This window comes from Ahaetulla prasina, chromosome 3 (genome assembly GCF_028640845.1).
Source record: "Ahaetulla prasina isolate Xishuangbanna chromosome 3, ASM2864084v1, whole genome shotgun sequence".
Taxonomy (NCBI): Eukaryota; Metazoa; Chordata; class Lepidosauria; order Squamata; family Colubridae; genus Ahaetulla; species Ahaetulla prasina.
In genome coordinates, this window is record NC_080541.1 from 204,852,675 (window position 1) to 204,924,763 (window position 72,089).

General features: G+C 39.2%; 3 protein-coding genes across 7 annotated transcripts; 2 read left to right on the top strand and 1 right to left on the bottom strand.

Annotated features, from left to right (window-relative positions):
- Nucleotides 1-9,757: 9,757 nt before the first annotated feature.
- On the bottom strand, nt 9,758-23,991 carry SPATA2 (spermatogenesis associated 2). Of its 2 annotated transcripts, none has more exons than XM_058176161.1 (3): nt 23,853-23,991; nt 14,768-15,185; nt 9,758-13,283 (listed from the first exon to the last, which is right to left on the bottom strand). In XM_058176161.1, the coding sequence occupies exons 2-3, from the start codon at nt 15,077-15,079 to the stop codon at nt 12,048-12,050; spliced, it is 1,548 nt and encodes a 515-aa protein (XP_058032144.1). In that variant the 5' UTR covers nt 15,080-15,185; nt 23,853-23,991; the 3' UTR covers nt 9,758-12,047. The 2 variants fall into 2 exon arrangements, with proteins under 2 accessions (XP_058032144.1, XP_058032143.1); XM_058176160.1 differs by lacking the exon at nt 23,853-23,991 and adding an exon at nt 19,618-19,812.
- Nucleotides 19,894-35,900, top strand: RNF114 (ring finger protein 114). Of its 4 annotated transcripts, none has more exons than XM_058176165.1 (6): nt 19,894-20,032; nt 27,450-27,600; nt 29,180-29,286; nt 29,968-30,082; nt 31,195-31,302; nt 31,646-35,900. In XM_058176165.1, the coding sequence occupies exons 1-6, from the start codon at nt 20,022-20,024 to the stop codon at nt 31,709-31,711; spliced, it is 558 nt and encodes a 185-aa protein (XP_058032148.1). In that variant the 5' UTR covers nt 19,894-20,021; the 3' UTR covers nt 31,712-35,900. The 4 variants fall into 4 exon arrangements, with proteins under 4 accessions (XP_058032148.1, XP_058032146.1, XP_058032145.1 ...); XM_058176163.1 differs by lacking the exon at nt 19,894-20,032 and adding an exon at nt 24,061-24,303 and having other exon boundaries at nt 29,968-30,075; XM_058176162.1 differs by lacking the exon at nt 19,894-20,032 and adding an exon at nt 24,069-24,303.
- A 15,921-nt stretch (nt 35,901-51,821) lies between these two features.
- SNAI1 (snail family transcriptional repressor 1) lies at nt 51,822-57,796 on the top strand. The gene is made up of 3 exons (XM_058178230.1): nt 51,822-52,057; nt 52,919-53,440; nt 56,038-57,796. The coding sequence occupies exons 1-3, from the start codon at nt 51,979-51,981 to the stop codon at nt 56,217-56,219; spliced, it is 783 nt and encodes a 260-aa protein (XP_058034213.1). The 5' UTR covers nt 51,822-51,978; the 3' UTR covers nt 56,220-57,796.
- Nucleotides 57,797-72,089: the final 14,293 nt, after the last annotated feature.

The window sequence follows — 72,089 nt, forward strand, 5'->3', positions numbered from 1 at the left end:
GCAGAAAGAAAGGAAAGGATCTGAACTTGCTAAGCACCCTGCTCATATCTTCAAGAGAAACTGGTGAGAATTGATCCAATGAAGTCAGACAAGCTAATGTGTTGATCTCTTCTCTGCTGTCTTCATTAATAGTATATTCAGTCTTCTTCCAGACAGAAGTAACTTCAAGTACAATCTTGCAAAGCCATCATAGTTGATCATTGTAATAGGTGTAAGAAAGCCTCCCACAACTGTATAGATTGCTTCAGCCTCTGCCCAGGAAAACAGTTTCTGGAGTGATTTTCAGCAGATGTCATGATGGAAGAGAAAAAACAGGCTTATTACTAAAGACAGGTGAAAATGGCAAACATTCATCTATAGAGTCACCTGGAGCTGACTGTTTAACATCTGGGTTTTTAAAAAAAAAACAAAAAAAAAAACACCTTCCCTGTTAAACCATTTCGGTACTTTCTGATATTAGACTGCCATCTACAGGAATTCCCAATAATGTCATCTACATGACATAGACACATTAGTTTATTTTAGAAATATAAAGTCCGTTTTCCATAGTAAAATTTGGTTGCCAAAATTCTAATTCAAATTATCTTCAGGAGATAGTTTAGTTTGTTTTTTGATTACCTTACTCCAAGTTTGGAATTTGTTTGGGAGGGGAGGATATAAAACAATTGAATTTGGCATGATGACAGTCTTAAAAAGCATTAATTTTCATCACAATCCATTTCATTTCTACTCCAGATTAAATCCCTATGGACTCAATGTAACTTATTCTCAGTTAAATATATGTAGGATTGTAACCTATATACCATCCGTCAAATACAAAAAGGAAGAAATTCCAGGTGACCATCTTAAAATGGATGCGAAATGTGGCATGGTGATAATGTGGCTTAAGAACTTTGAAAATTTTAACAAATTTGATAAACTAACATAAATAACTTCCCTGATGTGAGTGGAGCAACTCTTCAAGATGTGAACTGCAGCCCCCTACCACCCTTCACCCTCTAACAAAACCTGATGGAAGCTGCACCAATTAGCTTTCTCCCTGCAAACATAAGCATCTGTGGAGGCATAGAGAAGATGGAAGGAGCATCCCTGTGGTTCCTCTTCCTCAGACATTCAGAATAGAAGTAGCATGAATTGAAATGTTAGGAAAAAAGTAATGGTAGCATGCATACCTTTTATGGCTTAAAACCAGGTTATCTGAGGGACCGTCTCTTGCCAGTCACATCCACCCGAACCACTAGAGCTGGGAGGCAAGGAATATTGCAGGTCTTTTCCCTTAAGGAGGTATATCTGGCAGGACCCATAAGAAGGGCCTTCTCTGAGGTGGCTCCATTCCTTTGGAACATCATCCCTGCAGAAGTTAGCCTGGCTGGCCCCCATTTTGATCCTCTTTCGTAAGGCCCTGAAGACTTGGTTTTGCCAGTGGGTCTGGGGAACCCAGAGTGTGACGAGCCCATAAAACAGGTTATTGGACAGTGTGTTTTTGATTGGGATGGATAGGTGGTTATTTTTTATTTTTATTGGTTTTTTTAATTTTAATTTTTTCCCTATATTGTTTTTTATTGTATATAAGCCACCTACAGTCGCTGCCAGGAAGTAGGTGGCTATATAAAATTTCTAAATAAATTAATACTTGTGGGACATTTTGGAAAGCAGTATCTGACCTATAGATTGTCATAAATTTCCTTGGATTACAATTGCCAAGGAAAATACCAATTAGGAGGATTCTAGCCACAATAACAGCAAGTTCCTTGCTCTCCTTGCTATCTGTGGAGGCATAGTTCACTTAGTCTGCATGCCAAAAACTCTATATTCAATCCCTGGCATCTCTAGTTTAAAAGGTCCATAGACCACATGATGGGAAAGATGAGATCATCAGTGGTTTCGGGGTGAGATACCAACAGTACGCTGACGACACCCAGCTGTACTTTTCCACCCCGGGCCACCCCAATGAAGTTGTTGAAGTGCTGTCCCGGTGTTTGGAAGCTGTACGGGTCTGGATGGGGAGAAACAGGCTCAAGCTTAATCCCTCCAAGACGGAGTGGCTGTGGATGCCGGCATCCCGATTCAGTCAGCTGCAGCCGCAGCTGGCTGTCGAGGCAGTTATTGGCCCCAAGGGATGGGGTCCGCAACTTAGGTGCCCTCCTGGATGACGGGCTGTCGTTTGAAGATCATCTGACGGCCGTCTCCAGGAGGGCCTTCCACCAGGTTTGCCTGGTTCGGCAGTTGCGCCCCTTCCTTGATCGGGATGCCTTATGCACAGTCACTCATGCGCTCGTTACCTCTCGCTTGGATTACTGTAATGCTCTCTACATGGGGCTCCCCTTGAAGTGCACTCGGAGGCTTCAGTTAGTCCAGAATGCAGCTGCGCGGGTGATAGAGGGAGCTACGCGTAGCTCCCATGTAACACCGCTCCTGCGCAGACTGCACTGGCTGCCTGTGCCCTTCCGAGTGCACTTTAAGGTGTTGGTTACGACCTTTAAAGCGCTCCATGGCTTAGGACCTGGGTACTTACGGGACCGCCTGCTGTTACCACATGCCTCCCACCGACCCGTACGCTCCCATAGAGAGGGACTTCTCAGGGTGCCGTCCGCCAAACAATGTCGGCTGGCGGCCCCCAGGGGAAGGGCCTTCTCTGTGGGGGCTCCCACACTCTGGAACGAGCTTCCCCCGGGTCTACGTCAAATACCTGACCTTCGGACATTCCGTCGCGAACTGAAGACACATCTCTTTATTCGCGCGGGGCTGGCTTAAATTGGATTTTTAAATGTGAAATTTTATTAATTTTTAAACGGGGTTTTTAGTTTACGGTAATTTTAATTTCAGGCTAATTTTAAATAAGTTTTTTAAATGGTATTTTAACCTGTATATTTGTATTGCTGGTTTTATCTTGCCTGTACACCGCCCTGAGTCCTTCGGGAGAAGGGCGGTATAAAAATCAAATTAAAAAAAAAAAAAAAGATATCTACAGGCAGAATGAGAAACCAGATTAATCTATTATTAACCAAAGGATGATGATTCTTGGCTATAAAAAAATTAAATAGTCACTGGAAGGATGGGTAATTGGTCTTATTTTGTTTCCTGATGAAGTAAGAAGACCTTGGTTCAGAAATTGTTATTACTTTCTAGCACTAATAGGCTATTGCAGTTGACTGCCTACATATTTCAACTTCGCCCACCATGTTGTAGCACTCACCTGTTGCCTGATTGCTCCTTGTTTCTTTTCATAAAGAATTTGAGTTTGCATTTTACATTAGCACCTGGTGATCCTGAAAGGCAGAATCTTAGAAACTGGATAATGAGAGTAAAGAAAAGACCCCTTCACTACCATTGATGGAATCTTTTGGTTCCATTATCTTTGACCAAATAAGCAACTTAAGGCATTACATGAATAAATCACAGCTTCTGTCATACTACTGTAATCAAGTCATCCAGCCAAACACTTCCTACAAAAGCATCTCTAAAATGCATCTGAACAATAAAGGAAGTACTCCATATCATTATAGCTCTTATAGTGATAATTATGATTATGGCAGGCCAAGGATGCTAACGCAAGAAGCAACTTTGCAGAAGATGAGTAGTGTATTTAAGAGGCTGTTAAAGGAGCAAATTATTAACGGTCTATTGAAAGTTTTGGCTGATGTGTTTGCTTATAGGAAGAAAAATTCCATCCAAATCTTATTGAAAGCAACAGAATGGAAGAATTCACCTGGAAGCAAGCCAGTGTAACAATATTGGTAATTCAGAGGAGGAAAAGCATTCAATATTATGTGGGAGGATCATTGCTCCTTTTGAAAAAGGGAGACTATATTTATTTGGAAGCTGAGCAGCCGCTGTTTCAGAGAAAGTTCAGCTCCCAGGCAGTATCCATACTGTGTTGTACATCAGGGTTTCCTCAATTAACTTAATTTTCTTGGTTGGGAAACCATAAACTATGCCACGCTAGGCTAAACTGTGATCATTTAGTGGGAATTCAGCCATAATAAAATCCAAATTATAAAATAAAGTTGCCTGCTGGGAGCATAAGTGGCCAGAACATAGGTTGGGATATGATTAGCTGTAGAAATGCTGTTTATTCTTCTGCAGTAAATATTGATCCATTTGATGGATGGAATCTAGCCACTACAGAGCCTGTAATATAACATGACTTGAAAGGATTCATTTCAGGCTCACAGGTAGGAAACAGGTAATTTGGAAGCTATTCAGTTGTGTGTCCTTAAGCATCCTAATTTCATTTGACAGTGACAATTTCCAAAAGTAACCACAATCCTGATTTTGTCTCTAGGTTTGGTTTATTTGCATTTAATTCGCATTTAATTTTGTTACAAAGCGGTCAAGGATTGTATATGCATATCCTGCCTTTTCTTCTACAAGACTCATTCTGCTTAGCAATAGAAATTTTGGGCTCAATTATGGTTGAAAGCCAAGGACTACCTATACTTATTCTGTGGTACAAAGTCACGTTTTGTTAAAACTGTAGGAAGTTGCTGTCCACTGGAAAATTATTTTGTTCAGTTTAAAGGACATAACTGCTTCATATCATACAAGCTGAAAAGCAAATCAGGTTTTTGAAGTTTAAAAAAAAATCATTGGATTTTCTCAGATCCTGTTTCTCTTCCCTGGTGTCTATATTCTCCCTGGAATAACATTTGTTTATTTGTTTATTCACATTTGTTTAATCATGTATAATAGGGACACCTAGTCTCATTTTCATGCCCTCTTCCTATGGGAGAAGACCAGTTAAAATCTCTTTTCCAACTCCTTCCCACTCGTGTACAAATAATGCTTTTAAAGATAAAGATAAAGACTCCAAACATTTTACTATCAAACAGTTTCCTTCAACAAGGAGCCAACACAATCAGTGTCTGTCTTTGCCAACTATTCATGATAACTTTTAAAATAGATATAAGGCTATATTTGGCAGGCTTAAGTCTTAATTTGTCCATGTAGTATTTCAAGAGGAGGAAACATTCTCCAAACATTAATATAATTATAATTGAAATTGTATCTCACATCCCAGTTTATGGGAGATAGCTTAATAAAATTTGGACTAATGTTAAAAAAATAATTTAAAAAATAGATATAAGGCTATGCATATTATTAACATAAGGACACTTTTATTTTTAAAAATAAGCATACTTGTCCATTGAGTAGGAATCATAGTAATCCTGCACTCAAAGTTTAGTAATTTAACACCATGCAATAATGTTGCCAGCCTTTGTGTTGTGTTTCCATTTAATGTGTTGGCTCTCAGAATTCCCAGCTTGCAGGAAGTTGTTTTGAAGGATAAGAGATAGACTTTTTCCCAATATTATTGATGGTCAGAACAAGAGGTCTCTCCCTGGAGATTGTCCAGTAGAAGCTAGCTAGTCTTCTGGTAGAGATTCTTTCATTTTAGAGTTCCTCCTCTGAAAGTTGGCCTCTTCCAAATTCAGGATTCTGTTTTGCCATTGTGATAATGGTGATCATCACTTACATAAGCACTTTTGTATTCTTCAAAATGTAAATTGGACAGTCATATGTCATGATGTGATTGTGTTTATATCTAAGGCAGAAATATAACAACTGGGCATTTGTGCCAGCATTCAACAGAATTACAGAATAACAATGTGGGAAGGGATTTTGGGGGTCTCCTATTCTAACCCCCGACTCAAGCAGGAGACTATATCATTTCAGACAAATGCTTGTCCAAATTCTTCTGTTGGTTACCACCTTTAAAGTGCTCCATGGCTTAGGACCGGGATATTTACGGGACCGCCTTCTGCTACCACTTTCCTCCCACCGACCGGTACGCTCCCACAGAGAGGGTCTCCTCAGGGTGCCATCAGCCAAATAATGTCGGCTGGCGACCCCCAGGGGGAGAGCCTTCTCTGTGGGGGCACCTACCCTCTGGAATGAGCTTCCTCCAGGACTTCGTCAACTTCCTGACCTCCGGACCTTTCGCTGCGAACTGAAGACGTATTTATTCTTCCGCGCAGGACTGGCATAAAATGGGTTTTAATAGGATTTTAATTGGGGTTTTACGATGTTTGTATTTTATATTTAAATTATAGGCTAAATTGAATAAGTTTTTTAATTCTGGTTTTATTGTGTTGTATGTGATTGTTATTTTATCTGGCTGTTAACCGCCCTGAGTCCTTCGGGAGAAGGGCGGTATAAAAATTAAATTATTATTATTATTATTATTATTATTATTATTATTATTATTATTATTATCATCATCATCATCATCATCATCATCATTATCATCATCATCATCATCATTATTATTATTATTATTATTATTATTATTATTATTATTATTATTATTATTATTATTAAAAGCCTCCACTGATGGAGCACCCATAATTTCTGAAGGCAAGTCGTTCCACTGATTCATTGTTCTGTCAAGAAATTTATCCTTATTTCTAGGTTGGTTTCCTCCTTGATCAGGTTCCACCTATTGTTTTTTGTTCTACCTTCAAGATAATGAGCACTTCAACTTTTTGGGGTTAAAAACAAAAAAAAAATGTTTTCTATCAAATGTTACCAGCCATCAAAATAGAAATCTCTCAAAAGGAGAGGGCCCTTAAATTTGGGTTTTGTGTTAGTTGCTCCTGCAACCAACAAGTCAAGCTTATATTATAAGCAGCTATTATTACCACATGGATCTTCCAACATTAAGTGAGCTTTTAAAATGGAAATTATCAGAGTGTCCTGTTTATTTTGTGTCAATGACAAAACCAAACCAAAAAGTAGACACATCCTATGTATTGGTACACACGTAAGGGAGTATATAATACTCCTTACAACATACATAATAATAGAGTTGGAAGGGACTTTGAAGATCTTCTAATAATTAGAAGAAATAATTGCCTATAAAATGCACAATCTCCAATTTGGATCTTGGAGCAGATGAGGATGGAGGGCAACAGATGGCTTTCTAATAGAATATAGTATGTGCACAATGTATATGATCTATTACTAAAGACAATGCCAAAAAAACAATGGAGTGTAGATCAGTCTATAAGTTGGCTGGCAAATAGTTACTGAATTAGAGTTCCCAGTTTATAAAGGTATCCACAGAGGGTGGATGACGCCAAATATGAAAAAAGTATTATGCAGTTGCAACACATCAAACACATTTGCCAAAAACGTCAGATCCTACATGTGCCTCTGGTTTATATGGAATAGTGCAGGGATGTCAAACTCGCGGCCTGTGGCCCAGATGCGTCATGCACTGGCCACCCCCACCTCCATTTTAGCAAAGGGGGAAAAGTCGCGATACGTCACGTGACGACAATGTGACAAGTGAGTTTGACACCCCTGGAATAGTGTGAACTTGATTGGGATAAAGCTAGGTTTTGCTTGTTTGTAGCATAGCATTCTGATTAAAATGCACTCAAACTGATCGGTATCGTAGTTAATATTAGGAGAGAATACTGCAGGACCCAAGACATTAAGTCTGATAATTTAGTCTATAACTTTCTTATTAATGTGTTAAACAAAAGCTTCGCTGATCAAAGCTACGATGGGCAGCAGAGTTAAGGATCCATTTAGTGAAAAACCATGTAACATTGAAGGCTGCAATTTGGAATGTGATCCAAGGGAAGTAAATGGTAAAGAGCATGAATTAACAAATGAAATGAAAGAAACAAAAATATACTGTATTTTATGTGTCTGAGGAAACCGAGGAAGGTGTTTTGATCTTACAGAGCAGAATTCGTGACTGTATTTAATTATCAAATTGATAAATTATATATTAGAAAGTAAAAATTGGTGACATCTAGATTGAGGTGGCTGTCTATCACTGAAACAATCCATTGGATGTGCTTATTGCATGTTACATTTTAAGTTAATGATGATAATGAAAGAATTGGATACAAATTTGGAGTGAAATTACATGTTAATGAATGTAAATAAAAAACCAAAATTTATTCTGCCAGGTGATACGAACTGATGAATGGAAACCAGATTACAGGACCATCTGATTCAGCTGGAGTATGGGTGGATTCTTACAATAGGCAGTAAATTGGATGACTTCCAAGATCTCGTTCAAGCCTTACATTTTGATTCTGTGATTTATACAATTCATTTGGAGACCCAGAAAGAATGAGGGTTAGTTGGCATCAACTGTATTTTTAAAAAGTGTGCTTTGAATACATAGCATAAACATGACTTAATATTGGTTGTGATGAAAGGATGCAAAGGCAATGAGTTGTTCTGAATGCAGGACAAACCATGTCTTAGTAGTGATAAGTGTGGATCTGGGGGGGCATAATGAAAGAAGTGAGGGAAAAGACAAATAAATAGAACTGTGGGGTGGAAAGGTATACATCATGGTCACGACGATGTAAAAAAGATGTTGAGACTCTAGAAAGAGTGCAGAAAAGAGCAACAAAGATGATTAGTGGACTGGAGGCTAAAACATATGAAGAACGGTTGCAGGAACTGGGTATGTCTAGTTTAATGAAAAGAAGGACTAGGGGAGACATGATAGCAGCGTTCCAATATCTCAGGGGTTGCCACAAAGAAGAGGGAGTCAAGCTATTCTCCAAAGCAGCTGAGGGAAGAACAAGAAGCAATGGGTGGAAACTGATCAAGGAAAGAAGCAACTTAGAACTAAGGAGAAATTTCCTGACAATTAGAACAATTAATCAGTGGAACGACTTGCCTGCAGAAGTTGTGAATGCTCCAACACTGGAAATTTTAAAGAAAATGTTGGATAACCATCTGTCTGGAATGGTGTAGGGTTTCCTGCCTGGGCAGGGAGTTGTACTATAAGACCTCCAAGGTCCCTTCCAACTTTGTTATTATGAAATTATGAACATCCTCTGTCAAAAAAAAAGTGTTGGAAAATTAATTATTTCCCAATGAATTGAATAGAAAGTGCACATAAGAAAAAAGAATGTAATCTGTTCAGAACAGAATGCTACCAAAAATAACTACAAAATAAGAGAAAGTTGCAAAGAACATAGCCAAAGACCAAAAAAAAAGTTAAATCTAAGAAGTATTTTAATGGAACTAAACACTTTCTTTGGAAGTAGATGAAAGGACCAGACAAGGAGCTGGGTGTAATTAAAATAAATATGAAATAAATTGGCAAGAGTAAACTGTCAGGGAATTGCTAAGAGTACTTGAGAAGGTGCTTGGCAACGTTCTGACTGAAAGGTTATAAGAGGTGAGAAAGTGCATAACTGGGGAAGCAGAGTATGAGTTTATGTTAGGCTTGTTGTGTGCAGACTCAAGAATGTGATCCATCTGATTGCTCCAATACTTCTTGGAGGAAAGTTACAGCATTCTGGAATGGGCTTTACTACAGCAGTTCTAGTCCCGACTATTCTGAGAAGCAGCATCACAGTCAGACATTTCATAATATATGTTAAATTAGGTGATCTTGATGGCATTTTCACTATCTTTAGGAGTATCAAGTTGAATGAATCATTTCCATTTTTAAAATGTCTTCCCTCAGTCTTTAAAGGTGGTTGAAGCTGGGTTTGGAATCAGTTACCTAAGTTCAAAATCTAGTCCAATCACTGTGACCAATATTTTACTGTGTGTCCGAGACAGAAAGGCGGCATAACTTCCAAAGATTGGGACAAAAATATGCCTAAGCACTGTGAAGCCCTTAGCTATTACATGCTAGGCAAACAATATTTTTTCACACAAAGCATGCCAATGTTAAATTTCCTCTCCTCCCCAAATTCTGAGAATGAACTTACTCTGTATACTGAAACTGATGTTCTAACAAATCAGATGCCAAGCTGCTACATTTTAAATTAACATATATTTTACTATCTCAATCACAGCAATCTCATACAGTAAGTTACACATAAAAATATATTTAGCATAGTATCACATTTTTCTGAACTACAGGTATTTCGTAAGTATATACATAGGACTGTTTCATTAAAAGCAAAATAGTTAATCCCTGCTAGGTTCACTGTATAAATTACGTGGCATCACAGTTTTTAGTTAGTGTTATGTGAATAACAACATGGTATCCAAACAAGAGGAAATTAAAAACTATATAGTATAGCAGCCAGCTAATAACAGCCATGATGCTTTAAAAGGTTGGAGAGAAACTCAATACAACAAAATAAACTATACAAGCAGATTCTTTAGAAAGACTAGAATTGTTTTAAATTTGACATTATATACACATTGTATCTACAGGTATATTAATATACACTGATAAAAGCCCATCTATAATTTTGAAAACCTTAATAACTCACATAAGCAATGATTCTATTAAGCTTTCTTGTTGGTGGGAAATAAAATAAAATACTGAATGTAGAAAGCCATTTTCATCATCTTTTTTCAAATTTCCTTGAGCATGTATTCTTGTTTTGACACTATTTTGCTGTTGGCAACTTTCTATAACAATCATTTGAAGATGTCAATGACCAAAAAATGTCAGCAAATGTACAAATATTGAATCCCCTTTGAATTCATTCCTGCCCTTGCTAATCTTCCCACCAACCCCTCCCTGCACACTGATAATATAACCACTGGCCGTTCGTATAAGTTTCATCACATGAAAGGTGAAAGGATTATATTCTTACAAATCCTAGAATCAACAACCATGCTCTTAAAATGTACAGTTTTAGGTCAAGGATAATGTTCCACAAAATTCAGAAATCAATGCAATGGCATCAAAAGGTTACATAAATGTTAAGAGTGACACCTTAATACGCTTTGGAACTATATCAAATTATGCATTTAAATCTACCTCCAGGGTAGAGAAATCTTAATGGCTGGCAACAGCATTAACTCCTCTCATTTTTGTTTTAATACAACCAAATTGCAGTGGAGTGCAGCTATGTGGAGTTTATGTAAACTTACTCCCAGAAGTATGAATGAGAGATAGCATAAGTAAATGTGCATGTGTGTGCTCAGCTCTTTCTAACGTTGAGTTTATAGACAGATAAAAGTTATGTATCCAAGTTTCTGATTCAGGAATCAAAATTTCATTTGATTGAAAGGAATAAAGAATGAATTGAATTCTAGAAACGAGTCTGTATAACAATGATAATACGCTGCAGGTCAAATAAAGTACAAAGTAAAATGTTATCTGAAAAAATAATCCAGAGACTTCAATTACATGATCTTACCCATATTCAAAAGACCACATATTGAATATATTTATTAAAATAAACTACTTCCAAATTAACTATTTACAGTAAAAATAAGTATCTGATACATGTGCAGAATTATCATTGATTATTAGAAAACAGAGCACTCCAGGCATAATGTAACACATACAAAGTGATATCTTTAGAATACTAGAACAGTCAAACAAGAGGATATTTTGGCAATGTGGACAATAAAGTAAACACTCTATTTAAAATTTAATGTTATATTTTTGAAAGAGAGAGAGAATCTTGGAAAATCCGCAAAATGACACCTCCATGATTTCTCTACTGGAACCCAGGAAATGTAAGTAAAACTTCATTTTTGTTTTTAAAAAAAATGGGTGTGGAGGGGATGAACTAAGAGCAAACATATGTGTGAATGTTATGTATAAACTTCAAACAATTTTACAATGATCTAAAAATGTTCTTCTTGGTTCTTAAGTTGCCCTTTTAGTTATTATTCCTGTGCTATGTTACATAAATGAGGCAAACACAGCAGTGAAAGAGCTATGATTTTTTTTTAGTAAAAGAAAAGTAAATTGATTGCCTGATTCTGGAAAAAAAAAACAAAAAGAAGTGCTTCTCATCATCATCTAAATGGAAAAGCAACTAAAGGTTGCCTAAAAAGAGTAGCAGCATCAACTAGACCAGGGGTCTGCGAACTTGGCTCCTTTAAGACTTGTGGACTTCAACTCCCAGAGTTCAAGTCCACAAGTCTTAAAGGAACAAAGTTTGCAGACCCCTGAACTAGACCATTAACATTTATAAAAACCACATCATCGGGATTGGCACCTATGCTGTATACACTATTAATAGGGCATATCTGTTCCTCTTCTCTTAAAAGTTTGCTAAAATACTTATCAGCATATTTGTGTTTTTAGCCCTTTTGCCCCAAAATAAAGGATTCTGAAAAAATATTTTTTTAAAAAAAAATTATCTATAAACCAGGTGCGAGAGCTGGTTTGATTTGTAGTTTAATTGATTGTTTGGCAAAAATCTGTGAACCTCACTTTTTCGACAACAGGGATCATAATAGTAAGCATTGAGGCAAGTATCACAGGAAACTTTAGAACAATAAGTGCATGTGTTGGCAGCTCCTGAACGGTTGCAAAAGCCACAGCGAGAAGAACCCAAAGCTTTGGATTTCGAACTGTGAGATGCTCGCTCTTGAGTCTGTAACATATATTGTGGCTTCTCCCTTCCAGAAGATCCGGATGTACTTTCACCTGAAAGTGATTTGAGTGAATAGTTGCTTTGTTTTATTGCTGGATATTCTTGTCTGCAGATGAGCACGTTGTCACATTTTTGGCAAATGGAGGTGCCGCAAGACAATCCGCAATTTTGGCACTTAAGGGAAGAGGTCTCTTTGGCTAGATGTGTACGTTTATGGTAACTTGGATTGGCATCATTTTTGAGCAGCCACACATCATGTTTAGAGGATTCTTGTCTTTTAAACACGCTTCTAGAATCAGGATCGGTATATAAATCTAAATCATCTTGAGGGGAATAATAAGTACCAAATGGCATACCTGTTCTTAATATGCCATTGGTGTGGGATGAAATTGGTAAATATTCCTCAGTACATCCATGTGGAGAACTGGACATGGCTAGGAGGGATGGCGATGGTCGAATTATTTCATCTTTTATGTCATCTTCAGTATCAACCAAAATGGGCTCTTTCCGGAAACTCAATGATGCCATCAAAGGTGGCTTCTTACTATCCAAATAATTATCATACGTGTCCACTGATTTAGAAGGTTTGCTAACTTTGGGTTTGAAATAATCTTTAGAGCCTCTTTCACTGGCAGATTTCTGAAGTACCATTCGTGACATGGAAGTGTTTAGATTCTCTTTGCATTCAGCACGGCGTTTCAAGGCATCTGAACAGCCACGAACATCATCGTTGCTATTTTTTCTCTCCTTTACAATGTCAAGTTCAGAATAACCTTTTTCCTTCACCTGCAAGTGAATTTCGATCAACTGTTCACATTCTGTTTTGGCCAGAAACAGTTCAAATGATACCATCTTGACTTGAAAGGTATCAACCAGATCTTTGAGCTTATAAATAGTTCCAAGTTCTTGAACGTATCCCATCAAGTTTAATATCTGTTTTATATCCTCATCAGATAATGTAGACTTTACGTAATAAACAAAAGGGCCTGTATAAGTCTAAAAATAGAGAAAGAGAAAATATTTATACATATAATTAATGAAGTCAAAACTTACTTGAACTGCACAGATAGATAGATAGATAGATAGATAGAGATATATAGATATAAAAATTCAAGAGATGTCTTAGATTAAAAAGATTTCTTGGGCACTATCCAAAAGAATTCTATTGATAAACCATCCAACGTAAACTTAATATCAAATTAATATTAAGCCATATTAATTTCTATCACAGTACATCAATATCAAGAATACGATAATCAACTTAAGTATTTGGTAAACTGGGTAGCAGATTCCAACTGAAGCCAAACCTTTGTTCTAGTTATGAATTATCAGTTAATTTTTCGCTCGTACTATTTTTTTATTTTTTATTTTGGTCAGAATCAGAGGTTGCTTGAAGATTTTCTGTAACAGACCCTGAAACTCCAAAGAACATTTGATAAGAGGACTTGAAACTTTATAGGTAGTCCTCATTTAGCAACCAAAATTGGTACTCGGCAATTCGATCATTAAGCAAAGCAGTCGCAAAGTGAAACTTCAATGGTGCTTATGATCGTATTTCACATTTCTGTTGCTTTGTAGACCTGCAAAGGTCATAAATGCAAGGATTGGTCATCAAATTACTTTTTAAACCATTGAGATGGAGAACAATCGCTAAACAAGATATTTGCTGAAGAATAATTACCTGTATTACTAGAAAGAGAATATAACACCAGCTTAGATTTTGGAGACTCGGGCCCAAGATAGGGTGGTTTATCAACTTCAGTGTTATAAAAGCCTTTTAGGATTCTTTTCTTACTGTAAGGACAGAAAACCTGTGATACTCCATCACTAACAAGGGTGGTTTGGGATTGCTAGGAATTGCAGCCCATCAGCATCTAGAGCAGCGGCTCCCAAACTTTTTGTCACCAGGGACCGGTTCTGTGGAGAGGTTCTTCTGCGGACAGGAGGGGGCATGGTTTCATGTGCTATCTCCTTCACTTGTTTGCGCGGCCCAGTTTCTGGCATGCTGCGGCCCAGTGCTGATCCACGGACCAGGGATTTGGAGCCCCTGATCTAGAGGGCCATAGGAATTTTTTTAGTCTCTCCCTTACATGGAAGGATCAGAATACCATTCATTCATTTTTACTTCCATGTAAATGTCAGCATTACCAGGAACATCTGGGATAAAAACATTTTTGCTTCCCTTGAGAAAGTACTGTAGTCCACTTTTTAAAATCCTTGATGAAATATTTTTGCAAAATAAGGAACAGGAGAAACAAACGTTCATATTTAAAATTATATTTCTCATTTGCACCTTATTTTTAAAGCATTTTCACTTCCTTTTTACTTCAGATCAAAGAAAATAAGAAGTCAGCAAAAAAAGATATAGAGCACAATGCCTTGTATTAGGAAGCACTATGGAAGATTCTTCATAAAATTTCCAAGAAATTCAAGCATACTGTATTAAGATCCCAAATTATGATATATTTGTACAGGCTTACCTTTATATTTTTGAATTCCTTCTTCCAGGGGTAAAGAAAAAGATTAATTCCGACTGATTCTAGCACTTTGAATGCATTCTGGAGTGAATGCAGACTTGAAGCTCTCAAGGACCGAAGTGAATTTTCAGCAATTTCATAAAACTTAATTAACCGGAATCTATAAAAGGGATCAATCTTGGGAAAGCAGAGTAACGCTGAAGCTGCCATTTGTAGATTGGTAATTGGGCACTGCTTTCTGTCAGAGGTATCCAATTTAGATTCATGGAACTGTACATATTTCCTAAATACTTCGTCTTTGTATTTTGTATCCATCTGGAGTTGGATTTAAGCACGCTCGTGGGCGGCTATCTCATCTCATTCATGGCTCTCTTGAAGCCCACTGATCAACAGGCAATGTAAGACAGCAGCGGAGTAGATTCTAAAAAGAAAAAAAAAAGACAAATCACATCATAGTCTCATTTAAATTTTATCAAAAAGTATTTTTAACATTTTTTCCTATCCTATAGAACTGCAGCTTTTCTAAAGATTCCTTTCATTTCAGAAAAAGAATTAAGTATTTCACATGAATCAGCACAAAAATGCTGAATATTTATCTGGGCCTAAGTCTTGACTGCATAGGTTCTCCGGCACTATTGCTGTTTGAACGAAGATGCCTGATTTTTATTTCATACAGGGAAAATAGAATGAGAAGATACTCAGAAAGGCAACAAGGCCTACTAATTATATAGCATATAGTGGTTTCAAAATGTTTGTCCTTAGCATGTCAGTTCTGAACTGTATTTTACTAATCGTCACAACTCTGGGGAAAAAAGCCTTTATTGTTATCCACATTAGGGATGGATACAACATTTGTCATTTTGATGCAAGCATACCAAATTTCTACTTCCCAATTATCTATACAAATTGAATATATCATTGTGCCACAGTCAGAATTATATGAATTTTGTGATGTAATGTGTAATGGCATATGAATCCACATACATTAGGAAGTTCTCTCCATAAAAATGTCCTTGTAAATATGCATGCAAAGTTGTTAATACTGGGTAAATGTTCATACTTCTAAAATATAGAGGAATTGGGGGTTACAAAATTGGGAAAAAGCTATTAAAAATGAACAAGATGTGTTTCATATCCCTAATCTTTAAGCAATCCAATAAACGTTTCTTGTTCTCTTTTGGGAGACAGAGAGTTGCAGCTAATCTAATCTGGGTAACAAAATTATAGCTGTTATGCAGATTCTCCCCACCTTCATCTACTCATTCAGAAAATCCCCAGGTACATTGGTTTTAAGAAATATTGTTTGGGATCCTGGTTTCTAAGAACCGTTTAACATGGAAAAATGTTGATTGGTACCATACAAAACTGCCAATATTTAAAATATCAATGCTGTGTAAAAAAAAAAAACCAAAACCAAATATATGCTTATAGGATAGTAGATACTAGTTAATAGCTTTATATATAGCAATCATTAAGTCTTTTGCAAACATAGTTTACCTGACCACACCTACAAAAAGAACAATTACATCTTAAAAGCCATTTAGAAAGAAAAAAATCCAACCACCCATAAAAATTGTAATTCTTTCCCATCCTTTTATTGGAAGCAAGTCCCATGGTCTTCAATGTGATCACTGCTAAGTGAAAATGCATCAGGTTAGACCACAGTTGTGATACAACTCATAAATGCCATAAGATTATAATTAAATTATCATATTTAATTCCTGCTGCAATTGTATGCAGACTCCCAATGACTGGCAATGTGAAAACAATAGCAATACAAATAAAAAATACAGTAAAGCATGATTAGTATACAATCCAGATTGCATGAGGGATAAGCCTTAAAACATCCTGTGGAAAAGGTGTTTTCAGAAGATTCTGGAAGGTGACTAGAGTTGGGGCCAAATGTATTTCTCATAACAGAACCATTCCAGAAGGCCAGCCCAATGATGGAAAAACAGTGCCTTTGGGCCTCAGCATCCCTGACCACGTGAAAAGGAAGGGAAGGGTAGGGGACCTACATTATGAAATAACAACAGTGAGGACTACAATAGTGCAGTATAATTTTTTAAAGCAGGGGAAAAGTTTCCAACCTTGGCAACTTTAAGACTTGTGGACTTCAACTCCCAGAATTCCTCAGAGTTGCCAAGGTTGGAGACCCCTGTTTTAAAGGATCAAGACAGACTTTCTAACATTCCAAAAGTCTATAGTTCAAATCTTATTTAATCTGAATTGTTCTATTTTTGACTATTACTAGATCTTGACTGGTTTTTATCATAGGTGATGCAATTTTATCATACCCATACAGAAGTCCCACAAAGTTCAACAGGAATTTGTCCAAGATAACAGCCTTTAAGCACTAAAACCTTATACCTGATTAAAAATCCTGAATAAACACTTTATTTAAATTGGTTGTATTTTTTTTTTGAATCTCACTTCTCATCTACAATCTCTAGACTTATCATCATTCAAATATATCATCTCTAATGTCTCTACCACTGGGCAGAAACATGAAACTGATCACAATAGGATTACTCAATAAATTTAATAGACAGTCACTAAAAAGTTTTCCCCTCCCAGAACATAAACACACCCACAAAAGAGAATTTTTGATGTTGTCTTAAATACTATGCAACCACTTCAGATATTCAATTCCCATTAAGAAATGTTGCTTGCCAAACAAGTACTTTTCTGTAACCTCAAGTTTATCTATTTTTCATCCAGTTAGCATTTTAAATGCCTTTCAAATTCTTCATTTAATTAATTAAAGCTTAGTGAATGTCTGTGGAAAACTGGCAAATTCATGATACTTCCCACAGTAACAATATTTTGAATTCCTTATATAACTTTTTCTTTTTTTAAAAAAAATGTATTGCTTTGTCAATTGTTCACAAATATCAGGAAAAGAGAGGGAGTATGAAAGAGAAACACATGAAGAATATGCTGCCTAGGTTTATTAGTGTAATTCTAAAAGTCTTATTCTCAGCAACACCCATTCATTCATCCAGACAAAACACCAGGCTGCAAAACACCATTTCAAATCTGCTAAATACAATTGTCCTCTTTCCTTTGCAATTATAACTTTGTATTTAACTTGCCACAGACATTTACACACACACACACACACCTGCTTAAATGTACAACAGCATCTTCATTTTCAAATGGATATTGTCTGAAACAGAAACACCATTCTAGGCAAAACATTCATTTTAATCACATAATTTTTTCCTAACAGTGACAATTTTAATTTCTCCCCTCTTAACATCATCTTAATTTCACTCTTTGTTTTAGTGTAATTATTCTGAAATAATATAAAATTCATATTTTTAATAATGCCCAAATTATTAGCCTAAGGTGGAAATCTGAGAAAACAAAATCACAAAAGGGGATTATACTATGTATTATATATATAAAAGGGGATCAAAATTACAGGTCAATGACCATTGTCAACAGAAGTTAAACATAACTCAAGGGGGAATTTACTTTTAAATAGAGTACTGATGGATCAGATCAGAGTTAATATAGCATTTTATGATCCAAAACCAAAATGCATTTGAGAAGTTCAGAAACACACACAGAGACGGGTAATACATCCATTCCACCATTGCTCTGCTGCAACTATAACTTTCTTACAATACTTTTAGAATTTGTTTCTGATCATCCAACTATATTCTAAAAAATAAACCAATTAACAACTTGTCTAACACTTATCATAGCACAACAGATGGCCACGCTATCTTGGCTGATTGCAAAAAAAGCTACTAACCAGAGCTGATTATTATTTGGAAAGAAAAGTATTGTATTAACTCCTGATAACTGTCTGGACAAGTCCCTGAAGTTTTTGTGGTGGTCCACCGGGCATTCAAAGAGTAGACTGAATGAATGCAATGTAAAAGCCATTCTTACCACTGCCAAAACATTTGAAAAGGCAGCAAGGCGTTCCTCATTCAAGAAGAAACATACCCTTTCCCAATACAACGCTGCACAAAATAATAACGGAGAACCCTTTTTAAATGTATTTCATATTTCAAACCTTTGTCAGTGCACAACATATGTACAATGAGATTGGTTGAACTCCCTCAGTGCACCCCACCCAACACAATACAACTCACAGGGAAGACAGAAAATCCCTAATCCAATAAATCATATTAACAAAACACCCAGTCCTATTGCCCCAGTGGGAACATGTTAAGAAGTGTTTATTAGCTGCAGAGAGAGATATCTTCACTCATCTATTCACTCAGCCTATGATAAGTGTTGTATCATTAAGTGTTAAATTTGCACCCTATGACTATCATTAAGTGTTGTACCTTGATGAAGGTATCTTGTCTTTTTATGTACACAAAGAGCATATGCACCAAGACAAATTCCTTGTGTATCCAATCACACTTGGCCAATAAAAAATTCTATTTAAAAAAAATATATATCCGGCCTCCAAGCACGGAATCAAGCCGAACAATGAAAATCGTGGATTAGGAATCAACGCGAAAAAGGCTCCCTTGTTTCAGGAATATTTAAGGACCTCAACCTACATCGCACAGAAGTTGCAGCTATTGCATACGGCAAGCCATGCTTTTCACCCGCCATCTCTAGTGGGTCTCGGTCTCCCTTTTGAGTTACAATCTCTGTAAAACCCAGAAGAGCGACTAGGAAACTCAGAAGGGGAGCCAATATTGTACATATTCCCTGGCCCACCAGACCCTCCCCCACTTCTGGACCTCTCACCGCTGGACAGCTGAGGAAGAGTAATTCTCTTCCATGGGGATGCGGGGAGCCAAGCAGCCACAACCAATGACGCTCAAGGCGAACCTACCCGACGTCTACGAGTAAAGCCCAGGACCCAACCTCCTGCTTACCTGAGCCTCTGTCCTCCCTCTTTGCTTCGCGCCCACCATGCAAACTGCGGGGATCCGGCGGCGGCAGCAGCAGCCCACCTAAAACCACCGACCAGCAGCCGTCTTCGACACTGGCCAGACCGGAAGACAACTCAGGACCCGGAAGAACAATCTCTTCTGCTTCTCTCTCGCGCCCTCTCTCCTGCCCCCCTCCCGTCTTCTACAGAAACCCGGAAATGGGATTCGTCTTCGTGTCTTGCCCGATGCCTTTTTTTGCCGGGAGCGCATGCGCACTTTCCCAGGGCTCGTGGAGGCGTACTGACGCGGATGACGCGCGTACAGGCGCATGCGCATGATTTTCCATATGTGCTCGCTCTGCTGTGTAATTTGTCTGCTCTCCAAACTGAACGGATGGAAACTTGACTATGCAAGACAAGTAAGAATGCATTGTCGCCTACGTTCCTAAGAGGTTCCTAAATCGTCCTATAAGAGGAGCAGATAAGAACTTCAGTTTTCAAGCCACTCTAGCTAGAATGGCCAGTTAAAAAGGGATTCTTTCTGGGACACCAACTCACTTTCTTGAGAATTGCAGCCCAATATCTAATAGTACCACCAAGATGGAAAAAAAGCTGGTGAAGGTCTGCAAGACCCTTGTTGTTTTTTCTGTGAAAAAAATAACATGGAGGCCCTTTCAGAAAAAGTTATTTCTGTGGTAGCAGCTTACACTATCTTCTGGAGTCATTCAGTCAACTTTTTGCAAAATGATTGTAATGAGGAAAACTTTACATCACTTCAGGGATCACTGGGCCATGCTTTGAGTTACTGGTGGGGATGAATGACAGAATGCACTTTGTGCTATTACAGTGCAAGGTTTTATGTACTTCCATCTGATGTTGGGATGCAACCATGAAAATACAGGTTTGTGCCAGAATGCATATTTTGTTGTTTTTTTAATATCATAGTTTGCACTTATGATAAGGGATAGTGTTGAATCAGAAACAAGCCAACTATATTAACTGTGTGAAACCAGTCTGAATTAAAGTTGAGTGTTGTACAAATTAAGAGAAAAATACACAATGCAATTATATAGTTGTATGCGTATGGTATTTTTAACATACTGTAACCTTATATTTGTGAAAGGGAGAAATTCTCAAATGCAATTCTGCTGCCAGGGAATGCTCTTGGGATCATTATCACTCTGATAATACAACTTTGCAGTACTGATTAGAATGCTGTCCTCTCTTTAATCCTGTTCTGGAATCATGGTGAATAGAATGCTTTTTACATTCTTTGGTAATTATTTTAATCAGTCTACCCTTGAAACTGTTCTGTCAAAAGGATTATTTTACAAACCACTAGAGAAATGTACACAAATACATGTGGACGATGTATGAGTATGTGGTAGGCGGACTGTTTGATTCTTAGAGCATGGAAATATTCAGTGAGAAGCCAGTTTGATAGACTAATACTGATGTTCCTTACACCTGATCATTTTCTAGCTTGGATTGAGCAATGATTCTGTGAGTTTCATACAGATACCACCAGGCAGAAATTATTGGCGATCTCAATATGAGGACAATATGAAGAAATTAGTTGGTTTCTCAACTTAAATTTCAATCTCTTGTAGTTTATCCATAATATCCATAATAGTTCAGAGGCAACAGCTGAACTTGGGGAGAAAATACGATATATTTGTTTCAATGCAATCAATTCTGTTAAATGAAAAATATGAGAAAAGTAATGTCATCATTAATGTTTATATTATCTTCTTGTATCATAAGGTACAGAAGTCTTAATATAAACAGATTGATATTACCATTAATTGACAGATTGATATTACCATTCTGCACAAAATACTTCAAACTACACATGAGTAACAACATAAGTAAAATATTAACACATTATCCATCTCTTAAATTGATATCAAGAAAGCATCCAACAATCCTTTTGGATATTTTAAGTGCTGTTTTCCCTGAGGCCAAAGACAAATAATAATAATAATAATAATAATAATAATAATAATAATAATAATAATAATAATAATAATAATAATAATAATAATAATAATAATAATAATAATAATAATAATTTAATTTGTATACCGCCCTTCTCCCGAAGGACTCAGGGTGGTGCACAGCCAGAATAAAATACAAAAAACAACACATACAATACTAAGAACAACCCTTAAAAAAACATATTCAATTGGCCACATTTAAAATACAATATCCCCTATAAAATTTACAAAAATTTAAAACCCATAAAATCAATTTAAAATTTTAAAAATTCAAGCCAGTCCAGCAAGGTGGAATAAATAGGTTTTAAGTTCGCGGCGAAAGGTCCTGAGGTCAGGCAATTGTCGAAGTCCAGGGGGAAGTTCGTTCCACAGGGTAGGAGCCCCCACAGAGAAGGCCCTCCCCCTGGGGGCCGCCAGTCGACATTGCTTGGCTGACGGCACCCTAAGGAGTCCCTCTCTGTGAGAACGCACCGGTCGCTGGGAGATAGAAGATGGCAGTAGACGGTCCCGTAGATATCCAGGTCCTAAGCCATGGAGCACTTTAAAGGTAATCACCAATACCTTGAAGCGCACCCGGAAGACAACAGGCAGCCAGTGCAGTCTGCGCAGGATGGGTGTTATATGGGAGCTCCGAACTGCTCCCTCAATAACCCGGGCAGCCGCATTCTGGACTAACTGGAGTCTCCGGGTGCTCTTCAAGGGGAGCCCCATGTAGAGAGCATTGCAATAGTCCAAGCGAGAGGTAACGAGAGCATGAGTGACCGTGCATAGGGCATCCCGGTCCAGGAAGGGACGCAACTGGCGGATCAGGCGAACCTGATGAAAAGCTCTCCTGGAGACGGTCGTCAAATGGTCTTCAAAGGACAACCGCCCATCCAGGAGCACGCCCAAGTTGCGCACCCTTTCCATCGGGGCCAATGACTGCCCCCAACAGACAGCCGCAACTGCAGCTGACTGTACCGGGGTGCCGGCATCCACAGCCACTCCGTCTTGGAGGGATTAAGCTTGAGCCTGTTCCTCCCCATCCAGACCCGTACGGCTTCCAAACACCGGGACAGTACTTCGATAGCTTCGTTGGGGTGGCCTGGGGTGGAAAAGTACAGCTGTGTGTCATCAGCGTACAGTTGGTACCTCACCCCAAAACCACTGATGATCTCACCCAGCGGCTTCATATAGATGTTGAACAGGAGAGGCGAGAGAATCGATCTCTGCGGCACCCCACACATGAGGCGCTTTGGGGTCGATCTCTGCCCCCCTGTCAACACCGTCTGCGTCCGGTCAGAGAGGTAGTAGGAGAACCACCGATAAACGGTGCCTCCCACTCCCAAATCCTCCAACCGGCGCAGCAGGATACCATGGTCGATGGTATCGAAAGCCGCTGAGAGGTCTAATAGGACCAGGGCAGAGGAGTAACCCCTATCCCTGGCCCTCCAGAGATCATCCAACGCGACCAAAGCCGTCTCCGTACTGTATCCGGGCCGAAAGACTGAATGTTGAATATTTAGATAATTTCTAAGAACATCCAAAGAGAGGTAAGTCCATTTTAGCATTTTAATACTGTGAAAAATTGTTCTGTTTTTAAGGGGCTTTTACCCTTGTCCCCTGCATATTTCTTTCTAGACATGCTGAACTTCCACCAATCCCAACCAGCAAACCCATGCTAGATGTGGAAGATGGGAAAAGAGATCCAATGCAATGGGAGAATACATGGCTGGGGTAAAGTTTTTCCACCCGCTTTGTTCTTCATACAAGTGAGCTCCGGACTCAACCTCAATCCCTATGATTAGTGGCCTAGGATGTATAGATCCACTTGGTTGCTTTGAATCATCCACTTTGTAACTCTTGAATGTCTCCTCTGCTTGACTTACCACCTGTAGCCCATAGGTCCCTGGGGTTCTACCCCTACCTACCTCTCTCACCTAGAGACATAGAGTCCTGAGAGTTGTTGGTCTTGTTTTGAATGTTTGCTTGTTGCTTAATCAAGGATCCTACCATTAAGTGGTTGAAGTTTGCTCTCATCGCCTCCCTCTAAAGTTTATCGTGGTTTGTTGAATGAGCTAGTTTTGCTAATTCAGAAGACTTAGAATAACTTTGTCATTTTGAACGAACACTAATCGGCATACATTAAAATGAAATTTCATTGCATACAGCTCTCAAAGGGAGTCCACCTCCAATAAACATGGCAAAATAAATAAATACAAAATTATGCATATACCCACATATATGACACGGAGGAGCTTACTGAATCGAGTTTAGATGCTCTCAGTCCGTTCAATCTTACAAGGTTCGCATCTCTGTCACGTGACCCACTTCGATAATCCTCCCCCCCGCAGCGTTTAGCCTGCCTTGATTTCTAACCACCCGCGGGTCGCTCCCCCAACCTCCGCCCTGACATCAAACGCTCGCTTCTATGCGCACGCCTGCGCACTTTTTCGCTGTCGCGCGTGATGGGCGTGGCCGAACTAGATCGGCCCTTTTAGGCCGCCGTCGTCGTCTGTAGTTTCGCGGTAGTTCTTCTGTGAGGCTGCCAGAGTGGCTTCGCGGAAGTCATTCTGGAAGATGGCGTTGGCCGAGGCCGGTGCTCGGTTGCCGGAGGGAGCGACTGGGGAGCGAGTGGATCCGCTTTCTCGTTTCACTTGCCCGGTGTGCCTGGAGGTGTTTGAGAGCCCCGTGCGAGCGCCTTGCGGTCATGTGTGAGTACGAAGAGGAGGCGGAAGCCGGGCCACCTCAGAGAGGTCGTGTGAGATAACTGGGTAACCATGGCAACGGAGAGTGGCCGGTCGGAATTGAGGTTGAGTCGGGGAGCTCGCTTGGATGAGGAACAAAACGGCTGGAAAAACTTTACCCCCAGCCTGGTATTCTCCCAATACATGGACCTCAGGTCCCCATCTTAACATCTTAGGCTTGCTGGTTGGGGTTAGTGGAAGTTCAGCGGGTCTAGGAAGAGCTAGGCCGGGGGTGGGGGAAGAGTGTTATAAAAAGCCCCTTAAAACCAGAGCAATTTTAAATTGATCCTCTACGTTTTTCTAACCGGATGGTCCCGGTATCGGTTTTGCTCCTATGTTTAAACTTTTTCTTTTTTATCAACTTGGATAATAAAATAATCATCTGTCCAAAATTTTAACTCATTGCAGCCCGTTTGTCTCTCTTTAGATATTACAGTAAAGCACCCGAACTTTCAAGAATTGCAGCAGCCTCGTTGGTTGTGGGGGCAGAGCTATTAATACTATTTTCATAAAACGAAAGTGAAATGAACTTGTGGGCAGAATCCAAGGGGAAGCCCGACTCTTAGTGGCTAGGGAGGAGGGATTTTTGCTCCTGCAATCTTAAGGGCAGCCAGTAATGTTTTGTTTTTTAACCAGAATTTCTGTGCAAAAGTTTTAAAAGTGAAGGAGTTCAGTCCTTGGGTCACTCCACTGAAATTCTGTAATTGACAATTTTTTTGAGATAAAAATGGGTTAGAGAACAAAACGATTGCATAAATACGAGAGGCATTTCAGTGGGGCATTTCTTTCTGCTAATTTTTTCCTTAGCTCATAATCATATATGAGAGGGAGCAAGAGTTTTGGTTTATCTGTTCATTATGCCTTTCAAAACCTGTTCATTCAAAAATACTTTCTGTTTACATCTTGCTGAGGTTTCCATTGTTAGCCATTAGGAACAGGAAAGATACAGCAAAGAAGTGCAGGAAGCTAAATACAATTCATCTCTCTTGGGAGACAAAATCCCAATGAAAGGACTTTTAAAATGAAAGGAAAAGTAAGAGCTCTCATAGCTCTCTTTGATTTAGGTGTGACGAAATGCAATTTAGATAAAGCATAAAAAGATATATTGGTTGAATAGAGTCTATTTAAAGATTCTTTGGAGATAGAAATAAAAAGAACAGATGATTGCATTTGGTATATAATTCTTATTTGTAATAGAGCTTTGGAATTAGAATGGCTTAATACAGTAGCAGTTTGAAAGAAGTAAAGTAAAATAAGTAGTACTAGTTTTGGATTTATCATATTTATCTAAGCAAGAGCTTTTTGCATATTTTGGTCATTAAGGCAGAACTGATAGGCAGAGCCTAGACTAGGTTATTAAGCATTTAGGAACTGACAAGATAGATTCACGTAGTCCTCGACTTAACGACCACAATTGATCCCAAAATTTATGTTGTTCAGTGAGACATTTGTTAAGTGAGTTTTGCCCTATTTTACAACTTTTCTTGCCACAGTTGTTAAGTGAATCACTGCAGTTGATTAAGTTAGTAATCCGGTTGTTAAGTGAATGTTTCCCCATTTACTTTGTCAAAAGGTCGCAAAAGGTGATCCCATGACCCTGGGACACAGTAAAAGTCATAAATATAAACCAGTTGCCAAGCATCTGAATTTTAGTCACATGATCATGGGGATGCAACAAAGGTCGTAACTATGAAAAATAGTCATAAATCATATTTTTCAGTGCTGTTGTAACTTTGGTCACTAAATGGACTGTTGTAAGTCAAGGGCTACCTGTAAGTTCATCCTTGAATATTCCTGAGAGGATGATATGTGAATCTTTCAAAGAGGTGGCATCTATTTTTACAGCTTTGGTAATGACTAGCTGCCAGTTGAGGTAAGGTACTGTTTTTTCTTCCACCTGTATGCAGCTTTTTTTGTTAATGAGCATACAGTATGGTCATGGTTGTAAATATTTTGGCATGATAGGTTGGAAATTACATCTTGTTCCAGGCCTTCACAACTTGAATATTGTATATTATCAAATATTATCAGTTGTACATTAATATTGTGCTCAGAACTTTGCCAAATTCTGCAGCAGAATCATTTTCTAAGATAACTTTCATCTTTATTGGTAATTTCTAAATTGAATCCAAATGATATAACCTCAGGTATTTCAGGACTTTTAACATTCTCTTCTCTCAGCTATAATATTTTTTTATTTATTTTATTTATTTATTTATTAGATTTTTATACCGGCCTTCTCCCGAAGGACTCAGGGCGGTGCACAGCCAAGTAAAAACAACATGAACATAGACAAAAGTTAAAAAGTGTATTAAAAACTGATTATAAAATGGCCAATTAAAATTAAAACTAAAGTAAAACAATCCTAAAACCCCACTTAAAATTTCATCAAGCTGGCCCCGCACGGTGGAATAGGAAAGTCTTGAGCTCGCGTTTAAAAGACCGGAGGTTGGGGAGTTGACGCAACCCCGGAGGCAACTCATTCTATAGGCTGGAGCCCCCACAGAGAAGGCCCTCCCCCTGGGGGGCCACCTAACATTAATATGATGTAAGGTGTTTTAAGTACACTGGGAATGTGGCATGTATTTATTTTATCTTTCCTTACCTGGTTATTTAATTATATTCATTTGCAATGTTTTAACATTTATAACTTGTAATTGTCTCTGAACCTGGTGACTGGGTGAATTAGAAGTATTGCAGTACCAGCATGGAAGTTTCTACTTCAAAGCCTGTTAGATATATGCATTCTTAATGAAGTTTATGCTAAGCTATTTCGTTTAAAATACTGCTAAAAAACAGGATTCAATTCTTGCTATTGTATAATACTATTGTAATAAGATTTCATCTTTGAATGTATTTCTATCTTACATTGCACACTGCACAGTTAAGTATACCACTCTCATTAATTAAGTTGTAAGCAAATTTTCTGGATACTTAAAATTGTAATTTGGTATAAGATTTTTTTCTCATTTAAGATTACATTGTGATGCATTGATACATTGTTGAGGTATGCTTATCAATTATTTTAGTTTGGGGGGGGAGTAGAAGGGAATTAGTACATGCCTGTATTTTTAATCAATGAAAGTTCATATATTATTTTTTTTCTGTGTTAGCTTTTGCACGCCATGCATTCAAGAATGTCTTAAGCCTAAAAAGCCTGTTTGTGGAGTTTGCCGCAGTACCCTGTCTAATGGCAGCAGAGCTCTGGATTTGGAAAAGCAAATTGAAATGACAGAGGCTACTTGCAATGGCTGCAATCAAAAAGTATGAAAAACTGAGCTATATTTATTACTACCTACATAGAATGAATATAGATACAAATAAATATACTGATACTTTTTGTCCTGATAAGCAATTGTTGTTACAGAATTCAAAAAAGATTGTGGGATGGGTAAGAGCCAGTTCAAATCTTTGAAAGAAATTCCAAAAGGGAACTTAATTTCTTCCATTGCCTCTACTAGAGCATTGGAAATAACAATTTGCAGAGCTTATCATAAGACCAATCAGTTATGTAAACAATATAGAATCAGCAGACCTTGGCACAAAAGACAGTTGTGGTTGTGCTTGCCAACAGCACTATGAAAGTGATGAAAACTTTATCCAAATCCTCATGTCACTTTTTACTGTTTTTCTTTAAGAAATGAAATGTTCATAGAAAGTATTGGTCTAATGTGCCCTTAGCTATGCTTTTTTTTAAATAACCTAATGTATAATGTATGTCAGTGTGACATTTTTAAGGAATCATAGAATCATGGAAATTCCCTTATAAGACATTTCATCCAAACCCTGGCTTAATGCAGGATCCATTACAGCATCTCTGACAGAAGACTCTATTTGAAAACCTTCCTGTGAAAATTAATAGACATAATATGGCAGATTTTTCCAGTAATAGTTTATACAGTCAGACGTTTCTCCTCATATGTAGCAAGAACAAACTTCCACTTGAAGATTGCTGTTGTATATACCTCAGCTGGCTTTTCCCAATTTCTTTAACATCATTTTGTAGGACTTGATTTTCAGATTCTTTACCGTCTTTGAGCTTGTTTCCATTTGTTATAGTCTTTTTCAAGTTGTGATGCCCAAAAACATGCAGGTTTTTGTTTTTTTCTCTCCAAAGCAGCTGTTAAAAATTGATACTTTCATGGTTGTTTTGAGCTGATTTTGGTTCATGAGTAGAATTATCTTTTGATATTGCCTTATTCCATGAAGCAACTGTTGTAAAAAGAGTTTTGCAATTAAAAGTTCAGTTAATAAATTTCAGTTCAGGAAATAACAGAGGCATGCTGAATATGCTGTATCCTAATCTATGAACTTTGTGTGAATTCATAGCTTATCTGGCTATATACGATATCAGAAATATTGATTCAGTGTCTAATGAAAATTTCAGAGATACACTTATATTTCTAAACTTATAAAATGTAAGTCTACATGGCATTGAATATTTGTAAATATATTGAGATACTGTGAGTATCTTAGTTTTTACTTGTAAATATTCTCTGAAAAAAATGATAGATCAAAAATTGCTTAAATGTTTTTAAAGCAAATTACATATGGAAAATTCAGTGGGGATTATGTGATTTGGAAGTTACTTCCTGCTTTCTGAGCACAGAATTATTATTTAAAAATGTTAAAAGGTTAAAATGTTAAAAGGAAGCAGACATAATGAAAATTGAACAACATTAAAACATGTACCATAATTTTTTTGGGCATTCGCTTATAACGTGCTGCATTATTGTTGTTGAGATCCTGTGCAAAATTTAAATCGGATAAGTTGATGTTATACTTCGAGTTTAAGTTAAGGTGAATATTTTAAAGTGAATATTTTGTTACATTTTCTGTACAGATGTATCTCTCAAAGCTGCGAAGTCACGCAGCTGCTTGTTCGAAGTACCAGAATTACATAATGGAAGGTGTTAAAGCTGTTACTAAAGAACCATTACAGAATACTAGGTAATCTTGGTGAATTACAGCATGCCTGTTTAGAAAGTTTAAATTGTGTGCTAATATTTATCTTGAACAAATGACTAGAGATAAATCTGCTGTAAGTAAGGGATATGTGTTTCTTCTTCTTTTCCCCCAATGTGAACCCTTACTGCCAACCACTTGAATAGCAACAAAAGATGGGAAATGGTTTCATGATTGCATTTCTGATATACGACCAGAATTCCCTTCCAAACTTACTACCTTGTAATTCATGGCCTACTTGCTGTTTTTCCCTTTAAAAGTTTATACAGGGCGATTAAGGTTTAATAACGAAAGTGTTCCTCCAAAAGAACCTCTAATTTTTAACACCTGTAATCCAGAATTCTATGTAAGGTATGAGTTAATTGCTTTTGTGAGCAACTTGAGAAATTTTATATAGCCATTGCTCACTTTTAAGGTTTTTTCTGTATCAGGCTCACACGGGGGAGGGGAGTGAGAGAAGTATAAATCTGTTTGTCAAAGACTTCTGATCATAATTGCCATCAGTCCCCTTTCTCAGACAAATTAACTCTTGCTGTGATCAAACTAAGAAACAGTAATCTATACAGCAATAGAAAAAGCTTTTACTGTAGTCACCAATTATTCTTGAATGTTTTTTATGTACTTTTTTTCTAAAACATAAATGCCTTTTTCCCTATATTCCTGCAGGAGTGTCCCCAATAGATTTACATTTCCTTGCCCTTATTGTAGTGAAAAAAACCTGGACCAAGAAGGATTGGTAGAACACTGCAAAAGCTATCACAGCAACGATACAAAGCGAGTGGTAATTAATGCTTTTTTTATGGCATAGTCTGATTCAAAGATGAGCAATCTACAGGTTGCATTTGGTCCCCAAGCATCACATTTGTGCTCCCTAAAGTTGGTTAGCGCTAAAAAAAATTCAACCTTTTTTGCTTTGGAGAACTCTAAGTGAAACAGATACCTTAAATTTTGCAAAGACTTAGGTAGCCATTTCACTGCATATAATCTTCTAATCCTCCCTCAAATTAAGCCAACATTTTAAGATTTGGTGGGGCTAAGTGACAAAATTGCTGTGAGCAGCCTCTATAAGTTTTTAAGGCATCCGTTTTCACCCTTAAAAACTCATACATCCAAGAACAGATTTTTAAAAATGGCTCCTTTCTCTGGTAATGTCATAACATTACCAGCCATGTCATTTACAGGCCAAAAACCAGACTCTGGCTTCCTAGGAAAAATTGTGCATTAGGGAAAATTACGTTATTGTCTCAAAGGTTTTCTTGAGTTTTGTTTTAGTGTTTTTAATGATAAGGCTTTTTTTTAATCATATAGTAAATATTCAAATATTTGAAGCCTTTCAAGCAGGGGATTAATAATCTCAGAGCAAAATGAATTCAGAACCCTAAATATATTGACAAAGGAGCAACATGATTTGCTAAATATGTTGATCTTCATTTCAAGAAACATTTAGGAAATTGGCTACCCAAATACTTATTTGGGATATTCAATGAGATGGGAGAAAATAGTTCATAAAATCTTTGTGCCTCAAGAAAAAGAGCGAGAAATGTATAAAACTTACAATTCAGAGATAGAACTTTCTGAGGACTCTAGAAAGCTGTTTTTCTTTTGGACTACATCTGTTTCTCCATTTTAGGAGGTTTTCTGGAAATATCATTTGTCCCTCTCTTGGAGTGACCAGCTCATATATCGGTTGTCTGGAGAAGAGATGGAGCATTCTGGAAATTTCGAATCTCTACAATGCAACATCCTGAGGAAAAATGGAATTAATATTGGGAGAATTTAGCATTACTTTCAAAGGCAGAACTCTGTAGCCTCCTTGCTGATGGACATAGTTTAGAATACATGGTAATGAGACACTACAAAAACTGAAGGGTAATTTTTTGCCAACTTTTCCAGGTTTGCCCAATCTGTGCATCAATGCCCTGGGGAGATCCACACTACAGAAGTGCTAACTTCATGGAACATCTTCAGCGACGCCATCAGTTTTCATATGATACATTTGTGGTAAGTTATAATTGGGTTTTTAGTCTATTCTACAAAAACCTAGAGCAGCAAAATGTTTTTTATAATTCCTGATTAATCTTGTTCTACCAATTTGAAAACAGACTGCTTTTTAAAAATATGACTTGTCATTCATTCAATATAAAAAGCAGCTAGGGAGCTAGGCCCTGGGCCTTTCTAAACTTTTATTTAGATAATAAGTTGATGACAGAAGCTCAGGTAAAGCACCTGTTCTTTTGTTTGTCTTTCATGCTACTCCAGCCAAACCTTCTTTGAGCAGCTGTGATCGGTCCCTGGATTAGGCAAAATTGATCCACTGATGCATATTTATGTCTTCTGTATTTAGGATTATGATGCTGATGAAGATGATATGATGGCCCAAGTCCTATTGCGCTCCTTGAGGGATCAATGAAAAAAGCAAGAAGTATTCTTAATACTTGGCTTCCATTGGTGAGAAAAGACCACAGACATGACTTCCTCCAAGATACTTTGGCACACATAAACTTAAACTGAAGGCTCTCCCATGGTTCTTATTCCTGTCTTCATATTTCTAATTTTGTTTTTTTCTAATGGACTTTCTGTTGAAGTTCATCTTCTCCAAGGTCCGTTTTTTTTACTCATTTCTGGATATATTTTTTCTTATATCTGTTTCAGATCTGAATGCTTGCAGTCAGGAGACTACAAATATTTCTAATGTATTAGCACCTTTATTTTAATTAGTGTTATTATATTGTTGGACATGGATCATCAGTTAGAAGCCCAGGTTTCCTAAATACTTAGAAACTCTGGTTATTCGATTCAGATATCAGTCCAGATACAGGATTTCATTTCTAATAAATTAGGAATCTGATACCTACTTTTGCAAAGCTGGATTTGGTATCAGCCTTCAGCAATATATAACACCCTGGTTGGAAATTCTTACATAGTAAGCCATTGGTTTTTTCCCCCTGAGTGTACAATAGTTAAGGATGGTGTTTATCTTAATACATATTTTGACTCTGAACATTTACACAGAGTTGAGATAGAGACTATGAAGAGATCATTGTATGGTTCCTGAATGATGAATAATTCAAGGTTCATATTTCCAGCTTCTTAAAGCTGACTACATCTTTATATATTTCTACCTCTATGCCTACAATTCAGAATAATCTGATAGCAACAATAGTGCAGACTTTAACATCTGGTTCTTTAGGTATAACAAATATTAAAGCCTCTTACCCTTTGTGAAACCTCTGCTTCTGTCTAATGCAGAAATTTGTTCGTTGAAAAGTGAGGCTTCCATGCAGACCATGGATATTTCATTTACTTAACAAATCATGCCATGCAAATTGCCACATCCTGAATTCAGAGGCTGCTATGAATCCTTGTCATACAGGTTAATTCCAGTTTTGATTCTCACACATGGTCTTGAATTTTTGAAGATGATCAATTTTATTTTGCTCAAGTGTTGATTGAGGCCAAATCTAGCAAACAGGGATAATACCAACTAGCCCTGATATGTATGTTTTCAGTAGGAAATGAAAGTATTTGTAAAGATCTTTGTCTTTACAATGGAGTTAGACTGACTATATGTACCTGGGAGCCCCAATCTTAAGACAAAATGTGTACATATTGCTTCACTGTCTACAGAGGAGACGTTGCAGGTGGATTTCTACTCCATCATGTTTACTGAGAGTACTAATAAATGGAATAAGATTGCTGTGGTGAAGTGACTTACAAGATTTTGCTGGGATATGGTGATTGCTTTTGAATGTATTACAGTGTTTGGAGATTAGTCCCAAGTAATTTAAATTTTTAATTTTAGGACTGCACAAGCAAGACATGTTGTGAATGAAAAACTACAATGCCCATAAGGGGCAAATACATGTAAGACCTAAGCTAGATGATGGATACTTTTGTTACATAATTAAATGCATTCAGTGGCAGCTTTTTGCACTAAGTAGATGTGATGCTGACCTTGAGTGTACATTAGCCAGAAAAAGATTGATTCATACGCATTTGGCTCAGGATTCATGTGGTATTGATCTGAAGCTTAAATGTGTATATGAGAAAGACCTTCTGGAAGACGATTCCTTTAAATTTAGTTGTTGGCCTAGAGCCAGTAATGACATAGCATATCTGGCATGGGTGTCTTGATTTAACTGCCAATTGCTCATGCTGCCTTTTAGACAGAACTGTTTAATTTATGCTTCAGCACTGACTAATAAGTCTTTGGTGGCTAGGATTTTGGGAGTTTCCACTGGATCATTTAGTGATTGTTCTGGTGAGGTTGACCAAGAAATAAAGAGTGCCTGAGTTATCATGGGCCTTCTTCAAGTTACCTCTTCCAACAGCTGACCTTTGTGCGCTCCTCCCCATCTTGGAATAACCCCTGAAGGAGCCAGAAGGGAAAGCTGACCATATATAGATGCCCCAAAGTGCCTTCTGCATGCATGTGAGCTCCTTAAGTCCAGGCCATTGTCTTTCAGTTTTTGAACAAGTAGAAATGTTTCTGCCAGTCACTTGCGGAATTCACAGGACACAAGGTATCCTAATCCTTGAAAGTACCTTTCCCCCCCACCCTTGTATTCTAAGTGCACTTCTAGTGTTTTAACAAGAATTTTAGGAGTTCAAATTTGTCTTTTAAATAAAGTAAATTAATTCAGTTAATAAAATGTACAGAAATTTTGTTCCTTGTTATAGAAGTTCCAAAGCTGTCATTTGAACTAGATTAATAAACTGAATAGTAAATTGCATTCTCCCAGCTTTTGCCCTATCTCTTCTGTTTACTGTGAAGTGATGCTGGCATATAATAGAGTTGAATTCAGCAATCATTTTTAACTAAAACTACTTCAGTATTGCCCCACTTACACGTTCTACTGTGTAGCTGCAAATTGGATCAGCGTAAATTAGACTGTTGGTTTGGATGAAACCTATACTTCAGCAGAACAATTCACTGAATTCATATCTGAACTTCCCAAGGATGTATTAATGATATGGAGTGACGTATCATTTTCTGCAGACACAATGCACTCCACAACACTTTTCTCAGCCTCTCATTGGGAAAATGCCACAAGGTTGAGAGGGAGGCAATTTTGTGACTCATGGTTCCAGCTGATTGGTTTTATCTGGGCTTACTTACTGAAATTGTCTTCCAAAATGGATGGCAGGGCTTTTTTAGAGTTCAGTTATTTTTCCTAGGGCCTGCTTTTTTTTTTTTTTTTGTCTCTTGGGATCTACAAGTGTTCTCTCCAAGTACCCACAGAATTAATTGTTTGGAGGAATCTGCCAAGTCTGAAAGAATGTGGCATCATGTGACTAGGAAATGCTGTTAAAATTATTCTACCTTTGCCATTCTTTGCTTCACCACGTCACCCACTCTGGCCCCAACTTCCTGTTGTCTTTTCCAATTCTATAGAAAGTAAAGGTTCTGAAATTATTTTGCATTAACTTTTGTCTCCCTATTTAGAAATGGACAATAAATAAAAAAAGGAAAATGTTTGTAGCTCAGAGCTGAAACGGGGAGTCCTTGGCGCTCTCTGAGCTTGGTTGGTTTTTTTGGCAGACACCTTATTATCCAAACTAGGTAACAACATCAAGTTCTCCAAAAATCCCTATGCACAAATGTTGGGTGGAAGATTCCTTTCTAGCGGAAGAAGTTTTCAAACTTTCTCAAGGTCAAAACCACCCTCAGTAATAATAATAATAGCATCACTACCAACCTATCTAATCATTCCCAAGATTGAAGTTTCCTCAGTTTAATTGGAAATTGAGGATCCATGAAGGCTGTAGGCCTAAGGAGATATTGTTGTACAATGATAGAACAAGCATCACAGGCATTCCTAGATAACTTCACTGAAATTATTTGGGAGAAGTACATTCATCAACTTTTAATGAGAACTTGTATTGCTTAATTGCACATTCTATAACTGCTAGAAAGAACTGGCCAGGCTTCTCATTTAGCATAATTCATAATTAGAACTGGCTGTATTGGTCATATTTCAATGTTTGTCTGATTTTTATAGCCACAATCCTTCAAATTCCCAGGACATTTATGATGTTGAGATTAGATTCCCATCTTCCAGTAAGCAAGTAGCAAAAGGAGATACCTGGACTGAAATTTTGTGAGCATTGATGTGCCCATTCCATTGGTATAGGCAGCTCCTCTCCCTTTGTCTGTGTTCTGAATCTGGGGGCATTCTAGAGCACCAATGCAGAGGATTAGTGGAAGAAGAGAAAGTGCAATAATAATTGAAGTCTGTCTCTGAATTTACTCCATGAAGTTAAGGCCTATTTGTGTAATTTATATAAAAATGGCATTTATTGCAATAAACATTGTTCCTCCAAATCACATGCCATGACAATAAAAATATTAAGATACCCCAAGTTTTTTTCTTCTGTTTGGTACAGTTGCCATTTTTTAAAAATGTCTTTTTATTTCATTGTCATATTAAAACAAATATTAACATCTGGACAGAAGAGAGCGCTTTTGCAATTCTTTAGAACTGTAGTTGTCAGTTGTATGGTATTTTGTGTATCATGGTTGTTGTCTCCTTAGCATTGTGTTTGTTCAGCAATATTTGTTTAATAAAACAGATGTCCTAAAAAGGCATCTAACCACAGCTGCAGTCAATCCTATATTATGGATCATGCTGATAAATATTTTAATGATCCTTTCTTGATTTTCTTCCTTTTATTCTGTTTCTGTACCAAATGTTTGTATTCAACCTAGGTTAGTATAAGTTCAGAAGCCAAAAGTGACATTCAGTAATTAGTATGATGTGGTACTTAAGACTCACATTCAAGTCCACCTGTTGGGATTACTTTGGACCTGTTGCTATTCTTTTGCCTTTGTCATGAGCTATTGTGGAGAAAGACTAGAGGAGGGAATACTATTTTACTGCTGAAGGGAATATACATCTAATACATACATGAAATAGTGGGTTGGGGGGTAGATTTCATACTTGGGGACTACTGAGCTGCAAGCAGTGATCCTGCTGTGTGAGGAACTCCTGGGGTTAGAAGATCAAACACATGTCACTCTCCTATTGTTCCCATATTGGACTGGAGCCAGGTAAACAATCTTTACACCTTGAAGCAATTTTTTAAAAAATATTTGGCCAATACCAAGGTCTCAAGATGACAAGGTAGTGGCAACCCTGGAAATAAAGCTGGAATTTTTAGCTTTTCACTACTTAATGAATTGAGCAGCTTTTTAAAAAGGGTTCTAAGCTTATCAGAGTCTTGGCACTCTTATCTCCTTTGATATCATTTAAACATCAATGAGGAAAATACATTGCCATAAATTTGACAACTACCCCACTCAAGTTTGACATTACCGTTTTTGGGCGACTTAAGAAATGGCTTGAGGGCCAAATGTTTTTCCAGGGAGAAGAACTTTCTTACGGCGTTCAGCATTTGGCAAGGATGCTAAATGTTAAATTTAAAACTTTGCCTGAAAATGGGTAAACTTTCCAGGTTTTAGCTAAGGTTTGTTTCCCATTCAATCCAAATCTTGACTCTTAAGAGACAGCTGCCTATGGCTTGGCTGTGACACTTGCACAAACGCTTTTGCTGCAGTCCTGCCTGTCAGACATCTGTTCTTTTTTAGTGAATTTTGTCTGCTGTAAATATCAAAAGGAAAGAATATTACTTTGCTGCCAGAGAGAGAATTCAAATAAACTTGAACTGGTTCAGGCTGCTGCTGCTCTTGGCCTCCTAGCACTGTAGGTACTGGGAGAAACAACAGCTAATAGCTATTGTGTCCTCTGTGTCAGAGAAGAGTAGGTGGGCCAGAATGCTGAAGAGGCAGCTGTGGAAAATGTTTCAGTCATCCAGTAGCTGGGCTAGTTGGCTTGTGTTCTATGCATCCCATGAAGTGGCTCAGAATTTTGATAGATAGCTGGCAGAGCGTGCTTGCTTACTTAAAGGCTTGGGAGATTGAGGAAAAGGCTGAAAATGCAAGAATATACAGTATATGTACAACTAAATGTCTACGGAGGTTTTCAGTCATCCAGGTCATGGTTATCCAAAAGGTGCTTTTTCAAAAGGCAACTGAACTTTGGTTTTCAAACCAAAGTCCAGTTGTCTTTTAAAAAAGCACCTATGGGACATAAGTACAATTAATTCATATCGATACTTATCTAAATATAGTTAAAACAGAGCATTTCTGACACTGTCGCATTGTTACAATAGACATGGAATGCAAGTGGGCAGATTCCTATCCCAAAAAGGTTTACAATCCAAAAAGGTAAACAGAGAAAAGGAGGGGAGGTTCATTAAGAAGCTCGGGTTCCTGAAGCAATGGTGACATAAGGCCAAATTACAATGAGCCCATAAAGTATATGGGCAGCTGCAAGCTGTTTCAGATAAACCACCTGAATGATATCCAAGGTCATAAACATACAGAGCAACTCATGAGATGACAAGTGTTTGCATGACTATCCACAAAGCTTCCTGATGAAAAATGGGTACAATTTGCACACATGACGTCATTGTGCAAAGGTTCTCCTATTCCAGCCAGAAGGGTAAGTCCAGCATCTCCACATCATGAGCCAAGTACCTTTAGGGGAACAACTTGTTCAGAGCTAAAAATGGAAAGTCCCCAGATTTAATAAGCCTCTGAATCTATAGCCTATGATTTGGAGGTTAACTGCCAAAATTTGGCAGTGTCATCTAAGGTTCCCCTTGCACATATGTGCTAGTCGTTCCCGACTCTAGGGGGTGGTGCTCATCTCTGTTTCAAAGCCAAAGAGCCAGCACTGTCCAAAGATGTCTCCGTGGTCATGTGGCTGGCATGACTAAACGCCGAAGGCGTACGGAATGCTGTTACCTTCTCACAAACGGTGGTCCCTATTTTTCTACTTGCATTTTTTAGGTGCTTTTGAACTGCTAGGTTGGCAGAAGCTGGGACAAATAACAGGAGCTCACCCCGTTACGCGGCTTTAGGGATTTGAACCACTGAACTGCTGACCTTTCGATCGACAAGCTCGGGGTCTTAACCACTGAGCCACCGTGTCCATATAGATATCTATATATATATTGATATATAGATATATACAGATATATCTATATATATCTATATCTATATATCTATCTATATCTATATCATCTATCTATCTATCTATCTATCTATCTATCTATCTATCTATCTATCTATATGAAAATGGCCAGAAACGGAAATAGAGCAAGACCATCTAGATCAGGGGTATCCAACCTTGGCAACTTTTAAGATGTGTGGACTTAAACACCCAGTCTGGGAGTCAAAGTACACAAGTTGCCAAGATTGGATATCCCTGATCTAGACATTATTAGGTTGAGAAAGACTGTAGTACCAAGGTTTCGAATAAGACAACTCAACCCTCTCTGGAGCTGCCAGATAAGAGTGCTAAAACTTCCTGCACTGAAAATAAATCCACCCTGAGTTTGATAGGAGCATCCTGAGGAGTTAAAAGAGAATTAAAGGAAGGTCCCAGAACATAATCTCACAATTTTGTCTTTTGTTTATAGTATTTGTAAAAGTACCTCAATCCAAAAGGCAGTAAGTACACGGAAAGAAAAACCTAATGTAACATGACCTCATAATTATAACATTCAACACTACTATATTACTACAGCTAGATGGCCTCCTACACCTTTAAAATACCCTTTTATTTCTGTGATGGTGAGGTTACAGAAATAAAATAAATTTATGGGCCTTCTAGAATGCATGGAAGGGCTGGAAAGACAAGTGTGCCTCCGAAGACAACATTTTTTAAAAAAATTTGCATTTATATCCCGCCCTTCTCCAAAGACTCAGGGCAGCTTACACTATGTCAAGCAATAGTCTTCATCCATTTGTATATTATATACAAAGTCAGCTTATTGCCCCCAACAATCTGGGTCCTCATTTTACCTACCTTATTAAAGGATGGAAGGCTGAGTCAACCTTGGGCCTGGTGGGACTTGAACCTGCAGTAATTGCAAGCAGCTGCTGTTAATAACAGACTGTCTTATCAGTCTGAGCCACCAGAGGTCCACAATGTGAGAACCACTATTGAGACCTACCTTCTAACTCGTGTTCTTTTACCTCAGTTGAAGAGATAAATCTTGTTTGGTAAATCTTGCTGGTTAGTAATTATATTTTGTTATTTGCCTTCATCCCCAACTAGTATGGCCATTTGCAAGGAAGTGAGAATTATAGTCCTAAACATCTGGATTGCCCTGGGTGGTCTATCCTTGAGAAACTAAGGTTGTTCCACAGCAAGAGGGGAAATAAAGTTCCCAGGAGCTGTTATGAAACATCTGATTCCTCTCCAATACTGGAAGAGAAAAGAAAAAAAAATCAGCAGCTGTTTTGGAACTGAAAGTAATTCAAGAACTTTCAGCAGGTGCCACTTTGGGCTGCCAAGATCTTCAGCAAAGGAAGGCCATGATGTACTTTAGGCAGCAGGACAAGAAGAGAGGTTGGTGAATGAAAAAGCCAGAAAGGTCTTTGAGAAAGTTGAGGCAACAGAGCGGAATAAATCTCAGTGAAAAAGATGAGTAATTTGCACTCACTTATTCTCTTTTAAAAAAGGCATTTCTGCCATCCAATTTGTAACTCCTAATTCTTAGACAGCATGTAAAACTGCAGCCAAACTACCTGCGATGAGTTTTGTCCAATCACAAGAGTTTAAAAGTGCTATTTGCCTATTTCTCCCAGTAGACAGGAAGCTGTCACTGGGGGAAAGACCCAGGGAACTAGAGATACATAGTGTCATGGTGGAAGCTGGAGGAGAAGACTTACAGAGCCTGCAGGCTTTTTTAAAGGGGTGAAAATAGAGTAAAAACGGAATGCAACTTTATGTTGGTGAATACACAACACTAACACATAACAAGTCCTGTAGCTTAGTATGGTTTCTGACAAGTTGAAGTCTAAGCTGAGGATCATTTTTTGAATTAGAATTTTTAGAATTTTTTTTTATTGGCCAAGTGTGATTGGACACACAAGGAATTTGTCTTGGTGCATATACTCTCAGGGTACATAAAAGAAAAGATACCTTCATCAAGGTACAACATTTACAACACCAATGATGGTCATAGGGTACAATTTAACACTTAATGATACAACACTTAATGATAAGCATAGGGTACAAATAAGCAATCAGGAACAATCAATATCAATATATATCAATATCAATATCAAATATAAAGCAAGTAGTAAAGTAGGCAAGAATTGGCCATGATAGGTCTTAGGTCTTTCTATTACTCATTAAGAAGCAGCTGTGTTGGGCAGGTGAGTTTGGAGATTGGAAAGAGCAGCACTGTATGTTGCTTTTATAAACTTGCAGTTTGCCTGCTCGAAGTATACAGTGGGCCTTGTGACTCCCCCCTCCCTCTCATGGGCCAAAACTAATAGCTATTTTTGCAAACTCAAGTTTGACAGCCTCTTTGGCAACACTATTTTGCCTCTGTCATAAAAAGTATTTTGGAATAGCCCTGAGCTGAAGAAAAAGCAGCCACTGGAACTGGAATGTAAGTTTTTCCCATCCTTTTGAAAGGATGTGAAAACTAAACTTAGCCATAGGCAATCCTCTCAACAGAGGATGATGCTTAGATAGATGTACCACTTCGAACTGCAAATACTGGACAGAATCATGTCCTTTCATGAATTCCTGTGTCATGTTTTGCTCATTTTCCTCTCTCTCCCTTGCCTGCAAGTAAGAAAATAGGGTCAAAGCTGACTACCTATCACTTTGGAATACTACGTTGCAATACATCACGTGATGGCAACATGACATGGAGAGTTTGACACCCGTGACCTAGAGTTTAAACTGAAGACTCTAAACCAGCAAAATATTGCTTGCCTTTATACATCACACTAAGCTATGTTTTGGTTAACCATTTATTTATTTATTATTTATTTATTTATTTTGTCATAACAACATATGTATCATACAAAAGATTATATAATATATAAACACATATATGGGTAAATATAAGGAGGTATAAGTATATATGTATATAGGAAGAAGAAAAGAAAAACAATAGGACAGGAACGGTAGGCACGTTTTGTGCGCTTATGCACGCCCCTTATGGTCCCCTTAGGAATGGGGTGAGGTCAATAGTAGACAGTTTTTGGTTGAAGATTTTAGGATTATGGGAAGAGACCACAGAGTCAGGTAAAGTATTCCAAGCACTGATGATTCTGTTACAGAAGTCATATTTTCTGCAATCTAGATTAGAAGTGATTTGCTACTTCTTCGGGATTGTTTTTTTTTCCAACTTGAAAAAAAATTAGCTTACAGCTCTGGGATTTTCTGGTGGTTTTCCATTCAAAACTGACCTGATCTGACCCTGTATAGTTTAGAAAAAAATCTAACCACATTGACAAAGCACCGTCACCTGCATTAATTTGTGTAGCTGTAGGCTAACAAAAAAGAAAAATGATGCAGCCTTAAGATGAAATAAGAGAGGTTATGTATATTTAATTAGATTACTTAATTAGATCAGCCTGTGCTGGACATGAAATAGATTTCAACTTGCACTGAGGCAAAGAAATACTATCATGTGCCTCTTCTTTCTTGCTTACCTGTTTGAAAAACAGAATATTAAATGAACAAAACTATACCATGGTAAGTGGCTAACTACAATTTCAGAAGAGTTACCACCAAAACATGTATTATTTTAAAATCAATGAGTAATCTATAATGGGATGGTACATATATTGAGATCATAGTAAACTATAATAAACCTTGCAATTTTGAAGATGCTACAATTTGTTCTTTTATTCTACTATAGCAACCCACATTGTATTTCATGTTGTATTTTGCTAAATACAGAGTCAGCGGTGGTTTTAAATCTATGGTTTGCCTTTGCTTTCACAAATCAGATTTGAATTTAAAAATTAGTAAAGTCTTCAGGGATTAATATGGAAGAGACATTATGTAAGCAAAAAGGAGCATCTGAAAGCATTTGTGGTCTCATTTTAATAGCCTCAAGTTAACCGTGATTATGTTCCATTAACTGAAAAAAATTACAAATAAAACCATCTGGTTTTCCTTTTTAAAGCATTTTTGTAGTGTTTTCTAATAATTACCTTCATCTTTATAAATATTGAGGGGGCAGCATTACTGAGTCTGATTCAAATATTGCATTTTTTCTTTAAATATATTTTCATGTGTACATCTATACATTATTTACCTAGTGTCTCATTGAAAGAACTCAGTCTAACCACACATCTTAATGAGTGGCTTTCTGCAGGCAGCATGTTTCTAGCTTTTTAACCAAATATGATGCATACATACATATATACATACATACATACATACATACATACATATTACATAAGAGAGGCTATACATATTCACCACTCTTTTTATGATTCAGAATTTCCTGAAGACAGATTTATTTCATAATACAGGTGCTCCTAAGATCAGCATCTGCACTATCTATCATAACACAAAGAGGGGCGAGAATTTACTGATTAATTTCTTTAACCTTGGAGCCATATAAAGTTAAGCAAACAAAATTAAAGTTAAAATTGACAACTGTAGAGGAAGGGTGCACTTGCTACTAGCTAGGTTTGTTTGTTTTTGTTTTGTTTTTTGTTGGAGATATGCGTACTCTTCTATCTTCAGTTGAGAGAGTACAATTGCTCCAACAACTTTTTTTTATATATATAAACATTCGAAAGATTTTTCACTAAATCCTTTCCAATAGTTTGAACCTATGCCTTAATAAGCACTCTAAGTGTTAGGCTAGATACCAACAGGTCTTTAAATGAGCTCTGTTGAAATATAAGGTGTCTTTACAAAGTTCACAGTTCCTACAGGTAAATAATACAGTTGACTATCTCACTGCTGATTAGTTCAGGGAACATGCCGATGAGGCCTGGAGGCTCTGACCAGAGGGCCTGGGTGAGGAAGTTGTTTTCTAGCTCCTCCGATTCTGTTGCTTACCTCACTCCTTCCCTTCCAAATGAATTTACGGAAAATGCATTAGGAATTTGACAAGGCATCTTAGAGCAATTATCAATGAGCAAAGTCAAATGAGATAGGAGTCTGCTGATTCTTCTATCTCATTTGACTTTGATGTTACTTACACATTGACCTTTTGAAGATCTGTAATCTGTAGATTTATCTTATTTCTAAAACGTCAGTAATTGTTTTAAAATGAATTCTGCTACTGTTTAATTCTGGGAGGCGACTGAAACCCATGAATTCCACCGTCCATAGCTGAATTCAGAGATATACTGGAAGGGGTTTCAGAGCAATACTGATTAGGGGACTAAATCCAATCCTTCTAAAAAGAGATTAAAAGAGTGTGAGAAGAGGAAGGTGGGAATAATCTCACTCTTTCTAGACCTGAAATGATCTCAGTCAGAATGCAGGATATGGGATCACAGATTTAAACGAGGAGGTTTTTTAATAATCAGAATCTGCCTTATTTTCATACTTTAAGAGCTATTCAACTGTGAAAATTATTATAGTAAATGTTTTTAAACTGAATGGCTAGGAACTTTGGGAGATAGGGCGGTATATAAATATAAACAATAAATAAATAAAATAAATAAATAAAACTCTGGAAGCACTAATACTAAAATATGTGCCAAGCTAAAAATTACTTTAGAACAGGGGCTTGCAACTCTGCAACTTTAAAATTTGTTGATTTCAGCTATACCAGGGAGTTCTGAGAGTTGAAGTCCACAGGTTGCCAAGATTGGACATCCTTGCTTTAGAAAGTTCTCAAAGCCTGTTTTAGGTCTGAAATCTATACATAAATTAGCTAAATTACCTAGCTATGTGAAATCTGGCTTCAGTAGAACTACTTTTGAGTAAACATTTCCACAAAGTTTGCCTGAGGAGGAGGATTCTCTCAAACATTCCTTTAAAATTCCCATAATCAAAGATCACAGCTGAGCCCAAATAATCCTATAGGCCATAATTAAAAGCCATTGTGACACCCTGTCAACAAAAACCTCCTTCAGCCACTCCATGCAAGTAAGTATGCATATTCCTCATGAGTAAGTCTTATCTACGGTCATTGTTTTGGCTAGTATATTTGTAAATGTGAAAATCCTGTTTTATGTATGCATTCAGTAACACTCATGGATCTGAAGTCAGCCAAGCCATGGATGGTATATGATTGTGAGTCTTGGTAGCATGCTAGCACTTAGAGGTTTCCCTCCCCCCACCAACTGTTCTGTTTTGAAAATGTTTTGGAAATATTTAGTACAGTAACAGGAGTGGGCAATAATGCTGCCTGATTTCCTTTATGATTAAAATGTGCCCTTTCTTGCATTTCCTCTTTTGTCTTGCAGCAGTTTCAACATACATTTCATATAGGGATGCATTTCTAGAAGTCTTCACAAAGCAACCTAAAGTGAGACGTTTTGACTTGCAATGTTGGGGAGGGGGGGAAACTTTTGGTAAAATTTGGTTCAACTCTACCCCATCTGTATGTGTTTCATGACCAATGAAAATGAAAATTTCTATCCTTAATTAGGCTGCAGATGATTTTATTTTCTGTGAAGACCTATGTAAGATTTTTTTTCATTCCACTAAATCAAAACAATATAAACCAGCATTTTTCAACCTCAATGACTTTAAGATGTGTAGACTTCAACTCCCAGAATTCTCCCCAACATGCTGGCTGCCACAGTATATTGAGCGCCTCTTAAACTTGCTGAGATTGGGAAACACTGCTATAAATCATTCCTTCCCTAAAATAAGATAAATATTGCAAATTCATTATAAACCTTCTTCCCAGTGACTAAAAGTAATACCATAGTATTAGTTCCATAGGTTTATTTTCTCTCAGAGACAAGAGGCGATGTTTTCATCACAACTGCCTTTGAGATAGGTTAGTCTGAAAAACTACAAGGTAATTTATTTGCTTGTTTCCTTCATTTATATCTCACTTTTCCTGCAAAAGCTCAAACTGGCAGTGCATAATATTCACTGCTCCATTTTTTCTCCTTGTCAGGTGAGAGACAATGATTGATTCTAATTCAGGAGTTCACAGTAACTTTTCTAACATGTTATTAAAAGGGATAATAGAAGGCACAGAAGAGCATTTGATTGATTCAAAGTTACGTAGTGAATTTGCAACGGAAATGCGGTTGTGGTCCTTGAATGTTTCATGTCTCGGTCCAGCCTCCTAGCTACTACATCCCACGGGGTTTCACTAATTTGCATAGCTTCTCAGCTGAAGTAGGATTTGAACCTCGATCTCTCAAGTTCAAATGCCATTGAATATATAAATCCCAGATTCTTAAAAAAACCATTGATGCACATTATGCTGATCCATGCTCAGCTGGGAACTATAGTTATAAGACTTATTCCTGGATGTTCCCCATGGAAAAATGTCCAGCAAGTGTTTGCAAATGGCTGATATCGTTGGGCAGTATCCCAACCACCTTTGCCAATCAATGCAATGGATTGCTTTTGAGGATGTAAAATCTAAAGAGACAAAAACAATTAGATCAACTGAAGTTTGAAGGCATGCTCACAGAGGTATAAGGTTGAGTATCTTCTGCCTGCAATGTCTGTTTTACCACTTCTAAGGAGAAGGTTGAAAAATGATGAGAATAGAGATGTTATGGCTGGAGCGGCCCCATTTCGTAGCTTTTCCTGCTAGCCATTTCCACCTTCAAAGGAAAATTAACTTTGATTTTTTTTCTCCTACTATTCATCATCAAAAACAATCTCTAATCATAGTTAAATCACCAAGAACACATGAAAACCATAGTTTAGGCAAGTTCCCAACTCTAACTGCAAGATTGTGGGGGAAGGGGGGGCGGCATATAAATTTAATAAATAACCTAACCTACAAGTCATGAGTATAAATAGGATCTAAGGCAGTGATGGGATTCAAGAAATTTAGCAACCGGTTCTCTGCCCTAATGATTTCTTCCAACCAGCAGTTTGCCAGACTGCTCAGAAAATTAACAACCGGTTCTTCCAAAGTGGTGTGAACTGGCTGAATCCCACCACTGGTCTAAGGCCATAAATTAATCCCCTGGTTTGAATTCATGGATCTTTATATTAGCTTCAATTACAGAAAATTTGAAGGCAGACTTTCTGAAATCTTTTTTTTAAAATCTCACTTTCATTCGGATTTTTATTATAGTGTTGAGAATACTCTTTCCACAAATGCATCCAATTTAAGCCATTAAAACAAAATGGAAAAATATAGTTTTGCAAGTTTAACACCGTTGTGATAAAATGTCCATTCTTTTTTCTTCCTTGATGACTTTGATTGGATTACAGGTGGATAATGTAATTCAGGGCACATGATCAGGCCATGGCTGCATTCTGTCTTCCAGCAGGTCTCTTTACAATGAACTTATCACTACCCGATCAGAATTTTCCTGAATCACCAGACGAAGGTGAGCAGATCACTTGAGCTGCTTACTTACTCGTGACTATGCCTCTTTCTCTCTCACACACATACACACAATCTGAAGTTACGCAACCTCCTTTGATGAAACCACAGGTGTTCCTTTTTCACTTCTCCTCCCCAAAATTAGTCTTGTAGAGCAGGAGTCTCCAACCTTGGCAACGCTGGCTGGGGAATTCTGGGAGTTGAAGTTCACCAGGCTTAAAGTTGCCAAAGTTGGAGACCCCTGTTCTAGAGAACTTATTCAAAGGATATTAACACCATGTGGAAAAGTAGAAGCTTGGACAACTTTTTTTTCCTTGACAAATTAAATTAGAACTCCTTCTCCAAATCCTCCCCCTCCCCCATAAATTCCCTTGTACTTGGGTTTAATCCGTCTAAGTGTATCAACACAGCCTAAGTCTTTCAGTCAATAGCTATCTCACTTTATGACCATCAACCATTGTCTGACTAATGTAAACCCACCTTTAACTACACCTAATTGTATTCATTTTTGGAAGCTTTAGCACAATAGGGAGTTACCACTATGGTGACATTGCCTTGCCCTCTCTTGTTTGAAGAGAGTCTTTTGCTTCTGTCCATGGATACAAGGGACAGGTTTTGCCTTTGAAACGTTGAATGGGTGTTTGCTTTGATGGGAGTTAACTTAGCACATTGTTGCAAACATAGCCTTGGGACTACAGAATTTATCAAGGAGCAGTTTTGTCCACATTCTTTCATAACCCTAAACGTTGAGGTCAGCCCTACCATTTGGCCACTGGTCTAAAGATGCTTTGCTTTCATTTTATTCTTTGCTTTTTCTTCTTTTTGAGCAGGATGGTGTCAATAATAGGTTTAATTGACATTCCAATCATCCCTAGTATTGCTTTGATTTACGGAAAACCCCAAATTTATTTTAGTACCATGTTAATTCTGTGCACATACAATTGAAGAAAAAAAATCATTTCTAGGGTAGAAATTTTGTTTAGGAAGCATTTGTTGCTTTCTTGTTTGAGAGTAAACCCTGTTGACAAACTTTTAATAAATCACAACCAGGTTCTGCATGCAGCAGGCTAAGTAAGTCACATTATGGCTTAGTGTGAGATATGTGAACTAAATCACAAGTTATTGTAAGGTGCAGGTTTTTGTTTTTCAGTTTTGGATGCAATACCTCATTTTGGTCTCTCTTGCTTTGTACTGATTCTGTTTAATATTTTATGAATATGAAGTCAAAAATATTCTAGTTCTATGTAGTGTTGGAAGAAATATCCATCTGGGTTCAGTTCCAAGTGGGGACAAAGACACTGGAAACATGGAGGCTGCTTGGAAAGATGGTTTAATGGTGGCCAGGATCACATGGCTTGAGATCCTGAACAGAAAAGGGCTGAGATCCTGTGTGCTCCCTGGTTTTATGCTTTTTCTGAGCTTTGAACTTTCTGGGGCACAGGAAGAGTATCCTGATTGGCTGTCAGACTCCCAGGGGGTGGGGGTCTTAGCTAGCCTTGCTGGCTGATGTGATCTTCCCAGGTGCCATGTGGTGAGTTTCAGTTGCTAGATGATGCAGATGGCCCATTGATAAAGGTGGGGGGGGAGTCAGGAAGCTGCTTTATCTTTAAAACATGTTTCTCCATTTCTCATCCAGGGAAATATATTTTGCCTTTTTAAATATTTTCTAAAATATTTCATTCTTCTAGGAGGGGGGTGGGTGCTAAATTCCTACAATCTCAACAGTAGAAGAGTTTAATAAAGGTCTTGTATCATTATTACCGCTTCCCTTTTTATTTTAATGGACCTACCTACCAGCATTCATTAAACTGCCTCTTACTTTAATCATTTCATCATTCATAGCTCAATATGCATATTGACCCATATTGAAAGTATGTTATATGCAAATATGCTTAGAGGTTATTAAACCAAAAACTGATAGATGTTTTTTATGCAATCTTATCCATGTCTATTCAATAGGATTTATCTTATGAACAGGAGTCCAAAAAATTACTTCCAAAGAATTATGAACTATATATAACTATACCCATAAAGGAACTAATTATGAAAGTCTTGAAACATTCATTTTCCTTTGTTCAGATGAAAATAATTTTATCTATAGTTCCCCTCCTAAGGTAAGTAATGCTGTTGCAACTTCTCAGGTGGATATCATCTATTTACAAGCTTACTTGATTGCATTTAAAATAATCTAATTAAACTTTGTTCTCTGTTAGCAATAGCAGTCCCTTAATTTGCACAATCCATTTACACCTTTCAAGGTGATCTTAATCTAGGTGATCTTAATCTCAAATAATTTGTCTAATCCTTTAGACAAAAAGAGGGAAGCTGGCAACTACTAAAACTGTGTTTCACTTGTCTCAGCAGGTTATTTGATGTGCTTATCAGTAGCATAATTTGAGATCTTTGCATTTCATTGCATATCTTGGCTTGTTTGAAATCTCAGTTTACAAACTGAATTTTGTTTGGGCTATTTAATATAACCATAGTGCTACCTGTTAAACTGACCTCCAGTTCCCTCTGCCCCATTGTCATTTTAATAACGATCTTTACTGATACCAGGGGCAAAAGCAGATGGGGAAACAATTATAGTATCTGGATGATCATGGAATGTTAAGAGGTGGAAAAGACCATTTGGTCATCAAAAATCCAAATCAGTGTATCCACATATCAGCTTGAACAGGAAGTCCATCATTAGCAGAAAGTTTTAATTTTATGCATACTGCATTTAGGGAAGGAATGGTGGCTTGTTAGCAATCAGTTCTTACCCAAGTAACAAATCCAGGACAAAATTGGTCAACACGAAGAATATTAAAGTTGATTTAGAATAGAATAGAATAGAATAGATTTTTTTATTGGCCAAGTGTGATTGGACACACAAGGAATTTGTTTTCATGCATATGCTCAGTGTACATAAAAGAAAAGATACCTTCATCAAGGTACAACACTTACAACACTTAATGATAGTCATAGGGCCCAAATAAGCAATCAGGAAACAATCAATATCAATATAAATCATAAGGATACAAACAGCAAAGTTACAGTCATACTGTAATTTCATTAGAAGTCCAAAGCAAACTGGTTGAGGCTGGGCAATCCTGCAATAAGTACCTTAATACAAGCAAAGTGTTTTAATTCTGCTGAACGTTTCACTTCTGACAGTGATGTGGGGGCTTTGCTGAAGCGATCCCAGAGAGGGCGCTCATGGCTTTGCGGAGAGCCAAATGAAGACATTCTAACAGCAAGGCTTCCTTTTCTCAGGGCTCCTGGTGCCTCATTCATATATAATAATCTATTAAATCATTTCTATACATGTACTTTAATTTTAAAAAATTATCACCAATCATGACACAAGCCTTTTGTTCAGGTTTTCCCAAACCGATGCCCACAGATGTGTCACACTTCCCAAGATTTTGTGCCCCACTGGTTAGAAACCACGTGCCAGACTTCCCAATATACATCAGGCCAGAATCTAAGTGGAACAAGGGACGCAGGTTAGTTACTATCGCTGGATTTAGACACTAACTGTCTGCACCACCTGTTGAATAATCAGGCTTGAGAAGAACTCCGATCCCTTGACTGTACTTTCCTTTCCTGATTGCTTATTTGTACCCTATGACTATCATTAAGTGTTGTAAGTGTTGTACCTTGATGTTGTCTTTTCTTTTATGTACACTGAGAGCATATTCACCAAGACAAATTCCTTGTGTGTCCAATCACACTTGGCCAATAAAAAAATTCTATTCTATTCTATTCTTATTCTAAAAGCAAGAATCGACCTTTCTCCAAATTCAGCCCCAAGGCATCTGCGGGATTGCAGACAGACGGTCAACCACCACGCGGGGATTCGCTAGTCCTGCCGCCCAGAAATAGGACGCCCACCCTGCGCGTCCGCAATTCCCACCGGAGAGGGGGGAAAACTCGCGAGGACTGGCACGTAAGGCCGTTATATGCCCCCCGGGGTGGTGGTGGATGGGAGGGGAGAAAGAAGATACGGAGAGAATAAAACGCTTTGCGGATTTCCCCGCAGGAAGACGGTGGGCGGGCGGTTCCCGTTTCGGACAACCACGGCACGTGCCTGCGGGACCTCCTTTTGCCAGCGATCGGCGGTGGCGCGCCGTCATTTCCCCTCTCGGGGGGAACCGAGGCGGCGATTTCGCTCCGCGCGCGGCGCTCCTTCTCTTGGAAGTAAATTGCTGACCCAGCATTTCAAAGGCTTAAGACGCTGAGCTTGTCGATCAGAAAGGTCGGCAGTTCGGGCCAGTTCGAATCCCTAGCGTAGGTCTCCTGCGTGAGCAGGGGTTGGACTAGATGACCTCCAACGTCCCTTCCAACTCGGTTACTGTTACTTAACTTGGAGAAGGAGGAGAGCAGGAGCCACTCCTTGCATTTCCCCCCTCCCACCCACCCCACCGCCTCCCGAAATGCGGGTGGTGCGATCACGGGAGGACGGTACCTCTCGGGTGACTTTGAGTGGATGAAGGCTGGGGGGTGGGGTGGGCCGATTCCTTGTACTTTTCGTTTTCATAAAACACTTGCAAGGAGTTTTGGTGCGGCGGGACGTGAAGGCAGCCCAGCCTTTCAAGCAGAGCGGGGATTATGGGCGTGAATAGCCTTTCCAAACGCGATTGGAACGCGCCGGGCTGAGAAAAGCTACAAGCGCTCCACGTGTTGAGATCCGGGAAAGCTCGTTGAACCGCCGCGGGCTTGGTTCCAAAGGAAAAGGCAGACCGCGGAATGCAAACGCACGTCTGAACTCAATGGCTCAGATAGAAATGGTTTAAGACACGTATGGTTAACGTCGCGGAGAGGGAGATGCAACACTCAACGCCGATCCTAACCCCTTTCCTGGCAAGGTTGCCCTCACTTTTCCTGAACCGACCCAACCCACAGACAGCTTCTTCTCCCCGCTCCGACTGAAGGTTATATACGTGGCCAGACCTTCAGGCGTGGCTTCCCACCCCACCCCACCCCCGCAAGCTTTTGTCCAGAGGTCTGGTCGTTCAGACGAGCCCCTCAAGCCTCGCCGGTGGGTTTTGTTTGCGGGGAGCACCTGCTGGAAAGAGGCTCGCAGCTGGGACCCCTCCCCGCCTTTGTCGATTGGCTGACAAGTGACACGGGGGTGGGCTGGGGGGGAGGAGGAGGAGGCGGGATCGGCCTCGCCCACCTGCCGCCCGGCCCATATTAAGCTCCTGGCTGAGCCGCTTCCAATTGCTTACATTGCGGCGGGCTGGCGAGCGACGGAGGGGAGGATCCGGATTTATTTGGGAGGAAAAAAGCAGCGGCGGCGGCGGCAGCAGCGGCGAGACTGCAGCGGGGTCTTTTCCTCAAGGAGCCTTTTCCATCGCCGGAAAGATGCCCCGCTCCTTCCTCGTCAAGAAACACTTTTCGGCCAGCAAGAAGCCCAATTACAGCGAATTGGAAAGCCAGACGGGTAGGCGCTGCGCCCGGGAAGAGAGGGAGAAGAGAGGATGGGGGGGTGGGTGCTGGTTTGGAGGCTGTGACCGTGCTTGGGGAGTGGGCGAGGGGGGATTGAGAGAGGACCGGCCAACTTAAAAGGTCCATCGGGGACTGCCTTGAGTGGGTGGGTGGGTGGATGGCTGGCGGGTTCAGCAGCGCCGCGGCTCGGGCTAGAAAGTTTCCCGCTAACAAGTTGGGAGGAGAAACATGTGGGATCGGTCGCCTTGCGGAGGACGCGGAGCGCGGTGGCTACTAACCTAGCAATTAGGGGAGGAGTAATCCTGGTTTTTAGGTTAGTTAGGTGCCATCCAGTCGGGCTGGGCTTGGGAGACCGCGGAACAAGCTCCCGCACGTAGTAAATTGGGACCTAAAATCCCTTTGAACTCAGCGGGCCTGCCTTCCGAAGAGCTCTGCCACGGAATGCTTTCTATATAAACCAGCTTGCTTTGGATTCCGAAAGGCAAAACCCCCCAAAAAACCTCCCCAAGTCCCATCAGCCTTTTTTTGCCACGGGTTCTTTTTTAAAACCGAACCTTGAAGTGAGGGAAAAGCACCTTTCGGTCCTTCCAAGAAGTGCTGGTGTGTGCTGTGTTAGGCTTGGCTATTTTTGACCTCCCTCCGTGGCTAATTCCAACCCTCAACAGGATGCTTAAGGTTTTCTTCATCAGAGTTCTGGCCCTTTGCTATGCCCAGATAAACTTATTCAAAGGTTCCCTGAGCATGTCAAATGTGGATGGATCTCAAAGGAAGGTAGGGTTTTTTCCAGTTCTGCAGGATTTTTTCTCTCTAATAGATTGCCTTTGGGTATCTCTCTCTCTCTCTCTTTTTTTTGCAGTGATCGTCTCTCCGTTTTTGTACGACAAATATCCCTTGTCTGTCATCCCTCAACCAGATCTCTTGAGTGCTGGTTCTTACTACCCTCCTCTAGTCTGGGACACTGGGCTGTTCTCCAACTTCTTCAACTCGGAATCGGAGTACAAGAATAGTGCAGCTTCTCCGCCCAGCCCTGATTCCAAACCCCTGGACCTGACCTCCTTGTCCAGTGAAGAGGAAGATGGCAAGACCAGCTCTGACCCGCCCAGCCCAGCCTCCTCTGCCACTGAAGCTGAGAAATTCCACTGCAGCCAATGCAGCAAATCCTACTCAACTTTTGCTGGCCTTTCCAAGCACAGACAGTTGCATTGCGATTCCCAGACCAGGAAATCTTTCAGCTGTAAATATTGCGAAAAGGAATATGTGAGCTTGGGGGCTCTCAAGATGCACATCCGAAGCCATACCTTGCCCTGTGTGTGTAAAATCTGCGGCAAAGCATTCTCAAGGCCATGGCTGCTGCAGGGCCACATCAGAACACACACTGGTAAAGCTGAATTCTTCTGTTTGTGTCTCTGGTCCTTGTTATCTTCCGCTGTTATCTTTTCTCTAGCCCCAGTCCTCCCTACCTTGCTTGTAACCTGATTCACGTCAACACTGCCTGTTAGCTTATCAGAGGAGATAAGTGTCTCCAGAGGGTGTTTCTCTGGAAAAGAAAAATGCTGTCTTAATTATAAGACCTTTTAAAAAGCAGATTTCCCCAAAATCCATCTTGTTTGGGTTTAATCATTGCAACCTCTTGATTTAATTGATTTTGTTTGGACTCCCTTTTTTTGTATTGACTGGTTATGTTTACACAACACATGGAGGAGAGCCCCAAACTTGGCCAACCCCATTATAGCATTGTGTAACAAAATTCAATTAATTTAACAATTTAATATGTGGCTTAAGTCCACATAACCATGGATAAAGGGTATCCTGCAAACCTAAGATACCTTTGTAAGCAAATCTTAGGTTTAGGTTTATAAGTCAGTGGCATTTTTCTATGTACTTATATTACTAGGTTTTTATCCCATCTTTCTAACCAGAGGCTTTGCACAACACATTGATCCAAAAATTAGCCAACATTCCAGTCTGTTGTGTGAATGCAGGCCATGTGATGATGGTCCTAGATGTTCTGCAACCGTAGAAAATTGGGTTGATTCAGTCGGTATTCCTGTACATACTGCCATTCTAAAGCAGCCACCTGGTTACTACTCCTACCCTTTTTTCCATTGTTTTGTTAGTTTACATAAGTTTTGGAGTGGTCCTGGGGAAGGGATTCCACAGCCACATCATCATGCCTATTTAATTTGGACACAGACGCCCTGAAGCCAGCTCAGCAGGCGCTCCATCGTGTGAATCAGCCTTGAGTCGTTCCAAGCACACACACAATGTGTGTGTATGGTGGGGAGGAGTTATTGTATTGAAAGGGCTTGTGAGCATTGTAGTCTAATGCTGGGCAGCCAGTAGCCAAGCCCTCCTCTCTATTTCCCATGCCTGTATTTGCATTTCAACAATCTCCAAGGTATTTCCTATTTTCTCCCTCCCCTCCTCCTCCTTTCTTGTCTAAACTAAGTATATAAAAGATGCTAAACAGGGGCCATACGTTTGCTGGGAGGGGTGGGGGAACGGCCTACTTCCTCATTTTTTCCTATATGGAAGGCCCCTGAAAGCTTCCTCTGATATCTGACGCCTTCCCTGGTTGCAAGCAGGATAAGCTGGCTTCTGGGCACAAAAAAAATGTGGTGTTGGGAGATGCTTCATTCCAGCATTGTTTGCCTACTGGGACCATGGAAATGGTGGGGAAGGGCTCTTGGAAACCCTGGAGCAGCCTTGGCAGGTGCTCTTAGAGAGCTGGGTTTGCTCTTCCTTTCCTGCACCTGTTACTGTAACGCCCCAGGCTGAACACCAGATTCCACAGCTGCGGCTTTTTGAGTGTTTAATCCAAGGAGTATCACATTTACAATGCTTTTCCCCCCAAGCAGCTTTTGTGGTGGGTCTGGGGGGGAGGGGGCAGGATCCTTTAATTGTTACTTAGTGCTGATTTCACACCCTTTTTAAGAGTCCTAAAGAGGACTGCCTGAAGGAAGCCAGAAAGACTTAATTGTGCTTTCCAAATCCAGCAGCCTGCTAAGTGAGCTCCAGAAGAATTTTCCTGCCAGGAATTCAACCCTGCTTTAGTTGGTTGAGGCTTGAAGGGAAGGGAGGGGGAGGGGGGAAGAAAACCTGGGAAGGATATAGTTCTATTGGAATGGGGGATACAATTAAATGTTTCAGCTTTTGGTGCGCTAAGCTGGCAGAAGAGGGCATTTTGTACCATGCTGTGAGCTCTTGCATTATATATAGATCAGTGCAATGCACACACACACATGCATACACACACATACACCGCTGGTATCCAAGAACGTTACTCTCCAGATAAAGATGCCTAGAATCTTGGAGTTCCCTACATGCTCAATTTGAACCAAGCTCCATTAGAATAAAAGTTAATAAAAGCTTCCTGATTCCAGGTGGATTTTTATAGAATAGAATAGAATTTTATTGGCCAAGTGTGATTGGACACACAAGGAATTTGTCAATTTATTGGTAACTTGGATTATTATTGTGGCAAGAATTGGGGAAGGAACTGCAACCTAGCATAGGAGTTACTTGGTGGTCTCCCATCCAATAACAGACTACTTTCCTTAGCTTTTTTAGGGACACCCTCGATAAGCACAATCCAGCCTCAGAATTCAGGCCCTGCTGTTTGTCCCTTTGAAATAGGGAGACTTGGTTTTTAACCCTTTATTTTGGATTCCAGCCTCTGCCTGATTTAAACCTGGCCTAATGTCCTAAAGTTGCCAAGGTTGGAGACCCCTGATTTACGGTATATATTTGGTGATTCAAGCAAAATTTATTTCCGAATTATGAATTGTGCTCTAGAGATTTGCTTAAACCTGGGATGAATCTTGGAGTTCCATAAACACTTCTCTTTTACCTAATAGTAGTGAAAGATTAGGAAGGTGATATAAACGGTGATTTATTTTTATTTTTTTACTTCTGTCACATGTTTTGTCAAGAATTCAGGCTGATGATCCTTTTTTCTCCTTTTTATCTTTCTAGGGGAAAAGCCATTTTCCTGCACACACTGTAGCCGGGCCTTTGCTGACCGCTCTAATCTCCGTGCTCATCTGCAGACCCATTCAGATGTTAAGAAGTATCAGTGTAAAACTTGCTCCCGGACTTTCTCTCGCATGTCACTTCTCCACAAACATGAAGAAACAGGCTGCCTTGGAACCCGTTGAATCCCATGGACTCCGCCGTGCAAAGCCATGTATTGTAACTAGTGTCCCTAGGAAAATAGTTCTGCTGAGCTGCCACAAACAGCTTATATTGAAATCTAGTTGTTTCCAGCTGCTTCAGGCCTTAAAACATCATACACAATGCTTCTTTCACTCTTTGTCTTCAAGAGAATTTTTCAAACCTGATTTGCCTTTGTATTCCATTCCCTGGCCCTCGTGGTGGCAAAATGCTTCTTGATTCAAGCCCATGCATGATCATTGCTTCATCAGAAATGATGGGTTGCCAAACAACATGGGATGATACTTTAAGATGAGCTTCTAAAACCTGGTGTTCTCCAGATGGGTTGGATAAATATCCCCAGAATTTTTAGAAATACGGATTTTTTTTTTGGTCAGGAATTCAGTATGTTGGAGCCCACACTCTGCAGCGTACCAATCAGTAGTGGGTTTCAATTTCAGCAGCTACCGGTTTGCTCGTGGGTGCGCGTGTGCTCACGTGCGTGATGCTTCTGCGCATGCGCAGAGATGTCTGGGTGGGTGGCGGGTGGCCAGAGCCTCCCATTGTCGCTGCTACCAGTTTGCCCGATCCAGGGTGAAACGGTAGCAACCCACCACTGGTACCAGTGGTGGGAACAGCTTCTCCAAAAACTGACATGTAGCTAAAAACATCTTGTTGAGCTGCTCAACTGGGATCAGATACATCCTTCGGGAACTTGTAGGCAGATTATAAGGATAACGATTACCTCTTTTTCCTGCCCTCCTGCGTCTGGTACTCAACAGTTTACTGTCACTAATCATGCCCGCTTTCATATTTAACAGCTGCCGAGTCCTCTCCCCTCAGAATTTTTTCCAGCTTCTTCAAAGCCATCTGAGTTAATAGCATTCACTAACATTTTACAAATGGGAAAAATATTCCAAGTCTCGTGCCTACCTTGCCTGAAAGATCAGTCTTTCATTTTTATCCTTAACAAGAAGATGACTAGAATAATAGATTCACAGTAACTCATGACCCTGAACTGATATGCCTTTAAACAAAGGGCAGAAAGCTAAGTGTTAATGCCTCCCCAGCATCACAAACTCTCCTTAGTGCAGCTATGCAGGGATACAGTATTTCATTAGTTCTGGGTCAGCAGAGGGATAATTCGCAATGCTTCAAAGACTTATGTCTGCAGAAGGCACTGGGTAGCCATTCAAAGCAAGGCTCCTGTTTACAAGAGCAGCTATGCACTCAAGCACCTGTTAATATGACTTCTTTTAACAACTGCTTTTTTTCAAAAGAACTGTGACTAATAGCGGGCACTTGTCAGGCGATTCAATAGCCGCCTGGGCAGGGAAGGCTGCCCCATTGACAGGTGCGTGCCAAAAGAACTACTTAAGGTTATTGACAGGTGCCTCTTGAATGCATTTCTATTGTACATTGTTTCCACATCATCATCAACAAAAAAACAAAAGGGTATGTTTACATTTCAAAGGTACACTGGTATTTATATATTTTTGTGCCACAATTTTATACTGAATTTAAAAAAAATACTTTTTATATATAATTATATACAATTTATTGATATTCAATAAAAAGGGTAATTTATAATTTGGTTTTGTGCACTTTCTTGGCCGTACTTACGTTTGGTCATTTGCCATGATTCAGGAATTCCTGGTCATGCTAGGAGCTTATTCCAGAATATCGGTGGATCCATTGGACAGTTTTGGGAATTCCGACTGACTTTTGCCTCTGATCCCAGCCACTACGCTGCTTCCCAGTGACTGCCTGTGAAGGAATGTGCTGCTGGATCAAGAAAGATTGCCCAAATTTTGTGAGATAATAATTGCACTTAAGATGTAATATAAATCATAGGAAGCAGATTTGTAGCAAGCCATACTGTTGAACTATGCTCTGTTTCCTGATTAGCCACATCTCCCTAGGGTTTCAGACAGGAATCTGCCATCCCTATATGGAAGTGGTTAAGCGTGAACTTGTAATTTTACCTATCAAGATTTTTCATCAAGTTGAGTGGAGGTGGGGTGCACTTTAGACTTTTCTTTCAAAAACCTCAACTCCTCTCCCCCTGAATCTTTAGCCCTATACTCTGTTTTTGGTTTTTTTTCATTTTACATTTTCCGGAACACCAGAGGCACACTGGGCTTGATCTAACACCCAGCTTCAAATGCAAACACTTACTTGCATTACTTGCTTATTACTCATGTTTCCTGGAAGAACCAACCACTTATAGCCTCAGAGTCACTGCAACACCTAAATCTTAGTCTGGACAAATTGTTGACAAGGAAACTCTTCCTTACCCAGTCAGGTCTCAATATATTCCAGATCTGCCTCCCCCTACATACACCAGCTAGATCATGGAGGAGAGCAGACAGACCTGGTGTTTAGCAGATCAGTCTGGAGATAAGGGTGCCAAAAATTCAGCATCTAGCACCACAGAATGAGGCATCGGGACAAGAAGTGGGACAGTAAATTGCTTGTCCCGTTTCCTCTGAAATGGCCAACCCCAATTATGTCATTTTCCTGTCACTATTCCTCCCTCAGTTTCTTGCATCCTCTTTGGCTTCTGCCAAGCCTGGGCTATCTTCCTTTACCTATAGTATCTCACCACTGTGTGATGACCTGGCTATTTGATTGGTAGCTTTTCTAACTAGTCCCACATTCATCCTCCTAAAATCCCCTATCCAAATTGACCATTTTATCCAACCTAGACCTCCTGTCACCTCTCTTCCCCCGCTACATCCTCTAGCTGGGGCTCAGTCCTTTGAGAACATTCCCTCCATGAAGTCTAGAGCAAGGGTCTTCAACCTTGGCAACTTTACGACTTTGGACTTCGACTCCCAGAATTCCTCAGCCAGCATGTGCTGGCTGAGGAATTCTGGGAGTCGAAGTCCACAAGTCGTAAAGTTGCCAAGGTTGGAGACCCATGATCTAGAGGGTCAATCTTCACCATGACACCTTGGCCTCTTGTTGAATGAAGTTTGAATTGTGGCCTCCTTGGTGCTCTCTGAACTTGGTTGTTTTTTTACAGACTTTTCATTTACTAGGTAATGTTTAATGTTGCAAGCTGCCCAAAGTTGATTCAAAGCGAGATGGGAGGCAAAATAAGAAAATATATATATATAACATCATCAGTGCATCAGTATCAACTTGAATTGTCTATCCATGTTTAAGGTCACAAATTGCATATGGTTCCCAAACACCGTAGCTCCAAGATTTTTCTAGTTCGTTTTCAAAGTTCATTCATATCAAGTGATCAATGTTTTTAAGTTTCTGCTTCAGTATCATTACTTTACGGGAGCAATCAATTTTTATTTAGTCCACAATTGAATTAGCTTGCTCTTTCAGGCTATAGTACTATTAGTAACTACTCCAGATCCATATTTCTAAACTGTCAATCTTCTTTTTTATTTTTTCTAAATGTCAATCTTTTACAGCTATGCAATGCCACTAGGAAAGCCTTCTGCTTAACTGTTCTGATCCCTGAACACAGAAGCATCTTTAACCTTTGTAATGCTTTCTAAAATTGTCATTAATATTTCTCTTTATTTTTCCAGCATGTGGCTCATCTATCTATTCTTGAGCCTAAGAAACAAAATGATGTAGCAGCTTAACTTCTTTGTTGTGAACCATAAGTTCGATAAACATATTGGTCAACGATATATTTAAATTATTTAAAATTAACACAGAATTTTCACTTTAATTTTTTAACTTTCAAAACAATCTCTTCTAAGTCGTAATTTACTTTCATTTAACTAATGATAGTCTCTGCCTCACTGGAATGATTAATATTTCTATCTTCAGTTCTTTTTCCTGCTAAAAATGTGGATCCTTGCTTCACTCCCTTTTCTTTTTTGAACTTCTCTGTTTCTTCAAACTCAGTTTTTATAATAATTTCTTGATTATTGAAAATATTCTTCTTCAGAAGAATAATCAAGTATTCTGGCAAAACCATTAACTGTAATGAATTCCACATTCTGTTGTGATCCACAGAATAATAGCCCTTCTTATAGTCAAGGAAACAAAGGTAATTCTTCTTGAATTATCCTTGTCTACATGCCCTCGTTAGTTTTCTGATCTTGTTCTTCTGCCATTAATAAATACTGCTTATTCATCTATTCTTCTGTGAAAGATCTAAAGGAAAACTTTGCAGAAGGCAAGTACTGTATGAGATAAATTGATAATTTGCATACAGTATTCTCTTGCTTTTCCATTCTTTGGCACAGAGATATTTATCAATTTTTTTCTAGTTCCTAGGAAATATAACCCTGTTTCATATTTATTGTTATACAACTGTTTCCAGTTGTTGATGTATTACTATTAGTCCTTCAATTGTCTCTTCTTTGGCAACTTAAACAGCTGTTTGGAAATTTCATTTGCTGGCTGGTCTATTGCTTGTTATAACTTTATTTGCCGTTATTAGAACTGTTCTGTGATTATTCTGGGGCAGTCTTACCTGAGCAGTAATTTTTCCTTAACAAGGAACAATTTTTCCTTAAATTTCCTCTATTTCTTGACATTGATTGAACTTCCTTCTATATCAAAGTGGTAATTTTCTGAGAGGACAAGCAAATCGTACACTCTTTTTATTAACTGTAATGATAGCTGGGAATGCCATTGGGAGACAGGAAGAAGAGATGATGCTGAGAGAACAATAGGATAAGAGGTAGCATGGCCCACATTGGCATAATGGGCGGAGCAAGAGTTTCAGAAGGGCCTCCCCCTAAGTTCTCAGACTGTAAAGATGACAGTGAGAAAACTCTGCATTTAGACACGCAACATTCTTTTAATGTAGCTTTACAATAAAGTAGCATTACTTTATCTGGCCAGGTTTCCTGTCTGGTAAGACTGACATCAGCTTCTTCTACAGTTCATTTAACTAGACAGCTTCTTTAAGAGTGAAAATTTTTTGTGCTTTGCCTAAACAGTAGACCACTAAGGCCATTGCTATTTTACCGAGAAAATATATATATATATATGTAGGTCTTTGGTTATTTGGGTTTTCTCCCGCGTAAAATTGGAAATGTCTTGGCAACGTTTCGATGAAGTCTCATTCGTCATCTTCAGGCTTCAGCTTCGTGATTCTGGGAGCAATGTGTGATCGTGCTCCCAGAAGCACGAAGCTGAAGCCTGAAGATGACGAATGAGACTTCATCGAAACGTCGCCAAGACACTTCCAATTTTACATGGGAGAAAACCCGAACAACCAAAGACCTACATACAAACACCCGTGAAAACCTCAGAAAACAAATATATATATATGTGTCATTAATTGACTGCTGTTTGAAGTGAACTTACATATTTGCTTGATGAAATGGATTTGTGTTGCATTGCTCCAATTGTAACTTGTGTGCATAAAATGGCTGCTGATGAATAATTTATGATTCTCCCTTGGTGGGCTTTCTGCAGCTCCAATTCTCCTACTCTACAGAGTGCAACCAATCAGGTATACAAGCTTGAGTTACACTAGTCTCCCTTTTGCAAGGGAGGTCTAAACGTTTGGCTGGAATTCTTTCTCCAGGACTTTAATGGGACAAATATTAAATCATCATCAGGTCATCAGAAGCCAACTCACTGGGTGGGGGGGAGGAATCATGAAGTTTTGCTGGAGTTACTTTTGTGAACATGGGGATTTCTGCAATTATTGAAATGGCTAGTCAGGACGTACTTCTTCCAAACATCACAATTTGAAAGTCTGAGCCAAACGTCTACTGGCTGTCTTCCCACTGACTTATGAGAGAAAGATTGTGATGGGGAGGGAGAAAGGGAGAAATCGAAAGTAGTATTGTTTTGTCCTTTCATTCCAAAGGTCCATTCTAGTTCATCATTCAGCCTCCATTGGGGGATAGCCAGATAGCCTTGGAAAGGACCTTATACCAACCATGGAGATAGTGTAAACTATTTCTCTTTTCCCTCCTAGAAGGAAAGAGAAAGAAAAGTCTTCTCCCTCTTCTGCTGGATTTTCACCAAGAGGATTCTAGATTTCTCAGTTATTTGGTATGTGTGTCCTCCAAGATAAACAGAAGGACTGTTTTGCCAAGGATTAAACTGAAAATCCATCTCAACTATACTTGGTATTCACTTACCTTTGCTACCAATTTGCAAATGTGAGCACATGTGCCACCTCTGTGCATGCACAGAGCGTTAAAAACAGTGAAGGTATCCGGGTGGATGGGGGGAGCTTCCTGCCACTGCTACGGGTTCGCCCGAACCGGATAAAACCGGCTGAATACACCACTGTTTGAGACCTTCTATATCTAAGATGGCTAGTACTGTTCTTGTCTGTCCTCACTAAGCTGTAGTCCTTTTAGAACCCAATGGCCTGATTAACTCTGAAAGTTATTCAGCCTACTTTCCACGCAAGAACAAACACTGAGAATATAAGTTTGCCATATTCCCAGTGCAAGGCACGGTAGCTTTCTGTTGGCAGGGACTCCACCTTTCCTCTCACTTCTGTGGTTTCATCTCCAGACGTTCATCATTAAATAAAGGGATTATTTTGCCATTTCCTCAACAGTGACCAACTGGCTTTTCCATTTTTTTCCCCTTTTCTCCTCATAAAAAGATAACCCAGAAAAATGAAGAGTAGGAATAACTACCATTCGGATTGGCAAGGCTCTCAATGCTCCATTTGATAGATCTTCCCTTCACTCTGCCTTTGTCCTTGCACAGCAGGAAAAAAAGTAGCCTAAGCCACTTTTTTTTACTAGACAATACCCCCAATGCTTCTAGAACCTGGACTTCCCCTCACTTCAAGCATTGCTTCACTAAAGAGCCAGGAGCATTGTGTCATTGTGGTGGAATGCACATGGTGGTCACCAACTCCAGTTCCTTTGAATTCGAACTCTGGGAAAAGGATAAGAGCCACGGTGGCACAGTGGTTAGAATGCAGTAATGCAGGCTACTTTTGCTGACTGCCGACTGCCTGCAATTTGGCAGATCAAATCTCACCAGGCTGAAGGCAGGGGTGAAACGCTACCGGATTGGACTGGATCAGGCAAGTAGGTAGCAGAGATTGGGTCTGGTTTGCCGATCCAGTAGCAATCGCTGGCTGGCCATGCCCCAGAACCAGTCCATGGCCCGCAGTCCAGCCTTCGCAAGCTGGACACCGGGACACCGGGAAGGCAGCTTGCCACCTCTCGCCCTTCAGTCAGGGGCCGGGGCCCATTTCCTGAGACCCCGGAGCCACCACCCCGGAGACCCCGGAGCCACCAACTGGGTCAGGGAATGCACCATTCCCCGACTCCAGCCTTTCCCCGGAGCTGCTGCCCAGTCGCTGCCCGCTCGCCACCTGTTCGCCCTTTGCCTTTGGTCAGGGCCCAGGGCCCAGGGATGCCTCATTCCCCTGAGACCCCAGAGCCACCACCTGCTTGCCGCCTGCCTCAACTGGGTCAGGGAATGCACCATTCCCTGACACCAGTCTTGCCCTGGAGCCGCCGCCCACTCTTCCTTCGCCATGTGGCGTATACTTCCTTTCCTCCAGTGGCTGGCTGCCAGGAAAGGCAAGTGTCCAAAAGTTACTGGAGTCATTCTCCTTGAATATGCCGCCACCATTGCTGCTTGTTCCATGCACCGGCTGAGCAAGTGCACACCGTTTATTTCATTTATTTATCAGCGGCAGGTTGGGTGTGCGCTTGCGCAGCTGGCACATAGACCAAAGCTGGCTGAGGGACTCTCGGAGTTGAAATCCACAAGTCTTAAAGGGACCAAGGTTGGAGACCCCTGGACTGGATCACAGCAGGATTGTTGGGATTAGGGTGGGGGGGAAGGAAAGGGCCTATGGAGATCAGGAGGAGCCATACAATTACTTCCTTGTAAAATATTATCTTGTCAGTGTTAACAAAGCTCAGCTTTCCTATAATCTTAACTGCAGGTACCACAAATCTCAGCCCCACATCTTCCAGAAGGACTACAGGTTTGTTGTTACTTCAAATGCTCTTGGTCCTTTGTCAACTTTCTCCTTGACTCAGCACTGCTTTATGTTGGTCTGAGAAAAGCTATTGATGCTTTCCTTTTTCTCCGCTTCTCATCATACCACCATACCAGAGGTGGTCTTCAGCAGGTTCTGACCAGTTCTGGAGAACTGGTAGCGGAAATTTTGAGTAGTTCGGAGAACCGGTAAATACCACCTCTGACTGCCCCCACCCCCATCAATTCTCTGCCACCGGAGTCCCAGCTGATCAGGAGGAAATGGAGATTTTGCAGTAACCTTCCCCTGGAGTGGGGAGGGAATAGAGATTTTACAGTATCCTTCCCTTCCATGCCCTCCAAGCCATGCCCACAGAACCGGTAGTAAAAAATTTTGAATCCCACCACTGCACAACACCAACCCTTTATTTCTGGTTGCTGCAGGATATGTCATCCAATCTTTCAGCTTCCAAAGGCACTTTTCTTGCTAAGGTCTTTCTTCCCAAACCTCTTTGTGAGCCCCATATCCTCCATCATTTAAAGATTACATCAGTTATATACAAAGGCCATGCCGGTATTTTTCATCCTAAATATATGATATGTGAGCAGTGTATTATTAATTTTTTTTGAATGAACTACTAAGGGCTAAAGACCTGCTCTGTAAGTCTATCATGCTTAAATGCCTCCCATGCCTTCATCACCCATGCTGGAAATGAAGCTGGCTGAAGAAATTAAGATTTAAAACCTTCTTTTGCTTTGGCCACAGTGATGGCTTGATGTACTTATCCAGGGAAGGAAGGAAGGAAGGAAGGGAGGGAGGGAGGGAGGGAGGGAGGGAGGGAAGGAAGGAAGGAAGGAAGGAAGGAAGGAAGGAAGGAAGGAAGGAAGGAAGGAAGGAAGGACTACAGTTTTATTATTTCCCCTGCGTCAATTTTGCATGGTTAAAAATAAAAACAGAAAATTAGATCTATCCTTGCACTGTCCCAACATCAAATTTGTAAGAACCCAACAATCCAGCTTTTCACCACCCCAGTCATGAACAGCTGGAGGGTAAATGGTGTTCCCGCCCCAAGCACAGTAGCCAGTTGGAGCAGCAGGATTTGCATAAAAAGAATTCAAGCTCACAAACTGGATGGGGTCCCCTTGAGCCAGTGCATAGGGGCAGAGCCAGAAAACACAGGCAGAGGTTACATTAGCTGCTGGATGGAGATGGCTTAAGTACAATGTAAGCATTCCCTGCCCTTCAGAAATGGTGGTTGGATTGTTCATGTTGGAATCAGCTGGAAATGTAGATCTGCTCTCAGAAGCCAAGAAAAGAAAATTCAAGGGAGGGTTGGAAAGAAACTTGCTTCCCATTGGCCAAAGAGATGGGTGGGAAAAATTTGAGAGTTTCTTCCCTCTCCCCAGTTCTGTTAACTATAGAAAGCTGCTTGGAACATATCTAACAAAATCAAGTACAAGTGCCGCAGAATTAACTTGAAAAGATTACAATCTCCCACCCCATCCCCACCCCTAGACCAAATGCTTAACTTTTAAAAGGGGGGAAATACTTTGAGCTATTTGGGAGAGGCATTAATTTTAAATTCAGGGTGGTCCTTTTTGGGTGTAAATATGGAACTTGTGTGTGTTAAGCTGCTGGCTGGGCTCCTGGATTTTTATCGGTGGGAAAGCGAGTAGAAACTTAGCAAATGAAATGCTGCTTACTTTCCAAAGTGGACCAAGAAAAATAACATCTGATGTAGTAGCTTTATGTTTCAGTGGAACTGCTGAAGAAAGAAAAAGAAGAGGAGGAAGCTAAAGTGGCAATCTTTCCTTCACGGGAAACTTATTTATTCAAGCCAAACCAGTGTTTTGTTTTGTTTTGTTTTTTTAGAGAAAGAGGAGAAAAATACCCATAAGTATTTTTTCCCATCCATTCTGTATATTCAGGGATCCAAACTGATTTTCTTGTATAAAGCAAAGCTCTGGCTAAGGTGTAGGATAGAATAAAATAGAACAGAATAGATTTTTTTATTGGCCAAGTGTGATTGGACACACAGGGAATTTGTCTTGGTACATATGCTCTCAGTGTACATAAATAAAACAGACGTTCATCAAGAATCGTAAGGTACAACACTTAATAATAGTCATCGTGTACAAATAAGCAATCAAATCATATTGGGAAACAGTCAATATAAATAGTAAGGATACAAGCAACAAAGTTACAATCATACAGTAATAAGTGGAAGGAGATGGGTAATACGAACAATGAGAAGATTAATAGTAATGCAGACTTAGTAAGTAGTTTGACAGTGTTGAGGAAATTATTTGTTTAGCAGAGTGATGGCATTCGGGGAAAAAACTATTCTTGTGTCTAGTTGTTCTGGTGTGCAGTGCTCTATAGCATCTTTTTGAGGATGCTATAGAACACTGCTATAGGACTTGAAACAGTTTGAAACAGTTTATGTCCAGGATGCGAGGGGTCTGTAAATATTTTCACAGCCATCTTTTTGACTCGTGCAGTATACAGGTACTCAATGAAAGGCAGGTTGGTAGCAATTGAGTTATTTTTACTACTGAAGCTGGGTGAAGAATTGATAAATACAGAGTTCCCCTCGCCTGCACCTTTCCTCCTCTGAAACAGGAAAAGTTGTGTATCTTAGAGTTCCTATGCTGCACACCTATGAAAGGTACAAAAGTTGTTATATCTTCAGGTCACCTACCTCTGGCCTTCATACTTTAGTCTGCCACCAAAGAGTATACAGAGCCTACCTATTGTTGATTTAACCCAGAAATACAAAGTACATTTTCTGGTCATCATGTTGGTTGTTATTCTCTAACCTAGATCTGGGGACACCCAAATAATGAGAGGAGGGAAACAAGGGGCAGTGCCTCAAGATAACAGCTTTTAACTAAAACAAAATTCTGGATAAACATTTGTTTCTCTTGCTCTCTCTTTTTTTTAATGGAATACTGTGAAATTTTTCTTTCATTTGTTTCCCAAATAAGCCTGGTAAAATGAAGCCATGAGTCACAGAACACATTTCCTCTATACAAGCTGGTGACAAGAAGATTTGAAAGGTTTTTTTCCCCTGCCATTATTCCCAGCTCTGTGAGATAGGGAGCAGGTGCAGGTAGAAGCTTAACTTTGGCTGTAAGTTGTGCACCGACAGACGTTGGGGGAGGATGATGGGGAGGGAGCCAGGAAAGGCTTCATCCATTAACAGCTGGCCATAAGAAGTCAAGTTCACAAACAGAGTGCAGGTGTAGCTGTTTGGCCAGCTCTGAAGAGGGAAATGAACGATCATCCCAAATTAATTTTTAATCAGCTAATAGCACAGTATGGCCTAGATCTGCTAAGGGAAACACTTTCCATTACAATGAGGAACTGAGCAAATATAAACAGAGAGAATGGCTAATAATGGAGTGGATAGAAGGATCACAGATCAAATCCCACCATGATGGATTTATGAAGTTTGAGCTTTTGTTTTACACCAAAAACGTGGCAGGGGAGAGAGGTTATTCTGCTATGTTTTTTTCCAGGGATTGAGTGACGAGAAGGCAGGGCCTATTCTTTTTAAGGGACTTACAGGAGAGAGAGATTTTTAGCAGGTGCATTTTTCCTCCAACTCTGCACTACCAGCTACACTTGCTCAAGGGAATAACCATGAACTTTGCTGCAGGAATAATATGACGGTCTTGTATTGAGCCATCAACTGGAACTAGCCTCTTTGAGAGCAAACAATTATCAAGAGATTGTGTTGAATTCCATGCCTTGTTGCTGCCGCTGCAGATGTATTTGAGTTCCAATTCTCATAAACTATTAGTGCCAAAGTTCAGATGTTGGAGTTATTGACCGCCAGCCGGTGAAAACGGACTTCACAGGTCAATGAAAGAATTGGATACCTATGCATCCTCTCTTCAGGCTGGTGTATATCTTGTGAAAGTGAGGATTTGTGCATCTCTCCATTTGACACATTGCTACTGGGCATATAAGCAATTTCTCCCTATCTGCTGGGGATGGACTTTGAGTCAGAGTGAGTTTTGGGTTTTGTTCATGAAGCCCCAAAGCTTGCTGGATGTCATTTGCCATGCCATTTTCTCTCAGCCGAGTAAACTACAGGATTGTCATGAGAGAAACGAGGATAAAAAAACCAATAATATTAATAAGGATGATAAATTTGTAAGAATTACCATTTGTTTACAAGTAGGAACCTGTGGACCAAAAAATAGAAAAAGTCAGAGAAAATGAGGAAGCTAAAGTGCTGTGGGACTTTAGAATTCATACCAAAAGGCACTTGTCACATGACTCCCCAGACTTAACAATCGTTCATAAGAAAGACCAAAAAAAAAGTCTGGAAAGTGGATATGGCAGCACCTGGAGATAGCAGAAGAGAAGAGAAAGAACTGGAGAAGATAACAAAATACAAGGACTTACAACTATACAGAAGGATCTTGACAGACTCGAACATTGGATGCTATCTAACAAAATGAAATTCAACAGTGAAAAAAGTAAGGTTCTGCATTTAGGCAAAAAAAACCCCAAAATGCACAGGTACCGTATATGTGGTACCTTGCTCAATAGTAGTAACTGTGAGAGGGATCTTGGAGCCCTAGTGGACAACAATTTAGATATGAGCCAGCAGTGTGCAGCAGCTGCTAAAAAAGCCAACACAGTTCTGGGCTGCATAAACAGAGAGATAGAATCAAGATCACGTGAAGTGTTAGTGCCACTTTATAATGCCTTGGTAAGGCCACTTTATAATGCCCTGGTAAGGCCACACTTGGAATATTGCATTCATTTTGGTCGCCACGATGTAAAAAAGATGTTGAGACTCTAGAAAGAGTGCAGAGAAGAGCAACAAAGATGATTAGGGGACTGGTGGCTAAAATACATGAAGAACGGTTGCAGGAACTGGGTATGTCTAGTTTAATAAAAAGAAGGACTAGGGGAGACATGATAGCTGTGTTCCAATATCTCAGGGGTTGCCACAAAGAAGAGGGAGTCGGGCTGTTCTCCAAAGCACCTGAGAGTAGAACAAGAAGCAATGGGTGGAAACTGATCAAGGAAAGAAGCAACTTAGAACTAAGGAGAAATTTCCTGACAGTTAGAACAATTAAGTGGAACGACTTGCCTGCAGAAGTTGTGAATGCTCCAACACTGGAAATTTTTAAGAAAATGTTGGATAACCATCTGTCTGAGATGGTGTAGGGTTTTCTGCCTGGGCAGGGGGTTGGACTAGAAGGCCTGCAAGATCCTTTCCAACTCTGTTGTTATTATTATTATTACAACTAGAGAATGACTGTGGCAAAAGAAAGCAAAGGTAGTACTTATAGCAATAGGCGCCTTGGCTGTAATTCCAAAACAACTGAAGCACCACTTGAACACCATCGGATTGACAAAACCATCACCAGTCAATTGCAAAAGGCATCTTTACTCAGAACAGTTTTCATCCTGTGATGATACTTTTAATACCATCAAAGATCTGCATCTGCCAATCCCAGATCCTTGGGAAGGACTTGATAGAGTCAAATCCAGTCTGACCATCTGGCTATTTGATGAACCACAATAAATGATAATAATATAATAATATAGTCTAGTCTGAAAGAATTGCTTTGGAACAATGATTTAAGTCATCAGACTAGAAACTAAAAAGAAAAAGAAACCTAGTTCGCAGTACAAAGTAAATACCCAGTTATATACCAGAAAAAGTCAAAAGATCAAAAAATATCTAGTCCATAAATATCCATAAGAAACTATTTGTACCTGAGGCTAACCATATCTAGAATATGGTCAAGTACAATAATATCTGCAATAGTACAAAATTTGCCCACCATCCTGGAAACTTGCACTACTGCTCTCTGTGACTGATCTAAATACTGTAATTCTTTTTTTTTTTTTATTCAAAAAGTTTTACAAAATTTTTTTTCCCCTTTCCCCCTCCTCCCCCTCCCTTCGCAACCCCTCCCCGACTTCCCGGAACGAGCACAAGGTATAGTTAAAAATAAAACAAACATATGCTAAAAATTTTCATCCCAACTTAATTGTACCCTACAATCATCAATTCCTAACTTCCCCAAAAGCAATCAAAATAATACATCATAATCATTCAAAAACAGTCTGATAACTCTTAGTCTGATATCTACGTTGAATATAGTCAATCCATTTTTTCCATTCCTTTAAGTATCTTTCTTGCGTATTGTCTTTCAAAAAGGCTGATATCTTCGCCATCTCAGCCAAATTGGCAACTTTCAATATCCATTCTTCTATTGTTGGTACTTCTTTTTTCTTCCAATATTGTCCTATTAGTAATCTTGCTGCAGTTATTAGATTTAAAATCAATTTAGTCTCAATTACTGTACAATCCGTAATAATTCCCAACAAGAAAAATTGCGGCAGGAACTTTATCTTCTTTTCAGAACATTTTGTAAAATCCACCAAATTTTTATCCAAAAGGCCTTTATGTCCTTACAAGTCCACCAAATGTGAAAATATGTAGCGTCATCACAATTACATCTCCAACATTTTGCTTGCATTTCTGGATACATACACGATATTTTTTTAGGATCTAGATGCCATCTATAAAACATTTTATAAAAAATTTCCTCAGATTCTGTGCCTCGTGAATTTAACATTTCTAACCCAAATTTTTTCCCACGTTTCCAATAATATTGGCTCCTGAAAATTTTGTGCCCACTTTATCATACAGTCCTTTACCAAGTCCCTTTCAGAATCTATTTCAAGTAACACATTATACAATCTCTTTATATGCTCCTGAGACTGATTTCTAATTTGCTTTACCAAATTTCCCTCGTTCTGCTCTATACCAATTTTCTGATCTCCTTCCATCTAGCACGTAGTTGCTCATATTGAAACCAAGTATAATTTTTCCCTTCCTCTCTTAATACTTGCAGAGATTTTAACTGCAAATTACCTCTTTCAGTATACAAAAGATCTTTATATGTAATCATTTCCTGATTCTGTTCTATGTTTATATTTTCTACTGTATGTCTAGGACTTGCCCATATAGGAACCTTATAATTTAATTTATAAGAGTATTTTTCCAAACACATGAAGGGCATTCCTTAGCACATGATTTTTAAAGGCCTTATCCACTTTTTTGTCATAAATTAAATATGCATGCCATCCATATAGCAAATCATAACCTTCTATATTCAAAATTCTGTCCTCTGTTAAATTAAACCAATCACTTATTGCAGAGAGAGCAGCTGCTTCATAATATAATTTAAAATTAGGCATTTTAAACCTCCCCTTTCTCGAGAATCTTGAATTATTTTCATTTTAACCCTAGCTTTTTTACCTTCCCATATAAATTTGTTAATTCCCTTCTGCCATTCCTCAAGATTCTTATCTTTCTTAATTATTGGTATCATCTGAAAGAGGAATAAAAATCTAGGTAAAACATTCATTTTAATAGCAGCAATTCTCCCCAACAAAGATAATTGCAATTTTTTCCAAACAATCAACTCCTTCTGAACTTTTTGCCATAAAACCTCATAGTTATTCTTATACAATTTCACATTTGACGACGTAATATAAACCCCTAAGTACTTAACCTTCTTAATTCCGCAGTCTCCATACATCTCTTAACTCAAAATCTTCTATCATATCAAAAAAGGATTTAGGCAGCTTTGCATGTGCAGGTATCTTCTTGGAAGAAATTCTCTTGTCCTTTCGTGTATCTATTACTCCATTCCAATCTCCCAATATAATGCACGATTTATAATCCCATAGATTCAACTTATCATATAACATTCTATAAAATTTTTCTTGTTGCTGATTGGGTGCATATATACCAAGCAAGAGAGTCCTTTTTGTTTCTATTGTAAGTTCAATAGCAATATATCTTCCGTGAATATCTGCCTCTATTAACTTGGCTGGTATATCTTTTCTCAAATAAACCACTATGCCATGTTTTTTCTCCAAAGCTGAAGCAACAAAATGTTTACCTAACTTTGAGTTTATTAGG

Excerpts from the sequence above, each read along its gene's own strand:
- SPATA2 (XM_058176161.1), bottom strand. The coding sequence starts at position 15,079 with ATGGATACAAAATACAAAGACGAAGTATTTAGGAAATATGTACAGTTC. Across the intron at positions 13,284-14,767 it reads AGGAATTCAAAAATATAAAG|ACTTATACAGGCCCTTTTGT; the intron begins GTAAGCCTGTAC and ends CTCTATTTTTAG.
- RNF114 (XM_058176162.1), top strand. The coding sequence starts at position 24,170 with ATGGCGTTGGCCGAGGCCGGTGCTCGGTTGCCGGAGGGAGCGACTGGG. Across the intron at positions 27,601-29,179 it reads GCAATGGCTGCAATCAAAAA|ATGTATCTCTCAAAGCTGCG; the intron begins GTATGAAAAACT and ends TTTTCTGTACAG. Across the intron at positions 29,287-29,967 it reads GAACCATTACAGAATACTAG|GAGTGTCCCCAATAGATTTA; the intron begins GTAATCTTGGTG and ends ATATTCCTGCAG.
- SNAI1 (XM_058178230.1), top strand. The coding sequence starts at position 51,979 with ATGCCCCGCTCCTTCCTCGTCAAGAAACACTTTTCGGCCAGCAAGAAG. Across the intron at positions 52,058-52,918 it reads CGAATTGGAAAGCCAGACGG|TGATCGTCTCTCCGTTTTTG; the intron begins GTAGGCGCTGCG and ends TTTTTTTTGCAG. Across the intron at positions 53,441-56,037 it reads CCACATCAGAACACACACTG|GGGAAAAGCCATTTTCCTGC; the intron begins GTAAAGCTGAAT and ends TTATCTTTCTAG.